The 72,089-nt window shown below is 44.1% G+C and overlaps 1 long non-coding RNA gene across 1 annotated transcript; it reads right to left on the bottom strand.

Annotated features, from left to right (window-relative positions):
• Window positions 1-48,358: 48,358 nt before the first annotated feature.
• Window positions 48,359-55,739, bottom strand: LOC140492394 (uncharacterized). The gene is made up of 3 exons (XR_011963548.1): window positions 55,653-55,739; window positions 52,131-52,217; window positions 48,359-48,395 (listed from the first exon to the last, which is right to left on the bottom strand). It is a non-coding gene; the product is annotated as an uncharacterized lncRNA (long non-coding RNA).
• Window positions 55,740-72,089: the final 16,350 nt, after the last annotated feature.

Genomic DNA, 72,089 nt, shown 5'->3' with positions numbered 1-72,089 from the left:
TGGAGGGCTCTGGTAATGTGTGTACTAGTCGACCAGGGGGCATGGGTTCAATTCCCACCTTCAACAGAGATGTGTCAAATCACCTCAGAGTTGATTAGAAAATATCTAAGTGTCGATTGAACTTCTTTTCACCCAACATTGTCTCAACTTGTAAATGTTGTTTATTATAATGATCACAACATCTTGAATTTAATTGCTTCACATCACTGATTAAAGTATGAATGTTATTACGCTGCTTCTAAATACCTCTCAACTTTGCAGTCTTAAAGATTCTACAGTATATATAATTTTTAAGGTGAGGGGGAAAGATTTAAAAGGGGTCTGAGGGGCAACTTTTCCACACAGTGTGTTTCACATATTGGGATGAGCTGTGAGAGGAAGGGCAGTGGCTGGTACAATTACAACATCTAAAAGACTTTTGGACAGTTTATTGGATAGAAAACGTCCAAAGGGGTATGGGACAAACACAGGGAAATGGGACTAGTTTAGTTTAGGAAACCTGGCCGGAATGCAAGTTAGGCTGAATGGCCTGTTACCGTGCTGTATCAAGCTAGCATTCTACAATTCAAACTTCACTGTGATTGGTAAAGGAAAGAACAAACGGGTGTTAACTCTATTTTGTGTCCATTAAAAAGTGATAGGAATTTTAAATAATTTTGTCACATGAAATAGTTCACTCCTATTGTGATTAGAAATACAATGAATGTGAGCATTGAAGTGAAATATAATTAAATCAATTCAACTGTGTTTCCATGGTTAAAATAAAAATTGATATTCACAATCATTGTGAGTTTGTACATTGCAATATCTTCACAGTACTTCATGTACTGAGCCATTATTACACATTTATACCCCCAACTGAACTGAAAAATAATTAGATATTCGCAACTCAGATTTTCGAAAATCTATCAGTACACTTAGAAGAAGGAGAGATTCAATTTCGCTACATGACTGTGCAATGCGCAGACATGAACAGGAATTTTTGCAGTGAAAAGTAGTTACAGTTCTCTGCATTCAGAAGGCTGAGATTACTGTGATTATTCAAATGAGCAAAAGTCAGTTTGCAAAGTGTGTTGGATGCAAAATGATTGGTTCCATTGTGGGATAGTTGACCTGAAAACAATAGCATTGTTGCAATGGATTAAATTAAAATATGGATTAAAATAATATATGGATCTGACGATACACGTTAGGAAGACAAACAAATTATTCTGCAAGTATTATAAGGATAATGAATTCATAATAAAAGTTGTATTCTGAACAAATAAATTGACTCAATATTTTAAAAATACTTTGCGCTGATGTTGATTAGACATACACTAAGATCGGTAAACTGAAGACTGAATTATAATACCTAGATTGATGGATTGAGGACAATAAATTAGCCATTCAATAGTTATTGAAAAGAATTTATATTTTTGTCAAAATGCAGACAATACAGAAGTAATGCATTTCATTCAATGAGTTTACTTGTAGAAACATGTGTTCTTAATTTATGTAATTTTATTCTGATCGATGTTCAAACATTTGTGTCTGAATTAGGAAGAAAATAAAAAGATAATGAAATTGAATAGGAGAGTGACCACAAGATACAGTCCATGATATTTGATAGAAAAAGGAATTCGCATAATCTTATGAGTATTTAATATTAATAAATAATTCACTCCTCAGGTACTGAAGCAGTCCAAGTCCAAGTACAACAAGACCTGGACAGTAGCCAGGTTTGGGCTCACAGGAGGCAAGTAACATACATGCCACACAAATGCAGGCTATCACGTATAAGAAATAACCTAACCACCATCCCTTGACATTCGATGGTGTTACCATGACTGAACATCCACTATCAACATTATCCTGTGGATTATCATTGATCAGGAACTGAATTGGTCTCACCACATAAACACAGTGGCTACAAGACGAATTCAACTCCTGGCTCCTGAAATCCTGTCCAAACGCTACCAGGCACAAGTCAGGAGTGTGATGGAATACTCCCCACTTGCCTGGATGAGTGCAGCCCTAACAACACTCAAGAAACTTGATACCATCCGGAATAAAACAGCCCGCTTGATTGGCACTGCCGCTACTGAGCATCAGTGGTGGTGAGGGTGGATGCTTGTGGATGTCCTAGCTGCAATCTCTGCTTCTTCTTATCAACAACGGTAAAAGAATCTTACATTGCTCAACTTTCTCATCAAAACCGAGTACTGTATTCACCCCAACCCTCCAACCACAAGGGATGAACTCAGATTTCTCCAGTTTCCTCATTTCTCCTCCACCTACCTTGTCTCAATCAAATCCCTCGAACTCAGCACCACCTTCCTAACCTACAATCTTCTTCCTGACCTCTCCGCCCCCACTCCATTCGAATCCTATCACCCTCACCTCGACCTCCCTCCACCTATCGCATTCCCAACGCCCCTCCCCCAAGTCCATCCTCCCTACCTTTTATCTTAGCCTGCTGGACACACGTTCCTCATTCCTGAAGAAGGGCGTATGCCCGAAACGTCGATTCTCCTGTTCCTTGGATGCTGCCTGACCTGCTGCGCTTTTCCAGCAACACATTTTCAGCTCTGATCTCCAGCATCTGCAGTCCTCACTTTCTCCTCCAGCCCTCTATTATACCATCCAGCAGCATTTCCACCACCAATAGCAGCTCCTCTTAAAATATTTTGTCAGTAACTTGTAATAAACTGGTTCCGACAATTACAACTGAAAATTTGTTGCTGGAAAAGCGCAGCAGGTCAGGCAGCTTCAAAGGAGCAGGAGAATTGACTTTTCGGGCATCAGCCCTTCTTCAGGAAGGTCCTGAAGAAGCAGTGAACCACATTTTGAAATGATATTTCTAAACATAATATAGATTTTGTTAAAACTGAAGCAGGTGTCTTACACAACTTGCTGCAAGGACACAGACAGTAGAATCTGAGGTGATCATGAGTATATGGAGGTGAATGTGGGAGACAAGCTGGGACTGTATTGGAGTAGTCACTGTGAGAGGGAACAAATGCTGGATGCAGGGTTTCAGCTGCTGATGGACTGACACTGAGGTGAGCCATCGGAAACTGAGCAAGTGACCACCATCTAATAGGACAGAGAAACTGATCCATCAGCCTGAAACTGAGTGACCACGTGGCTGTCAGTGACTCCAACACAAGTGAATGGAAACATTGCTCAGAGCCTGTTTCTGTAACATTCAACACAACCAGGAAATGGAAAGTGAATAATTACCTGAAAACAAAGCCACTGCTCTGTTAGAGTCAAAATCATTCAATGTTCAGTTATTGAATATTACTGACTCTCAGAATAGTCTAACCTGCAGAATCACAGTAAAAGGGGAAAGTAAACAACATTCTTGGCAAAGACAGAATGAACCAACTGCTTGTATGAAAACAGCTAAGAACAAAGGGGCTGAATCCTCCACAAACTGACAAACACAGGTACCATTAGATTTATAGATAGTGATTGGAATTCTTTAGGAAAACACTTCCCCCCCCCCCCCCCCACTTATGGTGTGTGGTAGACACCATTCTCAGTGTGAACTGCCACTTATTTCCTTTGAAAAGAGTCTCTGTTTCCCCTCAGAAAAGCAGGTGTGTCTCTCACTTACAGACTGACTTACAGACAAAGGAAACCTGATCAGGGGCTCGCAGGTTAATTAAGCTATTAGTGACAGTCCATTGCACACAACAAGAGCTTAGACCACAACAGATTCTAGTGAAACCAACAATGCAATGAAAAAGGTGAATTAGTCTTTATAATCATGCATCCTCTCTCAATCAAATAATCCCAGTCAACTTCCAAACATTTTAAAACTATTAATATTAATGTATACATATTTATTTCCTTTCCTAATTTCCTCCAAAGAATATATCTGTCTATTCACTTCAAAATATATTTTAAATGGTCAATTCATAATCACAATTCATTTCAAATTATTCTTAGAGCAAAACAACTTGTAAACTAAAATTGCGTTCACGTCAATAATGACACTGGAAACTTTTTCATGTAGTTCAACCATATTTCCAAAGATTGTTTTGGTTCATTGTTTCAATGAAGCTAAAATTAAAGTCTATTTATTTTCTCTGATATCCTTCCATTACTTTATTCCCTAATAAGAATGCCCACGGTGTTATAGGTGACAAACATTAAAATAAAATTGAATTTTCAATGCAAGAACAAGAACAAATAATCACATATTATTCAGGTCATTCATTGTGGATGATTATCAGGGTTATTTTCACGGTATGACCACATTAAATTCACTTAAGTAATCACAGTACAATTCTCACCTCTATCGATATGTCGAATGAATGTCAAATTATTCTTATTTCAAGTAAAACCAAATTTACATTTTGCTCTGTTTTATTCCAGGAATGACAGGATGTGTTGAATTATTGTGGGAGACAGGAACAAGTGAAGGTGGTGGCTCTCAGACGTGAGGCCTTAAAGCCAAAGGGCCAGGTGGTAGTTACAGTGGGGGAGGTACCTAGTGCCCCGCTGTCCTCAGAAGGCAGTGAGGATGTCGACACTGAGTGGAACGGGTTAGATGACAAAGCGCACACGTATGGACAGGAGGACGGCAATGGGTGGGATCACCCACTACCCTATAAGGTCCAGAAGGCCGTGTCTATGGCACCACTGGGCATCAAAGCTCAACTTGGACAGACAGGAGGGAGCAACAAAGGCATCTGACAGAAACCAAACATGAACAGTTCACCCGCTGAATAACAGATGTTGGTGAGTTAACACCCAGCCTGATAGAGAAATGGTAACAATGGGCCTTATTGGGACAATATGGATGAATTAGTTGAGGTACAGTCTCACCGATGATGGCGTCAGGCCAAATCTCTCTGGCCAAGATACCCCGACATGTACATCAGAACCTGTCCCTGCAATGAGAGTATGGGGGTATGAGCCAGTTCCCCCCAGTGCACAGCCGACTAGTGTCTCCAGGCATTTACAGATATTACAGGGACACACTGGGGAGGGGACAGGCTGAATGGGCTAAAATAACCTTGGTGTCTCAGGGAAACAAGGGTAATATCGAGGATCATACAGAGAGGAAGTCTGAGGTGTGTAAGGACCACAGGGGATTACCAAACCCCAACCTGTGATGATGAAATCAGTTTGATGTATTTAAACTGGCACCCCATTTAACTGTAATTATATATAAGGGACACCCAGTGGGAGATCATTCTAACCACCTTCTGAATTGAACCATGAGAGCTGAGACAATCTCAGAAACACAGAGGAATAGCTGCAGTACAGGGAGGGTAACCAGACTGGCAATGTTACAAGTGAAAAAGGAAAGGGCACATAGGCAAGGAACGTAGGCAGAGAGAGGGAGACAGATGTTCATATTGTGTTTGTGCATGTGTTCACTTAGGCACATGAATATTCTTTGATGCTGTGTTTGCGAACCAGCAGAACAAATCTTAATAAAAGGATCATCTATATCAATTACCGAGATGGATTTGCCCCTTACCACCTCAATTACTAAAATGAGAGCAGTCGGAGAGGGAATCGAGGAAACTGGATGAAATAAATCTCTCCTGACGCAGATCATGGATATGGCAAAATATATTCAGATATGGGTGTGGGAAACTGAAGAAGGGACCGCTCTGGGAGTTGCCAGTTTAGAACAGTTAGGACCAACTATTGACGTAGAGACACAAACTGTAATATGGGAACAACCTGGACAGGCTTGGGACAGGAATGTGGGTTATTACCTGTAGATCCTGTAAAGATTGAGGCCCATTTCACTCCCCACACAAACAGGATCCCATTAAAGCTGAGGAGGCAGTAATTGTGACAGTAACAGATTGATGGAACCAGGGGATAGTCAGACCAACAGTATCCCAGACTAACGCCGGTCGGCTCATCCCACCTCACTATTGAGTATACCTCCCTCAGTAAATCAGCCACTAAAGAGTATCCTACATTAGCGAACCATACCACTGTATTTAATGGATTGAAATCGCAACAGGATATAGTCTCAGCCCTTGATATTGTGAATGGGTTCTGGTCCATACCTGTGCACCTGGAATCCCAGAATAAGCTGGCGTTTACTGGCTGAGGAAAACAGCACACCTGGATCCAGTTACCTCAGGGATCCCACAATATTCCAGTATATCCCACCGATATATGGCTGATGGAGTCCGTCACATCGATCTTACCAACACCTCATTACCTCAGTTGGTGAGAAAGAACATATCCAGATATTAAACACAATATAGGGTCAGGTCAGGCAGGCCGGGCTTAAAATTAACCCATAGAGAGTGGGAAGGTAGGGAGAGATATACCTGGGACATCACATCAGGGAGATCAAATCAGGAAGGGAGAGGGGACAATCCCAGCAGAACGACAGACCGTGATTTCAAAACTATCCACCCCCACACCGTGAAGGAGGTAAGGCAAACTTTAGGATTGTTTAATTACTGTGGGAATTTTGTGGAGAATTCTCCAGAATTGGCAGAACCATCACAAGCCCTGACAGAAGCATTGACATTAGCCAGGGGTCAGGGAGTCAACATGTACACAGACAGTCAGCATGCCTTTGGTATTGTTCATGACCATGTGTTGGCCTGTGCTCGGTGAGGGTACATCGCCCTGTCTGGGGCCACGGAGAGCACGAAGTACAGGTCAGAGAGTTAGTGGGAGCAGCTAACTATCCCAGTGAAGCAGCAATAATGAGGATTAGAGCTCACAGGGTCGTAGAAACCCCACAACAACGGGGCAGTAAGTATGTGGGTAACGCGAGTGAAATACTGACTGAAACAGGGCAGACATTTGGGGAAGTGGCAGTGGCAGTAACTGCAGAAGTGAGTAAGGAAAGTTTAAAGACCTTCATAGATACAGCCCCACAATTGAGAATAATTTCATCAATCGGCTTATAATTCTAGATTTGTATTGAAATCAAACTCCACATCTGCTGTGATGGGATTCGAATCAGGGTCCCAGAATATTACCTGGGTCTCTGGATTAACAGTTCTACAACAATAACACGGGGCTGTTACCGATCTACAAAGGGACGGTTTTAAGGGTGGAAACCAAATCCTTGATCAAACAGGTAGAAATTAAGGAGAGCTGATAGAATGGAGGAGAATTGAAGGAAAAGGGGGAAGAGAATGACCAAGTTTAGGTTCAAGGCAGCAGAAACTAAAGCCACCAAGAGGGAGGAGAATAAAAGAAGAAACACTGACACACAGCTGGAATTGGAAAAATGCAGATACCTCAGGGAGGTGTGGAACTACACTGGGAGGGCAGGGTGAAGTCACGGGTAGGTTTAAAAGCAGTGAACCACATTTTGAAATGATCTTTCTGAACATAATATAGATCAGGTTAAAACTGAAGTAGGTGTCTTACACAACTTGCTGCAAGGACACAGACAGTAGAATCTGAGGTGATGATGAGTATATGGAGGTTAATGTGGGAGACAAGCTGGGACTGTATTGGATTAGTCATGGTGAGAGGGAACAAATGCTGGATGCAGGGTTTCAGCAGCTGATGGATTGACGCTCAGGTGAGCCATCGGAAACTGAGCAAGTGACCACCATCTAATAGGACAGAGAAACTGATCCATCAGCCTGAAACTGACTGACCACGTGGCTGTCAGTGACTCCAACACAAGTGAATGGAAACATTGCTCAGAGCCTGTTTCTGTAACATTCAACACAACCAGGAAATGGAAAGTGAATAATTACCTGAAAACAAAGCCACTGCTCTGTTAGAGTCAAAATCATTCAACGTTCAGTTATTGAATATTACTGACTCTCAGAATATTCTAACCTGCAGAATCACAGTAAAAGGGGAAAGTAAACAACATTCTTGGCAAAGACAGAATGAACCAACTGCTTGTATAAAACCAGCTCAAAACAAGGGTGCTGAATCCTCCACAAACTGACAAACACAGGTACCATCAGTTTATAGATAGACAATAGAATTCCTCAGAAAAACACTTCCCTGTTTATGGTGTGTGGTAGAAACCATTCTCAGTGTGAACTGCCACTTATTTCCTTTGAAAAGAATCTCTGTTTCCCCTCAGAAAAGCAGGTGGGTCGCGCACTTACAGACTGACTTACAGACAAAGGAAACCTGATCAGGGACTCGCAGGTTAGTTAAGCTATTAGTGACAGTCCATTGCACACAACAAGAGGTTAGACCACAACAGATTCTAGTGAAACCAACAATGAAATGAAAAAGGTGAATTAGTCTTAATAATCATGCAGCCTCTCTCGATCAAATACTTCTAGTCAACTTCCAAACATTTTAAAACTATTAATACCAATGTATATATATTTATTTCCTTTCCTAAGCTTCCTCCAAAAATATATATCTGACTATTCTCTTCAAAATATATTTTAAATGGTCAATTCATAATCACAATTCATTTCCAATTATTTTTAGAGCAAAGCAACTTGCAAACTAAAATAGTTTTCCTGTCAATAATGACACTGGAAACTTTGTTATGTAGTTTAACCATATTTCCAAATATTGTTTTGGTTCATTATTGCAGTGAAGCTAAAATTATCCTTCCATTACTCTATTCCCTAATAACAATGCCCACGGTGTAATCGGTGACAAGCATTAAAATGAAATTGAATTTTCAATGCAAGAACTGGTACAAATAATCATGTATTATTCAGTTCATTCGTTGTCGTTGATTATCAGAGTTATTTTCATTGTATGATCACGTTAATTTCACTTAAATAATCACAGTACAATTCTCACCTCTGTAGATATGTCAAAGTGAATGTCAAATTATTTCAAGTCAAACCAAACTCACAGTTTGCTCTGTTTTATTCCAGGAATGACAGAACGTGTTACATTATTATGGGAAACAGGAACAAGTGAAGGTGGTGGCTCTCAGACGTAAGGCCTTAAAGCCAAAGGGCCAGGTGGTAGTTACAGTGGGGGAGGTACCTAGTGCCTCGCTCTCCTCAGAAGGCAATGAGGATGGTGACACTGACTGGAACGGGTTAGATGGTGAAGCAGCCACGTATGGATAGAGGGACGACAATGGGTGGGATGACCCACTGCCCTGTAAGGACCAGAAGGCCATGTCTATGGCTCCGCTGTGCATCAAAGCTCAACTTAGACAATAGGGAGCAACAAGGGGAACTGAAAGAAACCAAACCTGAACCGTTTATCCAGCTGAACGACAGATATTGGTGAATGAACGCCCAGCCTGATAGAGAAATGGTAATAATGGGCCTTATTGGGAGAATATCGATGAATTAGTAGAGGTACACCGAAGATGATGTACGGACCCTCCCTCGGGCCAAGATGCCCTGCAATGAGAGGGTGAGGGTGTGAGTCGGTTCCCCCAATGCACAGCCGATCAGTGGCTCCAGGCATTTACAGATATTACAGGGACACACTGGGGAGGGGACAGGCTGGATGGGCTAAAATAACCTTGGTGACTCTGGGAGCCAACAGTAATATCGAGGATCATACAGAAAGGAAGCCTGAGGTGTGTAACAACCACGGGGGATTACCAAACCACAACCTGTGATGATGAAATAGGTTTGATGCATTTAAAAGATGACATGGGACCCCATTTAACTGTAATTATAAACATGGGACTGCCAGTGGGTGTTAATTCTAACGACATTCTGAATTGGGCGATGAGAGCTAAGGCAAACACAGAAACACAGGAGAATAGCTGCAGTAGAGGGAGGGTAATCAGAACCACAATGTTACAAGGGAACCACGAAATGACACATAGACAAGGAACGTAGGCACAGAGAGGGAGATAGTTGTTCATATTGTGGGTGGCCTGTGTTCATGTAGGAATATGCATAACCCAGGAATATTCATGGATGCGCTGTTCAGGGGCCAACACTTTCATGATTCTAACACCAGAGCATCTTTGTCAGTTACTGATAAGGATTTACCCCTCACCCCCTCAATTACTAAGATGAGAGCAGTCGGAGAGGTTACCTAGGAAGTTGGATGAAGCAAACCTGCCTCGATGTAGACCAGGGGTATGACAAAATGTATTCAGATATGGAGGTGTGATGCTCAAGAAGGGACCATTCTGGGAGTTGCTCCTATTTATTCTAAATTGGCAACTATTGACATTAACACCCGAATTTAAACATGGGGATGCTCCGGCCAGGACTGGGACAGAAAGAAAAGGAGAGGCAACCTCTCCGGAGTAGCTACATTCCAGGGAGACTGGGACAGTCAGAGAATCTGGTGGGTTATAGCTCGGGCCCACTCAGTGGTGTGCGTAACTCAAACAGGAAAGTGGGTTGTTGTCTATCGACCCTGTAGAGATCGAGGGTCCTCTCACACCCCACACAAACGGGATCTCATCAAAGCTGGGGCTGTGACAGTGATAGATTGACAGAAGCTGGAAATAGTCTGGGTCCATACCTGTGGACATTGAATTGCAGAAGAGATTGGTGTTTACTGACCGAGGAGAACAGTCCACCAGGATACTATTACCTCAGGGACCCCGCAATATTCCAGTATATCCCACCGATGTGTGTTTGATGGATTTCGTCACACTGATCGAACCACAACACCTCATCACCTCAAGTGGTGAGAAAGAACATATCCAGATATTAGACAGAGTATTGGATCAGGTTAGCCAGGCCAGGCTTAAAATTAACACACAGAGTGTGCAACTGGGAAGGTAGGGAGAGACGGAACTGGGTCATCATACTGGGGAGATCAAATCAGGAAGGGAGAGGGAACAGTCCCAGCGGGAACAAAAACTATGATTATAAAATTATCTACCCACACACCGTAAAGGGATCAGGCAAACTTTAGGATTGTTTAATTATTGTGGGAATTTTGTGAGGAATTATCCAGAAATAGAGAACCATCACGAGCCCTGGCAGAGGTGCGGTCATTAACCAGGGGTGAGGGAGGCAAAATGCACACAGTCAGCATGGCTTTGGTATAGTTCATGACTGGGCTCGGTGAAGGTACAACACCCTGTCTGGGGGCCACATTGAACATGAAGAACAAGTCAGAGAGTTAGTGGAAGCAGCTAACTTTCCCAGTGAAGCAGCAATAATGAAGATTAGAGCTCACAGGAAAGTAGAAACCCCACACCAACGGGGTAGTGAGCATGGGTAAAATACTTACTGAAACAGTACAGACATTTGAGGAGGATGCAGTGGCAGTAGCTACAGAAGTGAGAAAGGAAAGTTTAAAGACATTTCCAGAAACAGTCCCACAGCAGGAGAAACAGGAATGGGAAAAGGGTGGGGTAGTAATAGGACATAGGATGATCCAGCAGTGCCACTGTATAAGACAAACATTATTAAAAACATATCATGGGCTGGCCAATAGTGAGCAGGATAAAATGCAATATCGAATGATCAACTACAGGGATGTTCTGGAACAAGAAGGTTTTGTCGAAGGAGTGTAGTCTGTACACAGTGTGAACCAGGGAAAACAATCAGGATAAAATGGAGACAGCCGCAGGGACCCAGGGGCCCACGGGAACAATTACAGATGGATTTATATACACCCCCATCCCAATCCCAGGGAAGGAAATCCTGCTGGGTCTTAATAAACAGGTTTACCCAGTGGGCAGAATCATTCCCCTGCAGATTCTGACCAAGGGACACATGTTCCAGGAAACGAAGTTAAGCAGCTCTGTGGCCTGTTTGGTACTGAGCAGAAATCCCATCTCACATACCACCCCCAGAGCTCAGGGATAGTAGAAGGAAAGAAGCAGACACTGAAAGCTAGTCTGACTAATGCCCTGACAGAGACAGGCCGGGATGGGTTAGTCTACTCCCCACAATCCTAATGAAACTGATGTCAACCCCAGCAAAGGGAACTGAGCAATCCCCCTTTGAATTAGTGACCGGATGGACTATTCAGCTGCCAGAGGGTATGGTAGTGGGAGGGCAGGAGATGTACAATGGCAGGGATAGGGTGAAACAATTTGTGAAAGAACTGACAAAGAAACTGCATGAGCTGAGAGGGGAAGTTGCAGATGGACAGAGAATCAGAGACTGGGAAAGGGAGCTCATAAACATCCGAGCTGACATCCTGAACCCAGGAGAACGGGTCAGGGGGGAAATATTAGTGGAACGTATGAAAGAAACACATCCAAATGCTGGACTTGGCTGGGGGAGCTACAGAATTCCAGAGAGGGAACTCTTCCATCCTGCATTAGTAAGGAGCTCTGAATAAACATTGGTCGTGCTGCTCAGCACAGAACTCAAGGCTCCTCTTTGATATTTCTCCCAGTAACAGTTGTGCAGGGGTATGTTGGTGGCTGGAGGTCTGTGACCAGTGCCTCTGTTCCACAAGGGTCAGAGCTGGGACATCTGTTGTTTGTAATACATATAAATGATTAGCCTGAAAATGTAAACGATTTAATTTGCAAGTTTGTAGATGGCACAAAGTGAAGCAGTTGTGAATCGTGAAGAATGTTGTCAAAGGAAACATCGAGGACGAGATCAGTTGGAAGGTTATGCGGAGAAATTGCAGATAGATTTTAATTCAGACAAGTGTGACATGTTGCATTTTGGGCAGCTCATTGTAAGAGCAATGTATACACTAAAAGGAAGTGCCCTGAGCAGCATTGATATACAGAGGTGCAAGTTCACAGCTCCCTGAAAGTGGTGAAGGAGGTGGATGGCAAGCTCGCCTTCTTCTACTGGATTAGTGGTGCTGGAAGAGCACAGCAGTTCAGGCAGCATCCAACGAGCAGCGAAATCAACGTTTCGGGCAAAAGCCCTTCATCAGGAATAAAGGCAGTGAGCCTGAAGCATGGAGAGATAAGCGAGAGGAGGGTGGGGGTGGGGAGAGAGTAGTATAAAGTACAATGGGTGAGTGGGGGAGGAGATGAAGGTGATAGGTCAAGGAGGAGAGGGTGGAGTGGATAGGTGGAAAAGGAGATAGGCAGGTCGGACAAGTCAAGGAGACAGTAACTGAGCTGGAAGTTTGAAACTAGGATGAGGTGGGGGAAGGGGAAATGAGGAAGCTGTTGAAGTCCACATTGATGCCCTGCGGTTGAAGTGTTCCGAGGCGGAAGATGAGGCGTTCTTCCTCCATGTGTCTGGTGGTGAGGGAGCGGCGGTGAAGGAGGCCCACGACCTCCATGTCCTCGGCAGAGTGGGAGGGGGAGTTGAAATGTTGGGCCACGGGGCGGTTTGGTTGATTGGTGCGGGTGTCTCGGAGATGTTCCCTAAAGCGCTCTGCTAGGAGGCGCCCAGTCTCCCCAATGTAGAGGAGACCACATCGGGAGCAACGGATACAATAAATGATATTGGTGAATGTGCAGGTGAAACTTTGATGGATGTGGAAGGCTCCTTTAGGGCCTTGGATAGAGGTGAGGGAGGAGGTGTGGGCACAGGCTTTACAGTTCCTGCGGTGGCAGGGGAAAGTGCTAGAATGGGAGGGTGGGTCGTAGGGGGGTGTGGACCTGACCAGGTAGTCACGGAGGGAACGGTCTTTGCGGAAGGCGGAAAGGGGTGGGGAGGGAAATATATCCCTGGTGGTGGGGTCTTTTTGGAGGTGGTGGAAATGTCGGTGGATGTTTTTGTTGATGCGAAGGTTTGGAGGGTGGAAGGTGAGCACCAGGGGCGTTCTGTCCTTGTTACGGTTGGAGGGGTGGGATCTGAGGGCGGAGGTGCGGGAGGTGCGGAGGTGCCTTCTTCTGTCAGGGGACTGAATATAAAACTGTCATTAGGCCACCTTTGCAGTATTGTGGGCTGTTTTGAGCACCGCATTATAAGGAGGATGTGGAGGCTTTGGAGAGGGTGGAAATGGGTTTACCAGGATGTTGCCTGGATTGGGAGAGGTTGGAAAATCTTGGATCGTTGTCTTTGGAAAGTCAGTGGCTGAGGAGTGATCCGAGAGGCACAGAGTGAATAATCTGAATCTTTTACCAAGTGGAAATTACCAATTCCACTGGCCATAGATTTAAGGGGAGAGGGGGCAAGTTTAAAGGAAATGAAAACCGAAAGGATGGCAGATGTTGTAAACCAGAAAGAAAAACAGAAGTTTCAGAAAATGCTCAGCAGTTCTAGCAGCATCTGTGAAGAGACATTAGTTAAAATTTCTTAGGAAGGGGGACCGGACCCGAAACATTAACTGATTTTTCTTCACAGATGCTGCATACCTGCTGAGTATTTCCAACAATATCTGTGCAAGTTAAAAGGGAGTTGTGTCAGACAAGTTTCTTATGCAGGAGGTGGTCAGTGACTAGAATGTACTTGCCTGAGAGATGGTAAAAGCAGAAACAATCACAATAAGAGGCATTTGGGCAGACAGATAAGCGGACATGGGTTGGCAGGGATATGGATCATATACAGGCAGATGGAATCATGATCCACACAGACATGGGGGGCCGATTATTCCGGTGTTGTCCTGTTCTGTTTTCCAGGGGGGAGAATGTGTGGAGCGAGAGATAATATTTTGAGTATAATATGTCTCTTCTTTAGAACACACAGTAAGTTGATGCATTTTGAGAGAAGCAATGTAGAAAGTGAATATATATTTGAATGGCACAGACATAGAGAGCAGGACAGCAGGAATGTGGGACAATGTGTACAAATCATTAAAAGAGAGAGAACATAAAGTGTTTTGAGTAAACGTATAGGATGCTGGGCTTCATTAATAGAGGGAATGAAAACATACTCATGGAAAAGATGCTGACCATTGACAAAGTTCTAGTTAGGTCACAGTCAATCATTGCATCCAATTGTGGTCAACAGACTCCTGGTTCGGGATGAGGAAATAAAAATACCACAAAGGGGCCTGTTCCATACTTTGCTTCTCTTTCAGGATGCATTGGCAACTCAAGGGTTAAACATTCTCCTGCCAAAGGTCTTCCTTTGTACAAGGCCTGCACTCTTCCAATACAGACTGAACACCTCAGTAGGGGTGAGGCGGACTGTATCTTCAAAACAGAACCTCTTGTCGCCACAAATGTGGATTTCACCATAACCCCAGATAGAGCAATTTGCCCTTTCCAGGCAAGACTGAGAGCCCTGGGCACAACCCTGTAAAACTGCCTCCCGCTCCCATTGTCTTACCTCCCCTCCATATTAGCATAGGTAAGTGAATCCCCCATTTACTGAAGGAAGAACCTTTCTGCCTTAATCTCTTCCTGTCAACACATAATCATGGACAATACGATAATCAGTTTCTGTAATCCATCACACATTATCACAGGACATTGGCATTCATCAAGCTTTGTAAATTCACAATTACCTGCTTTAAACTATGTAATGACAATCGCCCATGTGACTGATATACCTTTGTCTAATTCTTATTAAATATACTGTCTCTGTGGGTAAGGCAGAGATTCGTGAAGATGAGTCTGTAGAAGTAGACACTTGGCTACATTAGAGATGCTTTGAAATTCTTGCTAGCTGTCCGATAATAAAGCTACTGCTGTTGTATAGAAAACTTGTGTCGTCTGGATTTGTGGAACAAAACAGACATTAACAAGGAAGGATATGAGTGATCTTCAGGGTGTGGAGTACAGACTTACTGGAGCGGTTCACTGATGAAGAAAATGCAGTCACTGGATTGCTTTGAAGAGATTGCTATTTTCTTTGAAATAAACAAGTTGAATATATTTTTGATAGAGCTGTATAAGATTATAATAGACCTAGATATAGCAGACAAAAATATCTGTATTTGATAGGTGATGGCACAAGAATTAAGACCAGATGTGAGGTTTTGAGACAGTGGGAGATGAGTAAGTATCTCTGCTGACTGTATTGGCTGGAAATATGCAGAATATGCTGCCTATTATGGTGGTGCAAGCAGAGAAGATCAGTGATTGAGTAAAAACAATTATACCATATCTGAGGGAAATAAAATCACAGAGTTTAGGGGACGGATGGGGAATGAGAATGTTGGATTCTGCTACAGAGAGCCAGCTTGTATTTGATGGGCTTCTTTCTGTGCTATAATGCATTTTATTTGGACTTGCTTAACTTGCTCTGGTCACCAATTAAATTGTCATTGAGGTAAATCTGCTCAGTGTTCCTACTCAGACCAATACAGGCTGTCCTTCGACAGCAGGAGATAATGTTTTATACTGGGTTCTGGGGTGGGGGGGGGATGTTTGTTAATGCTGTGTATAACAGTCTGTCAGCATTTATCTGAAATGGTAAAACACCAGTGCAGCCAGACTAGGGACAGACCCTGGAAATGTGAGGAATACAGGAAGGGAATTCTTTACCCACCCCACGTGGACACTGGCCAAACCAGTCAGACTGGGGAGAAGCTGTTCACCTGCTCTGTGTGTGTGGGGGGGTGGGGGGGGCGGGGTAGGGATTCACTCAGGCATCCATCCTGCTGAGACACCAGTGAGTTTACTCATAACCACAAGTTGAAGGGTTTTTTTTTTCTCTTGTTCACACCAAGTCACCAAGTAATGAACAATGGTTTTGGCAGTTCATAAAGTTTTGCATATAGAGACGTTAGCTTTGGAAATGTTCACAACATTGTTGAACATGTACAGATTAACACTGGGTCGAGACTTTTATTTTCCTTTATTCATTCACAGGATGAGGGTGTCGCTGGCCCGGCAGCATTTACTGCCCATCCCTAATTGCCCAGAGGGCAGGTAAGAGTCAACCACATTGCTGTGGGTCTGAGGTCACAATGTAGGCCAGACCAGGTAAGGATGGCAGTTTCCTTCCTGAAAGGGCATTACTGAACCAGATGGGTTTTTCTGACAATCGATTAATGGTCATCATTAAATTCTTAAATTCCAGAGCTTTTTTTATTGAATTCAAATTCCCCCATCTGCTGCAGCAGGCTTTGAACCCAGGTCTCCAGAACGTTATCTGTGGTTTTAGATTAACTGTCTAGTAACAATACCACTCGGCCAGTACTTCCCCACATCACTGCACATCTGCACAGAGTGAACAGTGGTTTTCTGGTTCATCAGAACAGGGTAATCACACATACGTTTGCTGAATAATTGCAGGAGTTGGATGTTGATGGGCTATTGACACCCATCTCTGAACCATGTATTCTGGGGTTTGTTTCTATTGTCTTGTTATCTTTTGGGGATAAAAACAGTTTCAATTAACTTTCTATTAAATGCATGGCAATCAAGTTGATCCAATAACTCTCAGACAGATTAGTTTCTTTTGAAGGGCTCTCCATCTCCCCGACCTCCTCCATCCTCACCTCCAACAGTACAATAATCTCACAGAGTCTCTTTGTGACTATTAATGAGACAATCTGATCAGCTGCTTCTTTCCCAACTCCTATGTCAAGTTGGCTCTTCATCTCCCCTTGCTGCAGTTGTGATCCTGCATCGTTGTACAGTGATGCTCGCATTTCATTCTTGGCCTATCAGTGTTCATGATACTGCATGTAGCTTCTTGTATATACGGTTTACAGTGCAAGAGTTTAGCCCTTTCCTTCCACCAACAGCAGTAGAATTGTACTCCAACAAAACTTACAGAATCACGGCCCAGCATATTCCCCAACTTGCCTCTTAAAATCAAACCAGAGTATCAATCCTCATTCAACTGAGAGAATTCAGGAGGGCATGTCAGTAACAGCAGGCATGAATACCGAAAAATGAGGTCTTAACCTGATGAAGTTACCAAAGAGGACTACTTGTGTTCCAAGCAGCATAAACAGCAAGTGATAGACAGGCAAAGCAATCCGGGAAACAACAGAACAGATCTAAGATCTGCAGTCCAGCCACATCCAGTTGTGAATGAAGTCAGAGCACAGCTGGAGTTCTGAGGACAGTTCTCTTCAAGATATTAACCAACAAGAATGTCAGACTGGATTAATTATCATAAAACTCAAGTCCGTTTGATATTCATATATTTACAATCAGTATTCAATTTACCAAATGTAGCTGAAGGTGAAGATAATCTTCAAGTGATTGTAACAGTGGAAACATCTGAATACTTGATCAGCAACTTAAAGCCTGTTGTGTTTAGGTAGTAATAATTTTAAAGAGATTTTAAAAAGTAAGGTGGCTTGAATATAATGGAAGAAGTTGATTGGTAGGGAGCTGATAATCTTGTTTTAATCTGAAGTTAATTTAGGATTAGTTAACAAATAAACACATGGTAGGGAATCCCAGCCCAATGGAGTGCACATCCAGTTCCATTTGGGAAAACCAGGACACTTCTTGTCTGAGCGACAACCACAAGAACACGGAGGTGACACGGGAAATGTCAGGAACACTCGTTTGACTGCGGTTAAAGTACTGCCCACACTTCTGATCCCCTTATTTCAGGTTTGAAGTGATCAAATCAGAGAGGGTACACAGGAGATTGATCAGAATGTTTCTACATTTGGAAAATTTCTGCTCTGAGGAAAGGTTGGATAGGCTGTGGATGATTTCCAAGGAGGATGAGCTGAGATTTAATTGAAGTGATAAAATGCTGAGGAATCCAGATCGAGTGGATAGGAAGGAGCTATTCATTAACTGAGAGGTCAGAAACTGGAGGATTTTGATTGAAACTAATTCCCAGAAAGAAGGGGAAGGGAGAATTAATTTCACTCAGAGATGGTGGGGAGCAGGAACTCATTCTTGGGGTGGCAGAGGCAGTAACCAGCATCACATTAGAATAAAGGGACATGGATGTAACTGAGATGCTGGAACATGCAGGGCTGCAGACGAAAGTCTGCAGAATGGGATCATTGTGATTTATTTAACATTTCTCCAGAATATTAAACTCAAGTCCAATTTGAGAATTTATGAACATCATCCGACCTGAATTCCAAATGTCAGAATAAATTTATCAGAAAGTTACAGCACAGATCGAGGCCACTTGGCCTATCCTGCATGTGTTGGCTGTAATAGAATGACCCAGGCTTTACAGCGTTCTGTACTCAACAATGAGAGCAACAATTTCAGACTGTGTACTCTGCCCTCTATGTTGATATAATCTGCTTTTTCAATGTATTTCTTTGACACCTGCTCACCTTGTTTTCTGGTTTCTTTCCCAGTCCTAACTCCATTCCCCATGGCCTTGAGGGACTACCATTTCTGCAATTTAATTTCTCCTGCCTTCCGCCGTGTGATAGACTGTTTTTGTCCTTGTCTCACTCCCACCTTGCTCACAACTTGTTACATTTCTGATGGTTCGCATACCTCTGTGACTTCACTGCGTCCCCTGGGTCAGTGGCACGAGTTTTGAATTCTCTTCCTCATGATCTAATTGGAAAACTTTCTGGCTGCAATTTCCCCCAGATTTTATTTTGAAAAAAAGAGGATTTGTGTCAGAGTCAAGTATTTGTAACACGAGCCTTCATCTGCAATCCTGAGCACTTAGACATAATATGTGACCCTCCCACAGATGTGCAGGTTTGATGGATTGGCCTGTAGTGTGTAGCTTAGATGGGTTGGGTTAGCCATGGTAAATGTGGGGTTATGGAGGTAGGGTGGGACAGCAAGTCATTGTAGAATTGATGGAGTGAATAGTCTCTTTGTGCACCTAAGGGATTCTGTAATTCTAACTATTTGTGATTGTTGTCATATTTTCCTAAGTCCAGGTTCATTCAACTCAGGTACACATGCTGCCTTTTGTGTTTCTGTGGGTGCTGACTCAATCCTTTCCTTCTGTTTTACATCAATTTACACTGTATGAGAGGGTGGGAATGAATGTGCAAATATAAATACTCCAACCGAAACCCGCACAGGTCAGGAACTGTTTCTGCTGCTAGCATCACTCACATACGGAAAATAAAGGTTCAGTCACAAATCTGACAGAAACACAGTGGTTATAATCACCAGGAAAGGCTTAACATCTTAAATCCCTTTTCTTAAGAGGAGGCTGAGAGATAACCTGGTACAAGTAGGAAGCTTTGCGTCTGTGTTTTCAGAGATTTGAGGTTGAAATCATTGGGTTGAAGCATGTTTCATTGCCCCAGGTCATCAAAGGTGCTATCTAAATGTGCATCTTTCTTTCTACCTATCTGTCTGAGTCAACAATCAGATGGATGTGGCATTGTCTGAGTGTTTTCCCAAATCCCTGATTGAATCTGCCTCCCCCCACAATCTCAGGTGCCAGCTGCCTCTAGTCCACCCACATGGGCACGTTGAAGAGCATGACAGGAGACTGGATTGAAACTGAGAGTTCAATGCCAGAATGAAATAGGAAGAAGGAAATAAACAGGATCTTTGGATCCCAGGGGATACAGACTCCAGGATTAGTCCTTGTGGGCATTCCCGCAGTAACACAAGACAGCATTCCATGATGAGTTAAATCCGGGTGGCAGTGGAGGGAGCCACTGAACATGAGCAGGTTTAGTTCAAACACAGGAGGTTTTTTCAGTCAGTAACAGTGTGTTAGACATGGATGTGAAGTGAGCAGTGAGGGGAAATGTTACCACAAGCTGCAGATGGATAACTTTCATTGGAACAGGAGGAAACCATTCAGCCCTTCAACCCTGCTCTGCCATTCAATATTTCATGGCAGATTTGTGGCCTAAGTTGCAATGTTCAAAACCTCCAAACTCATCAATAAACTCCTCTGCACCAGACAAGATCAATATTCAAAAACGAAACATCTGCAAATGCTGGGAAATCAGGAACAAAAACAGAAGATGCTGGAAAAAAAATCAGCAGATCTGGCAGCATCAGTGGAAAGTGAACCTTTGGGTCCAGTGACCGGTCAGGTGACCACCTGCAGCTGACCATTCTGCCTTTTCTGTAACAGTCTCTGGAACAGGTTCTGTTGCGAGGGGAATGAGACTGTCAATAACAACTGAGAAAACAGGAGGATGTGCTAAATCAGAATAAAACCCATTTTGGTCTTTCACTTTTAAATAAACTGCAAAAATTATTCATTATCATTTCGGAAATAAGATAATAGGCCAGAAATCAACTCTTCATGTCATTGGGTCTGAGAAAATGTTAATTCTGACCTGGTTCAGCTGACATGTGAATCTAGACACTGAATAACATGGTTGACTCTGAACCATCTCCTGGGCAGTTCGAATGGATGACAAATGCTGCCCCAGCAAGTGATGCCGTGATCCTACGAACAAACAAAACAAATCCAATTGCCCTGGTTACTTGTGAACTCGCTGGTGTTATTAGAATCGGACGAATGGGAAGGTTTCTGGGGTAAAGGGAGAATAATAGCATTCAGTGAGGTGATCCTTTGGAGAGCTGATGAGGCAATCAGCCTCCTTTTGCACAGTAACAATTCTGTGAATATTTCATTCTGAGCCCTCTAAGGAAATATCAGGGCAGGGTTTGTAAAGAGGTCAGATTGAATGAGTGTCTCGGTGAATACAAGTGAGATACAGGTACAGAGAGCTTTTGGGATGGATTAAATTATATTTTATACATTTGCATAGTCATCAACATTACGCCAGTTAAAACTGGGAGTGTAATTAAAGCAGCAAATACATATTAAACTTTTATGCAGCTAAAGGGGATGCTGGGTAAAGATACCGTAGTTAGTGTTTATTTTATTCCAGGCACACCAGCCGAGGAGCACATCCTTCCTGTATCTATCCTCTCGAACTCTTGAAGATTTTTGTTCATTTGAAGTGTTTCATGTTTAGATACTCCAGAGAAGACAGCTTCAGGCTCCTCAATCTCTCCTGTCAGGGCAATGCTGCTGTTAGAATTCAATTCACTGGTGCATGTTCCTGGCTGCTTCATGGACTGGAACTGGAACTGGAACTGGAAATTGAGACTGAAAGGTTCCTGTATAAAATATCTTCAATGGTATTGCCAGACGTGAGTGGGTTTAGGAAAATGACCTTGACTTATGGGCATTGAGTGTCAGAGCACTTCCTGTTGTGGGGCATCCTGTTTAGATTCAATCTATTGATAACTATTAGAACTGACTTGCACTGGCTCCTTCAAAGTGGTCAGAGCATTATGGCTGTCATTGAAGCTGGTAACAAAATTCCCATGGGTTAAAAATCGTAAATGATAGAGTAGGTACGAGGTCTGATGGCACTGTTGGAGTATTGATGTTGTTGTTAATCACATTAACTCGGTTGGAGTTGACTGAATTTATATTGTCTCTTTCGGAATCTCAGGATGTCTCTCTGGGCAGTAAGTCTCCACAAACAGCAACTTGACAGTGAGCAGGGATCATCTGTTTTGATTTAAATTGTGACTGTAGCACTGCTATGGATCAGCCATGGGAAATACTGTGTTACAAGGGTGGAGTGCTCCAGGTGGGATGCTCTTTGGATGGTCGGTGGGGTTTGATGGGCCAATTCTCTCCTGCCACACAGTTGGGATTCTATTCTATGATTGAGGATAAAGCAGGGCGTCCTTGGAGAAGGGGCATGTGGTATGTATCAATGTTCTCGATGCCTTTAGATAGAGGTGGGCATCGCAGGGGATACAGTGCTTTATCTCCACTGCTGCCCCCTCACCCCTATCTCTACTTTGATTTGGTCCCTTCCCAATCTGTCATTTGTAATGGTTTGCTTTGCCTGCAATGGGCTTTGTTTGTAAATATTCAATTGGTTACATGGGTGGTTAACTGCTGGTGATTATATATTGACAAAACCCAAAATGGTGTAATGATGAACGTGGGAAGGTTGCTCAGCTGTGTGAGATAACATGTCTGGGTAGGAGAAATGGGGGGAAAAAGAACACTTCATAGCTCACTAAAGGAAAACTGAAAAGCAGTGAAATCAAACCAAAAGGTTCAGACAGGGAGGGAATATTTCCCTGGAGCTTGAGTAACTGGAAAGTGATGGTGTCCGCGAATAGATAGGATTTTGTTTTACAAGGCGTTTAATATTTTTAAAAACTGTTATATTCAGATAGTTTCATTTCTTTCAGTTTTATTTATTGTGGAATAAATAGCTACAATATTTTAAAACCAAATTCACAAACCTTGTGTTAAAGACAAATGTTAAATAAAATCCATCAAACCATCTCTCTCTGAAAACTGTTGTGGAAGTGCAATCTCCTGGAGAATCCCTGCCCCCTTCTTCCTACCCGGGCTCCATGACTATATACATACCTGGTAGATAGCAGCAGGAGGCCATTCAGCCTTTCAATCCTGCTCCACCATTCAAGGGGAAACAGCTAACCATCCAGCTCAATCTCCTGTTCCTGCTGTGTTCCAATCCTCTTTCAGGAAGTTAACTCGAAGAACTATAGCTAAGTCCTTCTTTGGCTTCACTGCCTTTTGTTCCAGTGGTGTTGTGGTGTTACTGTGTGGGTGTAGGCAGGAGTAATGTGATGGTGCTGCCTCCTGGAGGATGCACTCAGCATACCTCATCATCCTGCAGTAACATCAATTGGGTTTCAGCAACGAGAGATAGAAACCGTTTCCAAGATATGGGCATCACTGGCTCAGCCAGCATTTATTCCCCATCTCTCGTTACCCTTGAGAAGATGGTAGGGAGCTGCTGTCTTGTACCATTCACAGTCCATTTGGCGCAGAGAGAACGACAATGCAGTGAGGAGAGTGTTGCAGGATTTTGGCCGAGTGATTCTCCATCTTTGGTTCTTCAAATTCTGGTTAACTTTATCACAATCTGCACATGATGTTGAGATTTCAGTCTGCAAATCTTCATCTAGCATCCTGTATAAAGGAATATGTACAGATTAGAAATTCAGAACAGACAATTCTAGTTTCTCTGGAATATCGTTTACCCCTTTCTTCCCCCAAAGCTGTAACCCTCCAGCCCACTTACTCTCTCCCACCATTCTGACTCTACTACCCCCTAATGTACACCCTCCCCAGTCTCATGGAGTAACTGATAAACAGATCCATGCCATCACTTCCCGTCCCTGGTTAGACTCTGCAGCCTTTCTGGGTTCACTTCCTTTCCCTTCAGTTGCTGCAAGTCAACAATGTAACAGCAGAATGAAACAAAAGGAAACAGAAAGGGAGGTGGCGGATCCTTGGACAGAACAGGAACCTTCAGTCTGGGAGAATGGGTCACATCCTTCTTTGTTTCTCATTGGTAGATTCCAGTGTTATGACAAGTTGGGAATGTAACATGGTCCCATGTGGGTGTGGTGACACTTTGACCCTCCAACAGATCAATTCTACAAGCAAATACGTTCCTCCTCCAAACAATCACAGTGTGAAATACTTTCCACTAGTTACCCCAAAGCACATGCTCCAAAGCTCACCCACATTCTGTACTTGTGCAGTGCCAGGCTTACCCACAGACGTGTGGTCCCTGCTCGGAATTTGGGAGTTGCAGTCCCCATGCAGCCACTGGAGACCTGTCTCTGGAATGTGAATGAAAAGTGTGAATGGAGGATGTTCTGTATCAGATCCCCATTTAGACACACAGGACATGTGGGTTGTCACTGGGATTTACTTAGACATACGCTGAGGCAACCTGATTTCTGACGTAAGGAACATAGATTCAGCCAACTGGGGGATAGGGAGGTTAATAAGGTGCAGTAGGTTTTAAGCAGAGGTGGCTCAGTGGTTAGCGCTGCTGCCTCACAGCGTCAGGGACCTTAGGCGACTGTGTGGAGTTTACACATTCTACCCATGTTTGCATGGTTTCGTTCAGTTCTCCAGTTTCCTCACACAGTCCAAAGATGTGCAGGTTAGATGGATTGCTGATGCTAAATTGTTGATAGCGTCCATGCAGGTACCGGTTAGACAATTAGCCATTGGAAATGCAGGGTTACAGGGAATGGGTGGGTCTGAATGGGATGTTCATTGTAGGGTTGGTGTGGACTCGATGGATGAATACCCTGTTTCTGCACTATTGGGACTCTATTATATTCTCATAAGGAAGAATGTACTTGTCTCGATGTGTTGTGAATCTGTGGAATTCCCTGTTCAAAATGCAGTGGATTCCAGGACAATGAGCCAATTTCATGAAGAGATAACAATGTTGAATTTGCAATGAGATGAAGGGTGAGAGAGAGCAGGCGGGAAAATCCAGTTGAGACCGAGCTGAGCTCAAGCATCACAGTATTAAATGGTGGAGCTGGTTCAAAGGGCTGCATTGCCTCTCCTGTGCCCAGGGCTTATCTTCTTATGGTAATAACTGGAAAGCGGAATCCAAAACTCACCACTTTCACCAAAGGAGATTTTCGGAAAATGACAGATAGTCAGGTCGATTAGCATTCCAAGCTTAGATAGAGAGGAAGCGTGTAGGAGATCATAATTTTGCAATTTTAAACTAAGGGGAGTCAGTGATTTATGGTTTTAGACTGTGTAGTACATTCACACCGTCCAGAATACTCTGTTGTGAATATCTATCCTGTACTTTATTGCAAAGCCAAGGTCTCTGACAATGAAAACCAAAACTCCCAGGAAACATCGCCTCCCCTCGTAATGGGATAAAAGAATTCTGAGAAGTCTGGTTGAACTTAGAACCAGATGGAAAGTTGGAAGATTAGATCCACTCCCAAGATCCAGTGCTTAAACAATAGGAGACTACAATAGGATGAGGCAGGAGTTGGCTAATGTGGACTGGAAACAAAGACTTTATGGTGGGAAAGTTGACGGACAGTGCGAGAATATCAAAGCAATTTTTCGAAGTGCTCAGCAAAATGACCGATCAGTGAAAAGGAAGGACTGTAGGAAAAAGAGTAATCTGCCGTGGGTGTCTAAGGAAATAAGGGAGTCTATCAAACTGAAATAGAATGCACACAGATTGGCAAAGACCAAGGAGAAACTAGGTGCTTAGAAAAAACATTAAAGATCAACAGAAAGCGAGATGGGATTGGGGGAGAAAAGTGATGAGTAGCTATCCCCAGGGCCAGAATAGCAGTTTACACTGCTAGAGGGGAACCTATTGTGTGGGGAACATATGGCCTCTGGAATTGTTGAAGCACTTAACTGTTACCACAGAGATAATCCTGATCAATTTAAAAATCACAGCACACTCCAAAAGCTTGTACCTCCAAATAAACCTGTCGGACTATAACCTGGTGTTGTGTGGTTTTTAAACTTTGTCCACCCCAACACCGGCTCCTCCACATCAGAATCCTGAAAGATACCCCACTGAAACTGAAGCGCCTGTCAGATACTTGAGGGAGCCACGGGGCGTGGTGGAGGGGTGTGTGGTTTAACCACAAAGTGCTGAACTGAACTAGACTTTCTAACTGCCGTTGCCATGGAGATAATACTGAGAGACAATCTCCATTCAAAGTCCCAAACCACAATGGGAGCTGCACATCGGACAGGCGGGGAGTTACCTGCTGCTGCCTCGAGGTGTTCTGCTTGTACACTATCCAGGTAACTGCTATGTCTCATCAATAAAGACTCAAAGAGGACCTCTCAGAGTTCTGTCCCACGTTATTCCTATTCAGCAGAGTTCAGGAATATGAGTACACAGCAGTCAGTCTTCACAGTGGAGGATACGAAGAACATGCCAGTAATGGATAAGGAGACTAAGGAGGGTGAAGACCTAGATAATAACCATTATCGTGAAAGAGACAAGCTAATGCAGCTAAAAGTAAACAAGTCTCATTGCCCTGATGGAATACATCCCGGGGGAAAAGAGGAGGAACAGGCCGATGTGGGGGGGACAACAGGCTGGGCATTGTCAGTGTACATGTGAAACACAACACGGTGCTTTTGGACAATGTCACCTCCTGGCAGTATGTAGATGAGATACAGGAGGGACCAAGGAGAGATCATTAAGGGACACCAAATACAAGGAATTCAGAAAGGAAAGGGAGAATCGGGATGGAGCAGATTTTTCCAACAACGGTGGGGTCAAATATTAGTTTGTAGCAGAATGGGAGAAAAGGACATAACCAGAAAAGACAGACAGGTAGAACAAGGAACAATATCTGTGATTTGGGGAGGGGGAGTGATGAGGAGGAGGAGCAGCCCAACTCCAAAAGCACTATTCCTACATCAATGAAATCACCCAACTCCACCCTAGTCTCAGCCCATTTACTGAAATACTCGTCCATCCCGGTGTTATCTCCAGACTTCATTATCCAAACACACTCCTGGCCAGCCTCCCACATTCATCTTACATGTCATCTCAAGAGTATCTAAAACCCTACTGCCCAAGTGCTCACTTGTACCAAAACTTGTTGATCCATCAAAAGGCTCCTATTAACAAGCAACAATTTAAAATTCTCACCCTTGATGTAATTCCTGGCTGTGAACATCCCTGTCTCCATGCACCACACAACCTGTGAGATCCCAACAACTCATTTTCTTTCAGACTCCCAACGATGTCTTTACTCATTGCTTCACCTGTCTGGCTGTTTCTACTGTTGCCAAGGCAACACGGTCTGGAATTCCCACCCTAACCCCCTCAGACATGCTTTCCTCCTTTAAGGTATTCTTGAAAACTTGCTTATTTGGCAATTCTTTTGATCACCTGACCTAATATCCCCATGTGTGGCCTTATGTCAGAAGTTCTCAATAGTATTTCTGTGGAATTAAAAACATGATTAAAAAAAACTGTTGTTGATTTGCACATACATCATTCACTCAGTAACATTGAAGAGTTGACAATCTATAACAGCTCTTACCCAACCATATTGTGGGAGCACCTTCACCACACGAACTGCAGCTGTACAAGGAAGTCAAACATCACCTTCTCCACAGGCAATGGGGCTTTGGCACTGATCACTGGTATCTGTGGAGGGAGAAACACACAGTTGATATTTCAGGGAGAGCAAAATGCATTATAGGGAGGGAAAGTGGTGCAGAATTTGGGATTTTGAAATTTGTGTTTTACAATGTGCACTAAGTTCTGTAAAACCTCTCATCACATACCATGAAAATTTCCTCCTCTTCCTGGTCAATATGTCTTTCCTTTCCCCTGCCCTTCACCTTCACACATTTCCAATGCCTTGGTCACAACATCCCTGTGCTGTCAGTGAAGTTTATCACGTGGTTGAGTATTGTCCCGCCCCTCATTCACTCCGATTGGTTGAAGGACCAAATAGCACCTATCGCTCTGTTCCCCCACTCTTATTGGTCCTGCGCTGACATCAATAACCCGAGGCCCATTGTGGGCTGGAGCATGCTCAGTGCTTCCTGATTTTGCTGTTGTTCATCAGGTCAGAGAGAGAGGGCTCATCCCTGTTTCTCCTGATGTCAGACAATAACAACAACTACCTGCATTGTATGGAGCCTGTCACATTGACAAATCTCCTAAAATGCTTCACGAATGATGGAAACGTTGATTAAAGAGAACGATTTTTAGATACATCTTTAAGACAGAGGGGGTTAGGGAAGATATTCCAAAGGTTTGCGTTCTCGGCAGCTCCAATCGTGGAGTGATATAGAACATAGAAGAATACAACGCAGTACAGGCCCTTTGGCCCTTGATGTTGCGCCGATCTAAGCCCACCTAACCTACACTAGCCCACTATCCTCCATATGCCTATCCAATGCCCGTTTAAATGCCCATAAAGAGGGAGAGTCCACCACTGCTACTGGCAGGGCATTCCATGAACTCACGACTCGCTGAGTAAAGAATCTACCCCTAACATCTGTCCTATACCTACCACCCCTTAATTTAAAGCTATGCCCCCTCATAATAGCTGACTCCATACATGGAAAAAGGTTCTCATGGTCAACCCTATCTAAACCCCTAATCATCTTGTAAAAGGTGGGCAACAACTTACAATGGAGACAGTTAGTGGCTAACCATAAGTCAATAACCTCATGTCGTAGCCCCTTACCCCACATACCAGGCCTCGTTCTCACAGTCTGCCATTACACACTACCTATGGTTAGCCACTAACACCTAATGACCCTCCTCCAGCCAGATCTTTATCCACTCATTTATCCAACCGTTCTTCTCAGTCTATCCCCACCTATCCTTTACTCCTTTTATCTTTCCCCCACACTAACTTCTGCACATAAACTGACTTTTTTTCTCAGTAACATCTGTCCTGAGGAAGGGACACTGGGTCTGAAACTTTAACTCTGATTTTTCATCACAGATACTGCCAGACCTGCTGAGCTTTTCCAGAACCTCCTGGTTGTTGTTTCTGATTTACATCTTCCGCAGTTCTTTTGCTTCCAATTGACCGGAGTTTGTAATTCAGGTTCAACAGCCTCTGTCCCAGTCTCTGCTGTCTCTCCCAACCCCAAACAGTGACACTGCACCTGCACAGCTCATGGACAGGTGTTGTCTTGCTGGCCACACCCCTCATTCACTCCCATTGGCTGCAGCACCACACAGACTCTCCTCCCATTGGTCTGGAGCTGCCGTCAATCAGCCGGGCCCCATTGTGATGAGAGTGGAGGGCTAATCCCTCTCTCTGCCCTGGGATGACCTTCATCATTCACAGTGAATGGGGCAGTATCACAGAGCACAGGGCCTGGGGGCTATTCAGCCCATTGGGGCTGTACTCTCTCCCTTTGGAGATGCTGCAAATCTGTCCCAAGTCCCCTGCCTTGTGCCCATAGCCCCCCAAATCTTTCCTTAAAAAGTAAAATTCTAAGTCTGTTTCAGAACACCTGCTGAATCTGTGTTCATTCAGACTGTTCCAGATGCTCAGACCTTACTGAGTAAAATAGTGTTCACATTTTCACCTTGTATTATTTGCCAATTACTTGAAAGTAGTTACTAAAAATTGTGACAGTGTTAACAATTCCTCTCTCTCTCTGCAAATTCAAGACCTTGGAACCAAATCTGTACCAGGTCGAAATCACTGCTTCACCTTCTCAGCTCTAAGGATATTTATGTTTGCTTCAGCTAGCTCTCCACAAAAGAGAGGAATGCATCTTTTTTCATTAAGATCAAAGAAACAGACCTTCGGTCCAATTCGTCCGTGCCAACGAGGAATCCTAAACTAATGGATTCCCATTTACCAGCTATTGGACTGTATCCATCAAAACCCTTCCTACTCATGTACCCAATTGGAAGCCTTTTAAATGTTGTGATTTTATCAGCCTCCACTACTTCATCTGGTAGCCCCTCCCATACAAACACCACACTCAGCTTGAAAATGTTGCCATTTAGATCCCTTTTAAATCTTTGCCCTCTCAACGTAAACCCATGTGCTCTAGTTTTGGACCCACCTAACCTGAGGAAATAGGACCCCGGCTGCTCACCTTATTCACAACCCTCGTGATTTTATAAATCTCCATGAAGTCACCTCTCAGTCTTTGACTCTCCAGAGAAAATAGCCCCAGCCTATTCCTCCATAGCCCAATTCCTCCAATCCTGGCAACGTTTTTGTAAATCTTGTCCAAACCTTTTCAAGTTTCACAACATCCTTCCCAGAACAGAGTAATTCAAACTGAAAACAGAATTCCAGAAGTGGCTTAATCAATGTCCTGTCCATTCACAATATGACATCCCAGCTTCTGTATTCAATGCACTGACCAATAACGAAGAGCGTTAATGGAGTCCCATTTGCCAGCGGTTCACCCTTATCCCTCTAAATCCTTCCTCTTCATGTACCCAATCAAATGCCTTTTAAATGCTGCAATTGTACTAGCCTCCACCCCTTCCTCGGGCAGTTCACTCCATACTTGCAATGCCCTCAACATGAACAAGATGCCCCTTAGATACCTTATAAATCTTTTCCCTCTCACCTTAAGTCTGTACCCTCTAGTTCTGCACCCACCGAACTTGGGAAAAAGTCCCTGACTGCTCACCTTATCCATGCCCTTCATGATTTTATGAGATCACCTCTCAGCCTCCAACCCTCCAGGGAAAATAGTCCCAGCCTATTCAGCCTTGCCCAATAGCTCAAACCGTCCAACCCTGGCAAAGTCCTTGCAAATATTTTCTGAACCCTTTCAAGTTTCTCAACATTATTCCAAGAACAGGGAGATTGGAACTGAAAATAGAATTCCATAAGAGCTGTAATCAGCGCGCTGTACAGCCACAATATGACATCACAACAGCTGCATTCAATGCATTGACCAATAACGGGGACCGTACCAAATGCTGCATTCACTCCCCTGCCTACCTGTGACTCTACTTTCAAGGAACTAGGAACCTGCACTCCAAGGTCTCTTTGTTCAGCAATGTTCCCCAGGACTTTACCATTAAGTGTATAAGTCCTGCCCTGATTTGCCTTTCCAAAATACAACAGCTCACATTTATCTAAATTGAACTCCATCTGCCATTCCTTGCTCCAATGGCCCATCTGATCAAGATCCTGTTGTATTCTGAACTAACCTTCTTCATTCAACAACTCCAATTTTGGTGTCTTCTGTAAACGTACTGACCATACCTCATATATTCACATCCAAGTCATTTATTTAAGGGCACAATATCCATCCTTGCAGCACATTGCTGCTCACAGGCTTCCAGTCCGCAAAGCAACCCTCCATTATCCTCGGTCTCCTACCTTCAAGGTAGTTTTGTAATGGCTTGCTCTCCCTCCATTCCATGTTATCTAACCCTGCTAACCAGTCTGCTTTGTGGAACCTTGTTGAATGTTCATATAAACAACGTTCACCGCCTGGCTTCATCAACTTTCTTTGTCACTTCAAAACACTCACTCAAGTTAGTGAGACACAATTGTGTATGTACAAAGCCACATCGACTCTCCCTGTTATTCCTTACCTTTCCAAATAGATGGATATCCTGTCCCTCAGAATCCCTTCCAACAACTTGCCTGCCATTGACTTCAGGCTCACTGTTTTCTTGTTCCATGGCCTCTCCTTACCACCTTTTTAAAATAATGGCATCTCACCCGTCGCTATCAACGATACAAATACCTCAGGAGAGGCCCAACAATCAGTTCCCTAGATTTCCAGAAAGTTCCAGGATACACCTGATCAGGTTCCAGGGCTTTATCCACCTTGGTGCGATTTAAGACATCCAGTCCCACCTCCTCTGTAACATGGACACTTTTCAAGTTATCACTGTTTATTTCTCCAAACTCTCGAGCTTCCATATACTTCTCCAGTAAAAATGACGTGAAATATTTGCATATCTTTTGCACCCCCTGTGGTTCGATCGACAGCCTTGTTGACCTTTAAGGGATCCTATTCTCTGGTCCAGTTAATCTTTTGTCTGTGATATATTTGTTTAATCTCTTTGGATCCTACTCCAGGACATCCCAGAAAGGCCGACTTCAAGGACCGTAATTTTCCTCTGACTTGATCAATAATGCCCTCCATCACATACCCTCCACTTCCCGCACCTCCGCCTTTACCCCACCCCTCCAGCCACAATAAAGAATATAACCCTGCGCTCTTCACCTTCCACCCCACTAATCTCCAGATACAGCACATTAACCTCTGTTATTTCTGCTACCTAAAGTCAGACCCCACCACCAGAGACATATTTCCCTCCCCAACCCTATCTGTGTTCCGCAGAGACCATTCCCTCTGCACCTCCCATGTTCGGTCCACACCCTCCCACCAACCCACGCTCCACACCCTTGACCCTCCCTTGCCGCCACGGGAATGTAAAACATGCGGCCACACCTCCCTGTGACCTCTGTCCAAGACCCCAAAAGGATATTTTCACTTCAGGCAGAGATTTGCCTGCACATCCCAAAACCTCATATACTGCATCTGGACACTATGGGAAATTTAACGTGGTTCATCCAACTAACCTGCACATCTTTGGACTGTGGGAGCAAACTGGAACACCCGAAGGAAACCCTTACAGATACTGGGGAGAATGTGCCAACTTGAACACAGGCAGTCACCTGAGGCTGGAATCAAACCCAGGTCCCTGGTGCTGAGGAAGCAGCGCTAACCACCGAGCCACAATACTGTGGGATCGTTGGTGCTGATGTGCTGCCCCACTGATACCTCGGTCACTCACCCTGCCTCATTTCCTAAGAGGCAGTGATGACGGAGTGAAATTATCGGTAGACAGATAATCTAGAGACCCAGATAACGTTCTGAGGATCCGGGTTTGAATCCCATCACGGCAGATTTTGGAACGTGAATTCAATAAATATCCGGAAAAAATAATCTAGTGACGACAAGGAATTCATTGTCAATTGTTGGAAAAACCAATGTGGTTCACTCACGACCTTTAGGGAAGGAAAATGCCATCCTTACCTGATCTGGTCTGCATGGGACTCCAGATCTATAGCAACGTGGTTGACTCTTAACTGCCCTCTGGGTAAACGCAGCAATAAATGCTGGCCAAGCCAGTGACAGCCTCATCCTGTGAATGAATAAAGAAAACAGGTCAGGTTTTGTTCCTTCTCTAGTAGGTACATCCTACAAACTGAATCTGAAATGTTCTCGTACACACTGAACAAATACCTTTCCATCCAAGCCCTTAACACGACAGCACTCTGAGGCCATGTTGGTAAAGTTAAAACCCCTTATCATTGCATCCATATTATTCTTGCAGATAACTGAGGTCTCCTGTTAAAATTGTATCTCAATTCCCTGCTGACTATTGGGAGTGAGTCTATTATACAATCCCAGTAAGATTGTCATCCTTTTCTTATTTCTCAGTACCACACAAATAACTTGTAGGTACTTAGGTACTGCAGGTACTCTCAGGAATATCCTCCCGAAGCCCAGCCATAATGTTATCTCTAATCAAAAACACCTCTCTCCCTGCTCTGTTGGCCCCTTTCTATCCTTGCTATAGCATCTATATCCTGGAACATAAAGCTGCTGGTCCTATCCATCCCTGAGTGATACCTCTGTAATTGATGTAATATCCCAGTGCCATGTTCAAAACCATACCCTGAGCCCACCTGCCTGACCTGTCAGGTCTCTTGCACTGAAATAAATGCAGTGCAACTGGTCCGTCACACCTCATTCTGTGACTTGCTCTTGCCTGCCTTGACAGTCTGACTGGTGAACAGTACCAGTCTCAGACTCACCTCTTTTCTCACTATCTCTTTGGGATTACCCCGACTCCCTCACAGGTTTAATGCCTCCCGAGTGGCCCTAGCAAATCTCCCTGCTCATCAGGACCTCATGCTTTCCCCTTCCTTTGCCATTGGTACCAATGTACAATGTCCTCCCACTGGTTATTTTCCCTTTTGAGAATATTCTGCTCCCTCTGTGAGACATCCTTGACACTGGCACCAAGGCAGCAACACCCCATTCTGATGTCTCACTGTCAGCTGCAGAAATGGCAGACTGTGTCCCTGACTAGAGAGTCCCCGATCACCATTGATCCTGTGGAACTGGATATACCTCACATTATGTTAGAAGCCAGTCTCAGTACCAGTAACTTGACTGTCAGTGCTACATTCCCCTGAAAGTTTATTACCACCTACATTTTCCAAAACAGTATACTTGTCTGAGATGGGGATAGCCACAGGAGACTCCTGCAGAACCGACCTACCCCTCCTAGCTTTCCTGGAGGTAACCCATCTACCTGACTGTACCTGCAGTGTCCTGCAATCCTGAGACTGCCACCTATCACACCCCCCCCGCCCCCCCACGCAACCCCCGGCTCCTGTCAATTCCTCACTGCCTTTAATCACTCCTCCACCAATCCATGCGTTCCAATAGGATTTGCAATCACACTTCCTGCAGACAATCATCAGGATCATTGAAACTCTGAGGTAAAAACAACTGCAGATGCTGAAAACTAAATACTGGATTAGTGGTGCTGGAAGAGCACAGCAGTTCAGGCAGCATCCAAGGAGCAGCGAAATCGACGTCTCGGGGAAAAGCCCTTCATCAGGATGAAGGGCTTTTGCCCGAAACGTTGATTTCGCTGCTCCTTGGATGCTGCCTGAACTGCTTATCTCTTTCAGCACCACTAATCCATCATTGAAACTCTCCCTAATCTCCCACATCCGACAGGAACAGCACGCCACTCTACAACAGGCCATCTCTCCGCCTTAACAATCTACAGACCAAGACAAATGCACAGTCTTACTGCTCGAAAAATACTGCCCGAGAATAATTAATGCTTATGTTTTATATCTTAAACATTTCATCAAGAGACCCGAAGACATTAAAAAGAAATCCTCACCTTACTCATTATTGTCGATTTAATAAAATTAAACCGACTAAGATTGATATTTGAAGAGACTGAAACTCACTGAGCTGATCCCCGGCTCTGAGCACTTCCAAGGGTGAGGTCTCTCTGAGGACAGCTGTGAAATGTCTCTGTTTCTCTTCTCTGCCCACTCCATTTCCAGAGAGATTTTTAACTTCACAGCCAGTCAGCTCAGAGAGGTCACTGCTTGGTTTTATTCACTGGGGTTGCCTTTGCTGCCCAGACCAGTATTTATTGGCCACCTTTACTTGTCTTGGAGGAAGTGGTGGTTAACCGCCTCCCTGAAATGCTGCAGTCCATGTACACCACAGTGATGTTTGGACAACAATCCCCCTCTGACCCCACAACCCTCCCTGTCTCTGTAATCCCCCTCCGGCTTCAGAAATTACATGTGCGTGGCATAAGATTTTTATTTAGATTCATTTTTGTTTAATAAACTGGCCCAAAAAAGTGAAATATTTCGCCCCCCAACAAATTTCTGTTGATTGACCTTTTGGAGAGGCTGACACATAGACGTTGTAGTATTTTATCTCACAATGTACACGTAGAATGATGAAACATTCTTTTCAACATTGCCAAAAAGGGAGGCAATGGCTTAATGGTATTCCTGCCAGATGAGTGATATGTGCAATGTTCCGAGGATTAGGGATAGAATCCCAACATGGCTGATGGCAGCATCGGAATTCAATACAATCTAGAATGAAAAGGCGAATGATGACCATGAAACTATTGTTGATTGTTAGTAATCCATCTGGTTCACTAATGTCCTGTAGAGAAGGAAACGGTCATCCTCACCTGATCTGGCCAACATGTGACTCCAGACCCACAGCAATGTGGTTAACTCTCAACTGCCCTCAGGAAAAGTACTTTAAAAACTGTTAACAAATACTCCACAGGTATCACTTAAAACTGGCTATTCCCATTGGGACTGTGAATTTCTGAATGGCCTCAACTAAAACAGAGTTTCAGCTTCACCTTCTCCCTATCTCACCTCACTCTGTTTACAGCCAATTCCAAAACACTCTCATTGAGCCAAGCAGCCCTCACAGTGCAGCCCTGTCATTTTCATTGTCTGCTCTCACCTACACTGCCCTCAGCCTCCTGTACTGTTCCAATGTATCTCAATGGGAGCTCAGGGACAGCACCTCATCTTTCAATTCAGCCCTTTGTAACCCCAGAGTCAACATGGACCTCAGTAGTTTCTGAACGAACAGACAGTTGTCAGAAGCTGGAACATTCCACCTGAAAAGGTACTGGAATTTGAGTCCAAAAGGATTTTTTTTCTTCTTTTTTTTCTTTTTTTTTGCGAGACACAGTGAAAGACACAAAGTGCACGAATCTTTATTCAATTGCCACCACCAGGAAGATATGAAAAACACCCGAGTGGCTAGTGACAAGCACTGCCCTTCAAATCACAGGGCAATGCTCTGTGATCAAAACAGTGACGGGGAGGGTAGGGACTAAATCAAATAGAGTTGGAGGGAGAAATGATGCACTCCACTCCCTGCGGCGTCCACCTCTCCCTGAACGACTCCAGGGTGTTGGTGGACACCGCGTGCTCCCTCTCCAAGGACACCCGGGCTCTAACGTAACCCCGGAAGAGGGGCAGGCAGTCGGCCCTAACGACCCCCTCCACGGCCCGCTGCCTGGACCTGTTGATGGCCAGTTTGGCCAGGCCCAGGAGCAGACCCACGAGGAGGTCTTCGGACCTGCCCTTCCTCCTCTGTATCGGGTGCCCGAAGATCAGGAGCGTGGGACTGAAGGGCAGCCAAAAGCAGAGGAGAAGGTTTTTAAGAAAGTCAAAAAGGGAGTGCAAACGCCCACACTCAATATATACATGGTCCACGGACTCCACAGCGCCACAGAACAAGCAGTTGGGCTGGGAGACCGTGAACCACCGCAATCTGCGGTTGCAGGGGACTGCTGCGTGCAGCACCCTCCACCCCAGATCCCCGAGAGAAAGGGGCAGGACTCCCGCGTAGAGAGCCCTCCACTGGGGATCCCCACCGCCCGGTGGCAAATGGGCACGCCAAGGCGTGTCCGGACGGTGGATGAGGGAGAAGAGGTGGACGGTGTGCAGCAGCAGTCGATACAGGGCCTTCCTTTTTATATCCCTTAAGGGGACAAAATTAAAATTCCGGAGGCGGCTCAGGTTGTGGGGCACAGGCTCCCGCGGGAAGTACGGAACCTTGGGGCCAATGTGAAATTCCGTCCGGGCTGGGGTGACAAAAGGATTTTTAATGGAAAGTTTACAGCTTAACATGATGAAGTGGGTGATTGGGTCTAAATCTGAGAGTTCTTACAAAGTGACGAGGTGTAATCTGGATAAATCTGTGCTCCATTTCAGGCTAATACCTCCTTCCTCTGCTGCAGAGCCCAGAACAGAGCACATACCCAAAGGGTGACCCAACCATGAATTTGTACATCTTTCTGCTTAACAAAAATATTGGAGATATTTTCCCACAAACAGATCAGATAAACCTTTCTCCTTCCACAGTTAAATGCCAATGATATTCAGATCCTGATGACTCCATTGACTGTAGAAAACTTGCTTTTGAGATTCCAGCCTCAATTATTCTGATATAATATCCTATGAAATGAATTCACAAAACAAAACTCACAGTCAGTGCAGGAAGAATATAAAGACATACTTTTCTCTTGGTATGTGCTTGATGTGTAAATGCCTCTCTTCAAATCGCACCCCCCATCCTCGGAAGGGAACATGCACATGCGCCTCACTGTACCTTGCCCCCAATAAAGATGGCGACCATATCCCAGGGCCTATCACTGCCTAAGGGCCGCAGCCATTTTCCCATCTGCTGCAAACGCGGGACTAAGAGTTTCTAATTCAGACTTATGAACCGCACAGAGTGTAATTAAATCTTCCCAGTCTAAAGTGACTCATTATCTCACTGTCCCCGTGGCCACTCTCCCCTTCCCTGTTTGCATCTCCCACATTCACCAACGGCCGAGTCACGTGGCACTGCATCAGCAGAGTTACTGGTGACGTATCATCCCACTGGCCAATCCCCTCATTCACTCCCATTGTTTGGATGACCAGCTGGTTCCACTTGGTCCACCAGTCCCATCATTTTTTCCTATTGGTCCGAAGCTTCCACCAATCAGCTGGAGCCCATTGTGAGGTCAGTGGTGGGATCCTCCCCCTGTCTGAATCAAACCTGGAAGGTGTATGGATGGTGTCAATCAGGAACAACAAGCAGAAGGTGCTGGGAAAGCTCAGCAGGTCTGGCAGCATCTGGGAACAGAAATCTGTCCAGTGGCCCTTCCTCCGATCCGATGGGAGCTGGGAAAATTAGAATCCTGACAGTGTGGAAACAGGCCATTCGGCCCAAAATTTCCACAGCGTCCCTCCGAAGAGTATCCCACCCAGACCCATTCCCCTACCCTATTACTCTACATTTCTCCTGACTAATGCACCTAACCTACACATCCCTGAACATTATGGGAAATTTAGCTTGGCCAATTCAACTAACCTGCAGATCTCTGTACTGCACGAGATAGGGGTTAAAGAGTAAATAATAGGCAGGGACAGAACCCAAAGAGAGACCAGAACATTTGGAAAGACAAAGGAGTGGATTACGATCTGGGGGGGGGGGGGGGGGGGTGCATAGCTGTTAATGAAGGGGACAGGAACTTGTGTCTGGCAGCATCTCAGTGGAGGCGGCGGAAATGGCGACTTATGATCTACGTTCTGCTGCAAAAACAGACCCCGAGCTTCCAGCTGCCTGCCACTTTAACACACGAGCCTGTTCCCTGGCCAACATCTCTGTCTCATGATTACTGCTGTGTTCCAGTGAAGCCAGAACATACCAAATGGCCCCATATTTCAAGGACTGCAATTTCCCCTCCCATGTGGTCAATACAATCCAATGTATCTCCTCCACTTCCTGCACCTCTGCCTTTGAAACCCACACCTTCAACTGCAACAAGGATAGAACTCCCCAAGTCCTTACCTTCCACCCAGATACAAAATATCATCCTCTGCCATTTTCACTACCTACAATCAGACTGCACCGCCAGATTCTTAAGGGGTTTCACACAATAAATACTGATGTGTCTGAGAGTAAATACTGAGAGAGGAGTCTGAAACCAGATTCTAAGCCAGTCACAGTATCAAGGGTTCTGTTTTGGATTCGTCAAGTTTAAGGCAACACAGACACGGGTAAGAGGTTTCAGTAGCAATGGAGCTGGGGTGAAGAGGAGATAAGCAACGGTTTAGAGATTGGAATTCCTGGTGTTTGGGATTGTGTAGATGTCGAATCAGAAGGTCAGCTTCGCGTCAGATATAACAGCAGTATTGTTAAGAGACTAGTTCTGCTGCATAGTTCCCAGTGAGAGGGAGAGGCTCAGTAGTTAGGGAAAGGAATTTGTAAAATAACAGGTTTAACCACTACAATGTTTCATTGGGGGAAACTGCACCTAATCGAGTAGAGGGAATGTGATAAGCAGTTTGAAAACTGAGTAACAGTGGAGTAATGGAGAGGGATGATGGGGAGTGAGAGCTGGGCATCGTCAGTGTACATGTGAAACCCAACATGGTACTTTTGCACAATGTCACCTCCTGGCATTATGGAGGTGAGATACAGGAGGGACCAAGGATAGATCCATGAGGGACACCAAATGCAAGGAATTCAGAAAGGAAAGGGAGAGTGGAGATGGAGCAGGATTTTCCAACAACCGTGAGGTCAAATGTCAGTTTTTCACAGAATGGGAGAGAAGGACATAACCAGAAAAGACAGAACAAGGAACAATGTCTGTGAATCGGTGAGGGGGACTGATGAGGAGGAGGAGAAAAGAGAGTTGGAAAGGCTATGGTTTAGTGAGATTAGGGTAAAGGGTCAAGGTGAGCTCTGATAAGGCTTGACATGAGACTGGAGGAAGATGTAGGTTTGGACAAAAACCGGGAACACCACGTGAGGCAATTTGACTCAGTGGGCTAGTGGGAGGAGGGGTGGGAAGAACAGATCGGATTATCACAGTCTTAGTGACAGAGAAACTCCATGTGCTCCAAACTCTTGCTGTTGGAGAGAAGGATGGAGGAGACAGGATGATGAACAGTGTTTCACAAAGAAACAAAACCTGGGTAAGTGATATTTAAAGTGAGTGAACAAACCTAATGTATTTAAATTTTATCCAAAATATTGAAACAAATGACTGAAGTCCTGGTTCGAATCCCATCTTGGCAGATGGTGGAGTCTGAATACAAGAAAAAAATAACTGGAATTAGGAATCTCCTGATCTCCATGCAATCATTGTCAATGGCGGAAAAAAAACCCTGCCAACCTGACAGTGACCCAGGAAGCGACTCACTGTATTAAACACTGCAAAGTCTCAACACAGGAATGAAACTGGATGGACCACTTGGTATCTAAAAAGGCACCATTTAATACAACCACAGAATCAGCCCTCTCGATGGTGCAACGTCCTCCTCACTAACATCTGGAGTTTGGGGCCAAAATGTGCAGAGCTGTCTCACAGACCAATCAAGGAACAGCCTGACATACTCATACACATGAAATCAACCCTTACAGACAATGACCAGACACCACCATCACCATCCCTAGATAGAGAGTGTGGTGCAGGAATAGCACAACCGGTCAGGCAGCTTCCGAGGAGAAGGAGAATCGATGTTTCGAGCCTAAGCTCTTCATCAGCCTGACCTGCTGTGCTTTTCCAGCACCACACTCTCGACTCTGATCTGCAGTCTTCACTTTCTCCTGAAATCTCTGGATATGTCCTGCCCCACCAGCAGGACAGACCAAGAAGAGGTGGTGGCGCAGACATGGAGGATTTGCCCTTGGAGTACTCAGCATTGTCCCCGGACACCAGGAAATCTCATGGCTCCTGCTGAGTACCACGTACTGTCCTCGCTTGGCTGATAGATCAGTTCTCCTTCATGTTGAACAACATTTGACAGAAGCACTGAGGAAGTAAAATGCTGTCAAACGTACTCTGGGTACAGAATTTCAATGTCCACAATCGAGACTAACTCTGCAACAGAATTACTGATTGAGCTGGCCAGGACATAGCTGTTCATCTGAGTCTGCAGTGGGTAGTGAGGGAACCAAGAGGGAAAAACATACTTGATCTCATTGTTATGAATTGACCAGCTTCAGATACATCTGTCCATGACAGTATCGGTAGGAGCGACCATCACACATTCCTTTTGGAGTCACAAGTCTTGGCTTAATGTTGAGAAAAACCTCCATCGTGTTGAGTGGCACTATCAACGTTCTAAATGGGACAGACTTTGAAGAGATGTAGGATCTCAAACTGGGTATCTCTGAGGCACTGTGGGTCATCAACAGCAGCAGAACTGTACTCCAGCACAATCTGAAATCTCATGGGTTTGTAAATCCCACTCTCAACCATCACAATGGACAGTAAATGAGGGCATGCCATGAGCAGCACCAGGCATACCTACAAATGAAGTGCCAACCTGGTGAATCTACCAAACAGGATTATCTGCATTTCAAACAGCATCAGCAGCAAGCAACAGAGCTAAGTGATCCTACATCCAGTGGAACAGATCGGAGCTCTGCAGTTCTGCTACACCCAGTTGTGAACGGTGATGGACAATTAAACAACTCACTGGAGGAAGCATCACAGAAATTCCCACCCTTACTGATGGAGGGGCCTCACACATCCATGCACCAGATAAGACAACAGCATTTGCAGCAATCTGCAGCCAGAAGTGCGAAGTGGGATGATCCATCTTAGCCTTCTCCAGTGGTTTCTAACATCACAGATGTGAGTTTGAACCCAGTTCGATTGAGTTTGAATAAAATCAAGAAATGGTTAAGTAGTGCAAAGTCTACGGGCCCTGCCAATATTCTGGCAATAACGCTGATAGCTTGGGCTCCAGAACTTGCCACCCACCAAGTCACATACTACTCCAGCACTGGCATCTATCAACAATGTGGAGCATTGCCCAGGGGTGTTCAACACAAAAACACAGGGCAACCCAACCCAGCCAATTTCCATCTATCAGTCCACACTCGATCAGCAGTAAAGTGATGGAAGATATCATTAACAGGGCTACCAAGCAGCAGCTGCTCAGCAACAGCCAGCTCAGCGACACTCATTTTAGGCTCCACCAGGGCCACTCAGCTCCCGATTGTGTTACCGTGCTGATTCACAATCTGACAACTAACTGAATCCCAGAGGTGAGGTGAGAGTGACAGCCCAGTCCCACGAGAAGATCACTAATTCTAGATATTTCCACCCTTGTCTCAGCTTATACACTCCCATCCACCTTGTGTTATCTCCAGACTTCAGTATCCAAACATACTCCTGGCCAGCTTCCCACATTCAACCTCCCATAATCTCAAGAAAAACTAATTCTCTGCTGCCCAAGTACTCCCTCAAACCAAACCTTGTTGATCCATCAAAAGGCTCTGATTCATAATCAACAACATAGAGCCACAGAGATGTACAGCATGGAAACAGACCCTTCAATCCAACCCGTCCATGCCGACCAGATATCCCAACCCAATCTAGTCTCACCTGCCAGCATCCGGCCCACATCCCTCAATTTAAAATTGTCACTCTTGATTTAATTCCTGGTTGTGATCATCCCGAGCTCGCTGCATCACACAACCTTTGAAACCTTGACAACCCATTCTGTTCGAGACTCCCAATGACCTGTTCATTCATTACTTCACCTGTGTGGCTGCTTTTACAGTTGCCAAAGCAACAAGGTCTGAAATTCGCAGTCAAAACCTCACAGGTGTGCTTTCCTCCTTTAAGACATTTCTCAAAACCTGCTTATTTGGCAATGCTTTTGGTCACCTGACCTAATATCACCATCTCTGGCCTTATGTTTAAAATTCTCAATAATGTTTTTGTGGAATTATATTCATGATAACAAAAATACAAACGGTTGTTGATTTGGACATTATCTTCAGATCTTTACTGTTAATGAATGAATACTCTGTAATGTCTCTTACCCAACCACATTGTGGGAGCACCTTCACCACACAAACTGCAGCTGGAGAAGAAAGTCAAACATCACCCTCTCCATAGGCAACAGGGCTTTGACATTAATCACTGGTATCTGTGGAAGGAGAAACACAGTTGATGTTTCAAGGAGTGCAAAATGGATTACAGGGAATGAAAATGGCGTAGAATGAGATAGTCAGAAATGGAAGGAAGATACACTTGCTTATTGGAAAAAGGAATTCTTGACTGTTAAAGATTTTCCAGAAAATATTGATAAGCAGCGCATGGTCACGTGCTGGGCAGCAATGAAAAATTAACTTACAAAAATGTCTGTAAAAACAATCGTAAAATACCAAACAGACCAAAAATCCACCCATTGTTCGAGATTGAGGAAGCTAGATATTGACATGAGGGAGCCCAGAGATGAAGCAGAGCAGTATAAGCTGTTATGATCCCACAGTCATGGAGATGTATAGCACCGACATAGACCCTTCGATGGGTGGCACAGTGGTTAGCACTGCTGCCTCACAGCACCAGAGACCCGGGTTCAATTCCCGGCTCAGGCGACTGACTGTGTGGAGTTTGCACATTCTCCCCGTGTCTGCGTGGGTTTCCTCCGGGTGCTCCGGTTTCCTCCCACAGTCCAAAAATGTGCAGGTCAGGTGAATTGGCCACGCTAAGTTGCCCGTAGTGTTAGATGCAGGGGTAAATGTCGGGGAATGGGTATGGGTGGGTCCGCTTCGGCGGGTCGGTGTGGACTTGTTGGGCTGAAGGGCCTGTTTCCACACTGTAAGTAATCTAATCACTTCTAACTCATCCTTGCCAAACAGGTAGCCAAACCTCATCTATTCCCATTTGCCAGCATTTGGCCCATAGCCCTGTAAATGCTTCCTAATCATACGTGTCTATTTAGATGACTTTAACATGCTTTAATTGTACTAGCCTCCACTACCTCCTCTGGCAACTCATTCCACCCACTGCATGAAAGAGTTGTCCTTTAGGCTCCTTTGAAATTTTACCTGTTCACCCTAAAGCAATGCCCTCTACTTCTGGACACCACCACTCCAGGGAAAACACCTTGTTCATTTACTCTATTTTTGCCCCTCATGATTGTATAAACCTCCATAGCATCAACGCTCAGCCTATGAAACTCCAGGGAAAACAGCCCCAGCTTTTATGCCTCATCCTGTAGCTCAAATCCTCCAACCCTAACAACATCCTTGTAAGTCTTTTTTGAAACCTTTCAAGTTTCACAGCACCCTTCTGATAGGAGGCAGGTCAGAATTGCGCACAATATTCCAAAAGTGGCCTAACGAATGTCCTGGACAGCAACATGACCTCCCACATCCGATACTCAAAGCTCTAACCAATAAAGGAAAATATACTGCACACCGTCTTCATCATCCTATCTACCTGGAACTTGACTTGCAAGAACTATGAACCTGCAGTCGAAGGTCTCTTTGTTCTGCAAACGTCTCCAGGGTCTTGCCATTCAGTGTCTAAGTCCTGCCCTGATTTGCTTTTCCAAACTGCAGCACCTAACATTTATCTAAATTAAACCCCAACTGATCAATATCTCATTGTAATCTGAGGAAACCTTCTTCATTATCCACAATATCTCTAATTTTGTATCACCTGCAAACTCATTTACGATACCAAATCATTGAAATGAATGAAACAAATCCAGAAATAAACATCCATTTCTCGGAGTTTGAATGTTGCCTGTGTAAATCCTGCCCAAAGACTCTGTACCAGAGAAAGGCTGCACATGCGCCTGGCTGCACCTTGCCCCCTATAAAGCTGATGGCTCCACACGTGTCCAGTGAATTCTTGCCCCGAATAAAGATGGCGGTGCACACCCATACTCAGGCAATTCCCCGTTTACTGAAAACACGAGACTGGGACGTTCAAATTTGTGTTTTCCGATGTGCACATTTCGTTAGTAAAACCTCTCTTCTCATATAGAATCTCTCTCACCTCCTGCGGTTCCACAGACAGCCTTGAGTTTTGCCTGGTTACTAGTTTGTCCTTAGTGTTTTTGTACAATCACTTTGGATTCTCGTTAAACCTATTTCCTAAAGCTATCTCATGTCCCCTTTATGCCCTCATGGTTTACCTCGAGTATACTCCTACTGTCCCTATACTCCTCTAGGGATTCTCACAAACACAGCTCTCTGTACCTGCCACATGCCTCCTTCATTTTCTTGACCAGGCCCTCAATTTCTTTCGATAGGCAGCATTCCCTACACCTACCAGCCTTGGCCTTAAGAGGAACATACTGTCTGTGTACTCTTGTTGTCGCAGACCTATGGAGGCAATGGCAGATGAGGACAGAGAAGCAATCATTCGCAGTAAAGAGGTAATGTTGGGAAAGTTAACAGCCAAAAGGTAGATGGGTCTCCTGACCCTGATGGATTGCATCCCAGGGACTAAAGGATGCAGGGGTGGTGGTTGGGCGGTGGGGGGGGGGGGGGGGGGGGTGTGTGGGTTGAATAACAAATAGACTTGTGATAATTCACTAAAATTTGTTGGATTCTGGGATGGTTTTGACAGACTGGAAGCTGCAAATGCGGTGTGATTATTTATCAAAAAGGACCCGTTAACTTCTGTAGTGGAGAAAATGCTTGAATCTCTCAAGGAAGTAATGGTGAGATATCTGGGTAGAAATTGTCTCATTTAGCAGACACAGCATGGATCTCAAAGTTTGGGAGAAGATTTGTAGCTCGGGTGCTCGTTGTTGTGGTTCTGTTCGCCGAGCTGGGAATTTGTCTTGCAAATGTTTCGTCCCCTGTCTAGGAGACGCTTCACAGGAGGCTCCCAAGCACTGAGGATGTCACCTAGACAGGGGACGAAACGTTTGCAAGACAAATTCCCAGCTCGGCGAACAGAACCACAACAGCATGGATTCATGACAGACAGGTCACGTTTAAGGATTTACTGGAATTATTTGAGGATACGACGAGCGCGTTGGACAAGGTGGACTCGGTGGATGTGGTGTACCTGGATTTCCAGAAAGTATTCGATAAGTTGCCACACGAAAGGCTGCTGTATAAGGTAAAGATGCACAGCATTATGGGTAATGTATTATCATTGAAACTGGATCGGTTAACCAACAAAAATAAAGAATGGGGATAAACGGGTGTTTGGATAAGTGTTGGCAAGACAACAGTTCGCAATTTACACACATGTTTTGGAGTTGAGGACCAAGTGTACGGTGTCAAGAGTTCACATTTGATACAAAGATGAGGTAGAGCAATGTGTGCAGAGGCCACTAAGTCTGCACAGGGATACAGATCGGTTACATGAGTGGGTAAGGATCTGGCAGATGGAGTTCAATGTTGGGATATGTGAGGTCATCCATTTTGGTCGGACTAACAGCAAACTGATGATGAAATGGTGAAAACGTGCACCATGCTGCTGTGCAGAGGGAGCTGGGTGTCCTTGTGCACGAATCACAGGAAGTTGGTATGCAGGTGCAGCAGGTAATTATGGCAGTGAAGGGAATATTGTCCTTCATTGCTAGAGGGATGGTGATGCTGCAGCTGTACAGGGTGCTGTGGAGGCCAAAGCTGGAGTACTGTGTACAGGTTTGGTCCCCTTACATGAGCAAAGATGTACTGGTACTAGAGGGAGTACAGAAGAGGTTCACTAGTTTGAGTTGGGAGTTGAGAGGATTGGTATATGTGGAGAGATTGAGAAAACTGGTTCTATAGTCATTGTAATTTAGAAGAATGGGAGGTTGGAGAGGAAAAAATAAAATTATGAAGGGAGTAGGTAAGATAGAAGCAGGGAGGCTATTTCCACTGGGGGACGGGTCAAACTAGAGCATAACCTCAAAATAACGGGGAGCAGATTTAGGACTGAGTTCAGGAGGAGCTTCTTCAGCTAAAGGGTTGTGAATCTGTGGAATTCCCTGCCGAGTGCAGCATTTGACATTATCAACTTGAATGCCTTTAAGGCAAAATGTAGATTTGTGAACAGGAAAAGAATTAAGGGTTATGGTGAGAGAGCAGGAATGTGGAGCTGAGGCCATGAAAAGATCAGCCCTGATCTTATTGAATGGTAGAGCAGGCCTGAGGGGCCAGATGAAAGTTCTTGCCTTGTGCCATCAAAATTGGCCTTCGTCCAATTCAGAATCTTAACTTTTAGAACTGGTACATAATTTTCTGTAACTATTTAAAAACTAGTAGAATTATCAGAGACTCCCAACAGTGTGGAAGCAGGTCATTCAGCCCATCACATTGATACTGACCTGGAGAGCCTCCTAACCTCCCCCTGTAACATTGCATTTCCCAGGGCCAGCCAACCTACACATCCCTGAACACTGTGGGCAATTCAGCCTGGACAATCCAACCTACCCTACACATCTTTGGATTGTGGGAGGAAACCAGAGCACCCGGACGAAATCCATGCAGAAAACCCCAATAAGGTGATCATCCCTTTCTTATTTCCCAGTTCCACCTAATAACTTCACTGGGCGTACTCCCAGGAATATCTTGCCTAAGCAAAAACATAATGCTATCCCAAATCAAAAATGCCACTCCCCTCCTCTCTTGTCCCCCTTTCTATTCTTCCTATAGCATCTATACCCTGGAACATTAAGCTGCCAGGCCTATCCATCCCTGAGTGAATCCTCTGTAATTTCTATAATATCCCAGTGCCATGTTCAAAACCATACCCTGAGCTCATCTGCCTTCCCTGGCAGGCCTCTTCTATTGAAGTAATTGCAGTGCAACTGCTCAGTCCGACTTCATTCAGCCCATCATATTAATACTGACCCTTGCCTACCTTGACTATTTGACTTCTGCACTGTACCAGCCTCAGACATACCACTTTTCTCAGTATCTTCTTGGGTTTTCACCCACTCCCTCACTGGTTTAATGCCTCCCGAGTATCACCAGCCAGTCTCCCTGCCTCGATGTTAGACACCTTCCAATTCAGGTACAATCCATCCTTCTTATGCAGGTCAACTCTACTCCAGAGGAGATCACAATGATCCAAAAAACGTGAATCCTTTTCCCCTGCACCAGCTCCTTAGCCACTCATTGAGCACCTCCTCCTCCTCTGTGATATGGACATTTTTCAAGATGTCACCATTTATTTCCCCACATTCTATATCTCCCATGTACTTCTTCACAGTAAACACTAATGCAAAATACTTGTTTCCTACCTCGCTCATCGCCAGCAGCTCCTCACAATGGCTGCCTTGCTGATCTTTGAGGGTCTCTATTTTCTCCCTAGTTAGCCTTTTGTTCCTCATGTATTTACAAAAGCCCTTTGGATTATCCTTAACCCTATTTGCCAAAGCTATCTCACGCCCCTTTTTTGCCTCCTGATTTCCCTCTTACTTATACTCCTACTGCCTTTATACTCAAAAATGTTTTGGATTGGAATAAATGAAAAATATAACATCCTGACAAAACAAACGAGGGTAGGACTTACACTCAATAAAAGTAGGGCCTTGAGTATTGATATGGGAACAAAGAGACCGAGGGCTTCAGATCTTTGAAGTGTGTGTTACATGTAGACAGGGTGGTTAAGAAGGTGCTTAGCACACTTACCTTCATCGTTCAGACCTTTGAGTACAGGAGTTGGGACTATATGTTGAGGATGTACAGCACGCTGGGCAGGCCACATCTGGAATACTCTGTCCAGTTCTGGTTGTGCTGTTATAGGAAGGATGTTATTAAATTGGAGCAGGTTCAGAAGAGATTTACCAGGACGTTTCCATGAATGGAGGGATTGTTTTCTAAGGAGAGGCTGGATAGGCTGGGAATTTTTTTCACTGGCATGCACAAGGTTGAGGGGTGACCTTATTAGAGGTTTACAAAATCAGAAAGAGTGTAGATAAGGTGAATAGCTGGGGGAGAGGGAGATTCAAAACTTGGGTGCATTCATTTTGAGAAGAAATTAGAAAGATTTGAGAAAAGACATTAGGGTTTTTAAAAAAACTATACGTGTGAAATGAACTTCCAGAGGAAGTGGTAGCTGTGAATACAATTACAATATTTAAAAGATATTCAGATAAGTACATAAATAGGAAATATTTGGATGGATGTGGACCAATCAGAGGCAGGTACAATCAGTTCAATTTGGAATTATGGTTGGCATGGACCAGTTGGACCACAGGGCCTGTTTCCTTGCTGTATAACATTAGGACTCTTATCCTCACTAACTCTAAATTCCTCCATCCTCAACTCTCCCGATCACTGTCATCTCATCCAGCCTCACAACTCTTCCTTATTTATATAATTTCTCACCAGCCACAGAACGCTCCCTATCTCATGTCCTCCAGTTTCTCAAATCTCTGCGATATGTGCCTTTCTTTCGTTCCAGCCTTGAGGATGCCCTCATTCACTCCGATTGGTTGGAGGACAAACTGGTGCGACCTGGTCCTCCAGTACTGCCCTCTGCCCCCCATTGGCCTGCGCTGACATCAATCATTCGGGGCCCATTGTGAGGTGAGTGGTGGGATCCTCCCTCTCTCTGCCCTGGGATGAGCTTCAACATTCACAGTCAATGGGGCAGTATCACAGAGCACAGGGGCTGGGGCTATTCAGCCCATTTGGGATGTACCCTCTCCCTCTGGAGATGCTGCAAATCTGTCCCAATTCCCTTCCCATTTGCCCATAGCCCCCGAAATCTTCCCTTAAAAAGTAAAATTCTAAATCTGTTCATGAATAACTGCTGAGTCTGTGTCCAGCTGCCATTCAGACTGTTCCAGATACTCAGAACTTACTGAAAAAAAAATATTCACATATTCACATTATTTGCCAATTACCTGAAAATAGCTACTAAAATTGTGACATTGTTAACAATTCCCCTCTCGCTGCAGATTAGATATCCTAGAAACAAATTTGCACCTGGTCAAAATCACTGCTTAACCTTCTCAGCTCCAAGAACAATTATCTGTGCTTCTACTAGCTCTCCACAGAAGAGGAACACATCTTATTTTCAGTTATTAGTGTCATAGAGATGTACAGCACAGGAACAGACCTTTGGTCCAATTTGTCCATGACAACTCGGAATCCTCAACAAACGGAGTCCCATTTGCCAGTTATTGGTCCGTATCATTGGAAACTCTTCCTATTCACGTACCCAATCGGATGCCTTTAAAATGTTGTAATTGTATCAGCCTCCACTACTTCATCTGGCAGCTCATTCCACACATCCACCACACACAGCTTGAAAACTTTGCCCCTTAGATCCATTTTTAATCTTTGCCCTCTCAACTTTAGCCCATGTGATCTTGTTTTGAACCCACCTAACTGGGGGGAAAAGACCCTGGCTGTTCACCTTATCCATGCCCCTCATGATTTTATAAATCTCCATGAAGTCACCTCTCAGTCTTTGACTCTCCAAGGAAATTAACCCTGGCCTATTCACCCTCTCCCTGTAGCCCAAATCCTCCAACCCTAGCAAAGTCTTTGTAAATCTTGTCTGAACTCTTTCAAGATTCACAACATCCTTTCCAAAACAGGGAATTTCGAACTTAAAACATAATTACTGAAATGGCTTAATCAATGTCCTGTCCAACCACAATTTGACGTCCCAGCTTCTGTACTCAATGCATTGACCAATAAATATAAGCATGTCAAACACCACCATCACTAGTCTGTCTACCTGCGATTCTACTTTCAAGGAACAATGAACCTGCACTCCATGGTCTCTATGTTCAGCAACATTCCCAAGGACTTTACCATTAAGTGTACAAGTCCTGCTCTGATTTGCCTTTCCAAAAGCCAACAGCTTACATTTGTCTAAATTGAGCCCAGTCTGCCATTCCTCGCTCCAATGACCCATTTGGTCAAGATACTGTTGCATTCTGAACTAACCTTCTTCATTGTCCACTACACCTCCAATTTTGGTGTCTTCTGTAAACCCACTGACCATATCTCATATATTCACATCCAAGTCATTTATTTAAGGATCCAATATCCATTCTAGCAGGACAATGCTGCTCACAGGCCTCCAGTCCGCAAAGCAATCTTCCATCACCACCCTCTGCCTCCTACCTTCAAGCCAGTTTTGTATCCAAATGGCTAGTTCACCCAACATTTCATGTTATCGAACCTTGCTAACCAGTCTGCTTTGTGGAACATCGTTCAGTGTCAATATAGACAACGTCCACAGTCTGCCTTCATCAATCACCTTTGTCACATCTTCAAAATAACTCAATCAAGTTAGAGAGAGAGAATTTCCCACACACAAAGCCATGTTAACTTGCCCTAATCAATCCTCGTCTTTCCAAATACATGTAAATCCTGTCCCTCAGAATCCCTTCCAACAACTTACCTACCACTGACGTTAGGTTGACTGTTCTCTTGTTCCCTGGCCTTTCCTTACCACCTTTTTAAAATAATGGCACCCATCTTCCAGTACCTCACCTGTCACAAACAATGATATAAATACCTCAGGGAGGGGCACTGCCAACACCTTCCTAGCTTTCCACAAATTTCTGGGATACACCTGATCAGGTCCCAGGGATTTATCCACCTTGCTACTGTTTAAGACATCCAGTACTTCCTCCTCTGTAATATAGACACTTTTCAAGTTATCACTACTTATTTCTCCAAACTCTGTAGAATTGAAGAGCATAGTATTTCTCCCACATCCTGTTGTTCCATAAATGACCTTGTTGATCTTTAAGGGGTCCTATTCTCTGTCCGGGTTTTATTTTATGCTTAAAGTATTTGTAGAATCTCTTTAGATTCTCCTTAAACTATTTTCTAGAGATATTTCAAGTCCCCTTTTTGCTCTCCTGATTACTTTCGAGTATATTCCTGTAAAAACGTGATCCTGTACTCCCAATTCCTCCGCCTCTGCCATATCTGCTCCCAGAAGAAGCAGTTCCACTCCAGGACATCACAGAAAGGTTTCCTCTTTCAAGGACCGCATTTCTCACCCACTTGATCAACAATGCACTCCAACGCATATTCTCCACTTCCTGTACCTCCGCCTTCCCCCCCACCCCTCCAACCACAATAAGAATATAATCCCCCCACTCCTCACCTGCCACCCACTAATCACCAGTAACCTCTGCTATGTCTGCTACCTACAGTCAGACCCCACCACCAGCGATATATCTCCCTCCCCAGCCCTTTCTATCTTCTGCAGAGACCATGGGATCTTTGGTGCTGATGTGCTGCCGCACGGATACTTCAGTCACTCACCCTACCAAATGCCCAGTGAGATTATCATTAGATGGATAATACAGACACCCAGGTAACGTTCTGGGGCCCAGAGTTTGGATCCCGTCACGGCAGACAGTGGAATGTGAGTTCAATAAAAATTTGGAATTAAGAATCTATTAAAGACCACGAATCCATTGTTGATTATTGCGAAAAAAAGCCTCATCAGATTCGCTAATATCCTTCAGGGAAGGAATCTGCCATCCTTACCTGGTCTGGCCTACATGTGACTCCAGACCCACAGCAATGTAGTTGACTCTTTACTGCCCTTTGGGCCCAGCCAGTGACACCCTCATCCTGTGAATGAATAACAAAGAAGGTCAAGTCTTGTACACAACCATACTATTCTTACAGATAAGTGATCTCTGAGTAAATTTGCTTCTCAACTCCCTGCTGACTATTGGGGAAGTGGGGGCGTGGGGCGGTCAATAGTACCACCCCAATAAGGAGATCATCCCTTTCTTATTTCTCAGTTCTGCCTGGATGTACTCCCAGGAATACCCTCTTGAAGCCCAGCTGTAATGTTATCCCCCTGCTCTGTTGCCCCCTTTCTATCTTTGCTATAGCATCTATATACTGGAACATTAAGCTGCTGGTCCTATCCATCATTAAGTTATGCCTCTGTAATTGCTATAATATTCCAGTGCGATGTTCAAAACCATACCCTGAGCTCCTCTGCCCCCTGCATTGAAACATATGCAGTGTAACTGCTCATTCTGTTCCTTGCCCTTGTCTGCCTTGACTGTTTGACGTCTGAACTGTACCAGCGTCATACGTAGCTCTTCGCTCACTCTCTCTCTGGGTTTACCCACATTCCTTCACTGGTTTAATGCCTCCTGAATAGCACGAGCAACTGTTCCCTTCCAGTGCCAGTACAATCCATCCTTCTGATGGAGGTCAATTCTACCCCACAAGAGATTCCAATGATCCAACAATGTGAACTCTTCTATTCCGATATCATTGATACCAATAAACAACAGCCTCCCCTCAAAATGGTTATTCTCCCCTTTAAGAATATGCTGCTCCCTCTCTAAGACATCCTTATACAAAAATTACACATTCGAATAATAAACCTTACACTCATCAGGTCATCATAAAAGGATTACAGGACACATTGAAAGTTTGGGGAGACCTTTTGAGAGAATGTGATGATTCAAAGGAGAATTTTTAAGCAGCAAATGGGATTGATCTGGAACACAATACTCACACACACAATGGGAATATCCAGATCCTGATATACTGAGTAATTCAATCAGAGTTTAGCAGAATATTTACTGAGATTACCATCTGAATATCCACCTGTAATATCCTGTAATACAAGTTTATAAAATCTGTCACTATCAGTTCAAGTTCGAAACTCACACCATCCCCTCCTCATGGCCCAGGGTAACTGTACATATTACCCTAGAGGACATCAGCAGTCAACTCAGAGGGAAATCTGTGGGTTTCTAGGAGATTCCAACTTGAGATCTCATGTGACTGAACAAAGCAGTTCTTTGACACATTGGAGAAAATGATCCAAGCGTCAGTGAGTTATGGGGAACAAGAATTACTTTCTTTTCTTTCATTCCGTGCTGCCGCTCTGCCTCATCAATAAGACATGGGTGTGAAAGGCTAATGCCTAACGATGGGCAAGTTGTCTCCATCCTGACCAATGGGTAGGAAGATCCTCCCAATCACTCCAAAGCGTATCCCTAAAAAGATAGCAGCTCTGCCTGCTTCCCACTGCCCATCGCTCCCAGTAAATGTTTGGAAGATTGGGAAGGGGGGATATCTCCTAGAAAAGGCATAACTGTAAAGGTCTAAGAGGATTATGAAAAGGGAGAGATGCACAGGAGAAGGAGGCAACAAGTTGCCAGATGGGGTTTAACTTGGGAAAAATGGGAAATTGCTCATTTTGGAGGAGATAATAAAAGAACAAAGTACTATTTAAATGGTGGAAACTGTAGAAAACTGCACAACAAAGGGACCGGGGGTAATTGTTCAGGAAACACAGAAAGCTACCACACAGTTACAACAGGGAATCAGGAAGGGGAATCGAATGTTTTGTTTCAAAGCTTTTCAGTATGAGAGTTTGGAGTATATCCTGAGAGTAACGTGTGGAAGTGCTGGTGAGACCACCATATCTGCAGGAATGAGAGCAGTTTTGGTCCCTTTAGATAAGGAAATGTGTCACTTTATTGGAGGCATTTCAGGGAAGATTCAATGAGATGATCCCTGGTTTGGAGGGATTATCTTTTAAATAAAGGCTGAAAAGGTTGGGACTCTACTCACTGGATTTTGGAGAAAGAGAGGTGATCACATTGAGACAGATGGGATTCTTTAGGGGTTTGACAGGACAAATACTGAGAGGTTGTGTCTGAGGGTAAATACTGAGAGAGGAGTCTGAAACCCGATTATGAGTCACGGAATCAAGGGTTCTGTTTTGGATTCAAGTTTAAGGCGACACAGACGCGGGTAAGGGGTTTCAGTCGCAATGGAGCTGGGTGAGGTGGAGAAAAGCAACGTTTAAGAAATTGGAATTCCTGGTGTTTGTAATTGTGTGGATGTCTGATCAGAAGGTCACCTTGGGGTCAGATATAACAGCAATATTGTGAAGAGTGTCATTCTGCCTCAGAGAGTTCCCAGTGAGAGGGAGGGGCTCAGCAGAAAGGTAAAGGTAAGGCAATGGGTTTAACCATGACAATGTTTCATTGGAGGAAACTGCAGCTAATTGAGTAGTGGGAGTGTGGTAAGCAGTTTGATAACCGAGTAACAGTGGAGTAATGGAGAGGGATGATGGGGAGGGCGAGCTGGCATCGTCAGTGTACATGTCAAACCTAACACAGTGTTTTTGGATGATATCACCTCCTGGCACTATGTACGTGAGATACAGGAGAGACCAAGGATAGATCGTTGAGGGACACCAAATGCAAGGAATTCAGAAAGGAAAAGGAGAGTGGAGATGGAGCAGGATTTTCCAACAACGGTGAGGTCAAATATCAGTTTTTCACAGAATGGGAGAGAAGGACATAACCAAAAAAAGACCAACAGACAGAACAAGGAACAATATCCATGAATTGGCGAAGGGGAGTGATGAGGCGGCAGCGGCGGAAAGAGAGTTGGAAAGTGAGTTTAGCGAGATTAGGGTAAAGGGTCAAGGTGAGCTCTGATAATCCTTGACAAGAGACTGGAGAAAGATGTCGATTAGATTACTTACAGTGTGGAAACAGGCCCTTGGGCCCAACAAGTCCACACCGCCCCGCCGAAGCACAACCCACCCATACCCCTACCCCTACATCTACATTTACCCCTTACCTAACACTATAGGCAATTTAGCGTGGCCAATTCACCTGGCCTGCACATCTTTGGACTGTGGGAGGAAACCGGAGCACCCGGAGGAAACCCACGCAGACACGGGGAGAACGTGCAAACTCCACACAGTCAGTCGCCTGAGGCGGGAATTGAACCCGGGTCTCAAGCGCTGTGAGGCAGCAGTGCTAACCACTGTGTCACCGTGCCACTGTGTAGGTTTAGGACAAAAACCAGGAACACCACGTGAGGCAGTTTGGCTCAGTGGGCTGGTGGGAGGGAGAGAAACAGCAGATCGGATTATCTCAGTCTTAGTGACAGAGAAACTCCATGTGCTCCTCACTCGTTGTTGGAGGGGAGGATGGAGGAGACAGAATGATGGACAGTATTTTACAAAGAAACAAAACCTGGGTTAGTGATATTTAAAATGAATGAACAAACCTGATGTATTTAGCTTTTATCCAGAATATTAAAACAAATGACTGAAGTCCTGGTTCGAATCCCATCTTGGCAGATGGTGGCATCTGAATTCAAGAAAAAAAACAACGTATTAGGAATCTCCTGATCTCCATGAAACCATTGTCAATGGCGAAGAAAATCCTGCCAATCTGATAGCGGCCCAGCCAGCTACTTCACTGTATTAATCACTGCAAAGTCTCAACACAGGAATGAAACTGGATGGACCAGTTGGCAACTAACACGGCACCAGAAATTACAACCACAGAATCAGCCCTCTTGATAGTGCAACGTCCTCCTCACTAACATATGGTTTTTGGTGCCAAAATGTGGAGAGCTGTCTCACAGAGTAGTCAAGGAACAGCCTGACATAATCAAACGCACGGAATCATCCTTTACAAACAATGACCAGATACCACCATCACCATCCCTAGATATCGAGAGTGTGGTGCTGGAAAAGCACAACAGTCAGGCAGCATCCAAGGAGCAGGAGAATCGGCGTTTCGGGCATGAGTTCTTCTTCAGGAATTGCCTCATGCCCGAAACTTCGATTCTCCTGCTCCTTAGATGCTGCCTGACCTGCTGCACTTTTCCAGCAATACATTTTCAGCTCTGATCTCCAGCATCTGCAGTCCTCACTTTCTCCTGGAGGGAATCCTGAGGGACAGGATATACATGTATTTCGAAAGGCAAGGACTGAGTAGGAATAGTCAGCATGGCTTTGTAAGTGGAAAATCATGTCTCACAGCCTTCTTTGAATTCTTTGCAGAAGTAACAATGATGATTGATGAGGGCAGAGTGGTGGACATGATTTATTTGAACTTCAGTAAGTCGTTCGACAAGGTTCCCCATGGGAGACTGGTTAGTCAGGTTAGATGTCATGGAATAGAGGGAGAAGTAGCCATTTGGATACAGAACTGGCTCAAAGGTAGAAGACAGAGGGTGGTGGTGGAGGGTAGTTTTACAGACTGGAGGCCTGTGAAAAGTGGAGTGCCACAAGGATCGGTGCTGGGTCCAATACATTTTTTCAGTTATATAAATGATTTGAATATGAGCATAAGAGGTATAGTTAGTAAGTTTGCAGATGACACCAAAATTGGAAGTGTAGAGAACAATAAAGAAGATTACCTCGGATTAAAACAGGATCAGATGGGCCAATGGGCTTAGGAGTGGCAGATGGAGTTTATTTTACATAAATGTGAGATGCTGCATTTTCGGAAAACAAATCCTGGCAGGAGTTATACTCCTAATGGTGATGTTCTAGGGAGTGTAGCTGACCAAAGAGACCTTGGAGTGCAGGTTCATTGAAAGTAGAGTCATAGATAGATAAGATAGTGAAGAAGGCGTTTGGTATGTTTTCCTTTATTGGTCAGACTATTGAATACAGGAGTTGGAAGGTCATGTTGTGGCTGTAAGGGAAGTTGGTGAGCGTTCTTTTGGAATATTGCATGCAATTCTGGTCTCCTTCCTATCGGAAGGAAGTTGTGAAACTTGAATGTGTTCAGAAAAGATTTACAAGGATGTTGCCAGGGTTGGAGCATTTGAGCTGTAGGGAGAGCCTGAATTGGCTAGAGCAGTTTTCCCTGGAGTGTTGGAGGCTGAGGGGTGACCTTATCGAGGTTTATAAAATCATGAGGGACATGTATAGGGTAAATAGACAAGGTGTTCTGCCTGGGGTGGGGGAGTCCAGAACTCGAGGGAAAAGGTTTAGCGTGAAAGGGGAAAAATATAAAAGAGACTGAAGGGGCAACTTTTTCACGCAGAGGGTGGTATGTGTATGGAATGAGCTGCCAGAGAACATGGTGGAGGCTCGTACAATTGCAACATTGAAAAGGCATCCGGATTGGTATATAAATAGGAAGGTTTTGGAGGGATATGGCCTGGGTGCTGGCAGGTGAGACTAGATTGGGTTGGAATATCTGGTCGGCATGGCTGAGTTGGACCAAAGAGTCTGTTTCCATGCTGTACATCTCTATGACACTCTGACTCTAATTTATAAATGACAATAATTTAACATGCACTGTCAAATAAATAAATGGTTTATGTTATTAAATTGTAGCATACAATAAGTTGAAAACTTGCAATTTTTAGAATGAAAAATAAAGAACGAAGAACAAAGAAAATTCCAGAACAGGAGCAGGTCCTTTAGCCCTCCAAGCCTGCACTGATCCAGATCCTCTGGCTAAATCTGTCACATATTTTCTGAGGGTCTGTATCCCTTTGCTTGCTGCCCATTCTTGTAGCTGTCTAGATATATCTTAAATGATGCTATTGCAAAATTCTCCAAATATGGTCTGATCAGGGCCTTGTAAAACCTCATAAATCCTTCCCTACTTTAATATTCAAGTCATCTCAAAATAAATGCCATCGCTGTATTTGTCTTTCTGACTGGATAGGCCACCAGAAACAATGAGCACATGATGGACATTAATAAACTTTGCACGGAGTTCTAAAAATAAACAATGATTAAAACAGGCTGGGAAATGGATCCCAGCCTTGAGTAAACTCTCTGCTAATCCATATGCTGCAGAATCCAGACAGGCTGCATCTCCCCACAGACGGTTTGCAAAGAAAACCTGACAGCTACAGAGCCTGCAATACCCTCCTGAAATTGTACTTCAATGGTACAATGCAATGTCGCCCTTGGGCCATCAATACGCCAACCCCTGCTTGAGTCTCATTGATCTGGGTAAATGAACTTGATCGTTCCATTAGCAGATCCTCGATACCCTCCCAAGGCCTTGAAGACTTAGAAGGAGAAGAATCACCTCAAAACCCCACAGAGCGCGGCAACTGGAGAATAACCACTGAGAAAGAAGACAACTCCAAGACCATCGGAAGAGTAAGAAGGCATCACCACATGGGGCCCGGCCAAGTTCGAGTGTGGTGGTACACAATCAGTTAAAGTTAAGTTAAAACATAAGACAGTTTGCAGTAGTTTTCATTACCTTATTGTACAACTTTATTGTACAAACATTGAGTGTGCTCAATAATCAAATATTATTGTTTGTAAGAGTTGACTCAGTTCCTTTGCTGAATGGAAGAATTTAAGCAAACTGTGCAGCAGATGCAATACCTTCCTAACTATTGACTCAACCTGCAAGTTTACCTTGAGACAATCCTGCACTAGAACTCACAACTCTCTTTGCTCTTCAGACTTTTGAATTTTCTCTGCATTTATAAAATAATCCATGCCTCTCTCCCTCCTTACAAAGTGCATCATAAGACCATAAGACATAGGAGCGGAAGTAAGGCCATTCGGCCCATCGAGTCCACTCCATCATTCAGTCATGGCTGATGGGTATTTCAACTCCACTTACCCGAATTCTTCCTATAGCCCTTAATTCCTTGTGACATCAAGAATTTATCAATTTCTGCCTTAAAGACATTTAGCGTCCCAGCCTCCATTGCTCTCTGTGGCAATGAATTCCAAAGGCCCACCATTCTCTGGCTGAAGAAATGTCTCGGCATCTCTGTTCTGAATTTACCCCATCTAATTCTAAGGCTGTGTCCACGGGTCCTAGTCTCCATACCTAACAGAAACAATTTCCTGGCGTCCACCCTCTCCAAGCCATATATTATCTTGTAAGTTTCTATTAGATCTCTCGTTAATCTTCTAAACTCCAATGAATACAATCCCCGAATCCTCAGCCATTCCTCATATGTTAGACCGACCATTCCAGGGATTATCCGTGTAAATCTCCGCTGGACACGCTCCAGTGCCAGTATGTCCTTCCTGAGGTGTGGGGCCCAAAACTGGACACAGTACTCCAAATTGGGCCTAACCAGAGCCTTATAAAGTTTCAGTAGCACAACAGTGCTTTTATATTCCAAACCTCTTGAGATAATTGACAACATTGCATTCACTTTCTTAATCACGGACTCAACCTGCATGTTTACCTTTAGAGAATCCTCAACTAGTACTCCCAGATCCCTCTATACTTTGGCTTTACGAATTTTCTCACCGTTTAGAAAGTAGTCCATGCTTGTATTCTTTTTTCCAAAGTGCAAGACTTCGCATTTGCTCACATTGAATTCCATGAGCCATTTCCTGGATCACTCCTCCAAACTGTCTAGATCCTTCTGCAGCCTCCCCACTTCCTCAGTACTACCTGCCTGTCCACCTAACTTTGTATCATTGGAAAACTTCGCTAGAATGCCCCCAGTCCCTTCATCCAGATCATTAATATATAATGTGAACAGCTGCGGCCCCAACACTGAACCCTGCGGGACACCGCTTGTCACTGGCTGCCATTCTGAAAAAGAACCTTTTATCCCAACTCATTGCCTTCTGTCAGACAGCCAATCCTCAATCCATACCAGTAGCTCACCTCAAATACCATGTGTCCTGACCTTGCTCAGCAGCCTCCCGTGTGGCACCTTATCAAAGGCCTTTTGGAAGTCTAGGTAGACCACATCCACTGGGTTTCCCCGGTCTAACCTGCTTGTCACCTCTTCAAAGAACTCCAGCAGGTTTGTCAGGCACGACCTCCCCTTACTAAATCCATGTTGACTTGTTCTAATCCGACCCTACTCTTCCAAGAATTTAGAAACGTCATCCTTAATGATGGATTCTAGAATTTTCCCAACAACCGAGGTTAGGCTAATTGGCCTATAATTTTACATCTTTTGCCTTGATCCTTTCTTGGACAAGGGGGTTACAACAGCGATTCTCCAATCATCCGGGACTTTCCCTGACTTTTGAAAGGTCTCAACCAACGCCTCCGCTATTTCCTCAGCCACCTCCCTCAAAACTCTAGGATGTCACCCATCAGGGCCAGGAGATCTTTCAATTTTCAGACCTTTTAGCTTTTCTAGCAATTTCTCTTTTGTAATGGCAACCATACTCAACTCAGCCCCCTGACTCCCTTTAATTGTTGGGATATTACTCATGTCTTCCACTGTGAAGACTGACGCAAAGTACTTATTATGTTCTCCTGCTCTTTCCTTATCTCCCATCACGAGGCTTCCAGCATCAGTTTAAAGTGGCCCAATGTCTACGCTTGCCTGTCGTTTGTTTCTTATGTATTGAAAGAAACTTTTACTATCATTTCTAATATTACTGGCTAGCCTACCTTCATATTTGATCCTCTCCTTCCTTATTTCTCTCTTTGTGATCCTCTGTTTGTTTTTGTAGCCTTCCCAATCTTCTGATTTCCCAGTGCTCTTGGCCACTTTACAGGCTCTCTCTTTTTCTTTGATAGATTACCTGACTTCCTTTGTCAGCTATGGCTGTCTAATCCCTCCCCGGGTAATCTTTCTCTTCTTGGAGATGAACATCTGTACAGTGTCCTCAATTTTACCCACAAACTCCTGCCATTTTTGCTCTTCTGTCTTCCCTGCTGTGCTCTGCGTCCAGTCTAATTTCATCAGTTCCTCTCTCATACCCTCATAATTACCTTTATTTAACTATAACACCATTACATCCGATTTTGCCTTCTCTCTTTCAAATTGCAGACTGAACTCTACCATATTATGATCGCTGCTTCCTAAGGGTTCCCTTACTTTAAGATTTTTTTATAAAGTCTGGTTCATTGCAAAGCACTCGGCCCAGAATAGCCTGATCCCTTGTGGGCTCCATGACAAGCTGTTCCAAAAAGCCATCCTGTAAGCATTCCATGAATTCCCTTTCTTTGGATCCACTGGCAACATTATTTACCCAGTCCACCTGCATATTGAAGTTTCCCATGATCACTGTGACCTTGCCTTTCTGACATGCCTTCTCTATTTCCCCGTACATGTTGCGCCCCTGGTCCTGACCACTGTGAGGAGGTCTGTACATAACTCCCACTATAGTTTTTTTGCCTTTGTGTTTCCTCAATTCCACCCACACAGACTCCACATCATCCGACACTATGTCATTCAGCACCATCGATTTAATTTTGTTCTTAACTAACAAGGCAACCCCGCCCGCTCTGCCCACCTCCCTGTCTTTTTGATAAGTTGAAAACACTTGGATGTTTAACTGCCAGTCCTGACCCCCCCTGTAACAACGTCTCTGTGATGACTACCACATCATAATCATTCACGATGATTTGTGCCAGTAGTTCATCTGCTTTGTTACGAATGCTACGAGCATTCAGGTAAAGTGCCTTAATGCTAACTTTCTTATCATTAGAGATATTGGAAGTCATAAATTGTTCTAAGTTATCCTACCTTTTTGCTGCATTCCCAGTCTGTATCCAGTTTAAATCTGCCTGCACATATGCTATCCTGCCGCTTATCTTTCAATTTAACTCCATACTCCCTGTCGCTTTCCCCCCAATTCAGAAGTTTAAAGTCCTACTGACCACCCTATTTATCCTCTTCATTAGAACATTGGTACCTGATCGGTTCTGGTGGAGACCGTCCCAACAGTACAGATCCCCCCGGTTCCAAAACTGATGCCAATGCCCCATGTTTTGGAATCCCTCTTTCCCACACCAATCCCTTAGCCACGTCTTTACTTCCCTAATTTACTTGTCCCTATGCCAATTGGCACGTGGCTCGGGCAGTAATACGGAGATTATGACCCTTGAGGACATGTACTTCAATTTCCTTCCCAGCGCTCGATAATCCCCAAACAGGTCCTCCACCGTAGCTTTGCCTACGTTGTTAGTCCCAACGTGGACCACAACAACTGGATCCTGCCACTCCCGCTCCAATATCCTTTCAAACAGGTCAGAGATGTCCCGAACCCTGGCACCGAGTAGGCAACACACCATGCGAGACTCCCAATCCGCTGAAAGATGTTGGCGGGTTGAATCGAAAGGCAGTGTATGATTTCAATGGAGAGATTGGATTGAGGCATAGAAGAACCGGGCACCTGGATTACAAAATAAAAAATTTATGCGTGCATAAAGGTTTGTGGGTGGTAAGATAAATGTAGACATTTTCGGAAACAGAATACATTCAACATTAGGGAAAATTTCTTCAGTTTTGTAGAGTAGTGGCGAGACCACATCGAGAGATCAATGGTCATACTGACATGCAAATCAGTCCAGAGAAGATTCACTCAACTGACTCCAGTGTGGAACGTTTATTTCAGGTGGAAATCTTGAACTGACTGACTGTGAATCTGCTGGAGTTTAGGCGAACAACATGGAATCATGCATAAAGACAAGGCCAATCGAGTCTGCACCATCCAGTGCTGATGCTAGTGTTTTATAAAGTTTGTGAGATTACCTTACTGAACCACCCTCCCAGGCAATGCATTCTAGACACAAACCATCCTCTGGGTTCAAAACAGATTCTCCAAATCCTCTCTCAATATCTTCTCTTTCTCTTCAACCATGTGTCCCTTGTTTTAGACCCTTTGACTAAGGGGAACAGCTGCTGTCTGTTCACTCTGCCCATACCGCTCATGCTCTTATCCACCTCTGTCAGGTTCACCCCCCACCCTTCTCTGCTCCAAAAGCAAGACTAGCCTATCTTCATGGTTTGAGTTCTCTCTTGCCTTGTTACTTCTTCCAAAGTGCAGCATCTCACATTTTTCCATGCCAATTTTTATCGGTCATTGATCTGGCCATCTGAACAATCAATGTCTACCCTCCTGTAACCTAACACATACCTCCTCACCATGTCCCATTCGGGCTATCGTTGTGTCATTCACAACATTGTTCATCATTCTCCAACCCCACCCCCCCCATCTCCCACATTAATATCATCACCATTTCGGAGCAGCGAGAGAGGGAGCCGGGAGGAGGTGACGTTGGTGCAAGGTGATTGTCGAGAAGGCCGGTAAGTATATTTAAACTTGTTACCTTCAGGCCAGCGAGGGAGAAGAGAGCAAAGGACTTTTGGAAAGGGTATGTAGAACAGGTTATATTTGCGTGGTTGCATTACCAGAGACACTACTCGTTAACTAGTTTATTTCCTAATCTGTTGTTTTAGTAGTCACTTCGGGAGTTACAATAGTGGGAATGGAGTTTAGGGCAGTGGAATGTTCCTCTTGCAGAATGTGGGAAGTAAGGGTCACCACTAGTGTCCCTGATGATTATATCTGTGCGAAGTGCATCCAACACCAGCCCCTCGAAAACTGCGTTAGGGAACTGGAGCTGGTGTTAGATGAAGTTCGGATCATTCGGGAGGCAGAGGGGGTTGGACTTACAGAGATTGGCAGGACTTACAGAGATTGGCAGGACTTACAGTCACTCCCAAGATAAAAGAAAAAGACAGATGGGTGACAGTTAGGGGACAGAAAGGGAACCGGCAGGTGGTGCAGTGATCCGCTGTGGCCATTCGCCTCAACAAGAAGTATACCATTTTGGATAGCGTTGGGGGGTGACTTCCCAGGGGAAAGCAGTGGGGCACCTGATGCTCAGGAGGGAGGGGGGAAGAGGAGTAGAGCAGTCGTCACTGGGGAACTCAATAGTTAGGGGGACAGATAGGAGGTTCTGTGGGGCGAGAGACACTCACGGTTGGTATGTTGCCTCCCGGACGCTAGGGTCAGTGATGACTCTGATCATGTTTTGGGGATCCTCCGGGGGGAGGGACACCAGCCCCAAATCGTAGTCCACATTGGCACCAATGACATAGGTCAAAAGAGAGATGGGGACTTGAGGCAGAAATTCAGGGAGCTAGGATGGAAGTTTAGAGCTAGGACAAACAGAGTTGTTTTCTCTGGTTTGCTGACTGTGCCATGTGCTAGTGAGGTGACAAATAGGGAGAGAAAAGAGTTGAACACGTGGCTATAGGGATAGTGCAGGAGGGAGGGTTTCGGGTTTTTAGATATTTGGAGTTCTTTCTGGGGTAGATGGGACCTCTACAAGCAGGATGGTCTTCATCTAAACCAGAGGGGTACCAATATCCTGGGTGGGAAATTCACTAAAGTTATTAAGGTGTATTTAAACTAATACAGCAGGAGCATGGGAACCCAAATTGTAGGACAGGTACAGAAGAGGATGACAGTAGGGAGTTCCAAAATCAAGTATCTGACACTGGCAAGCGAGAACCTGGTTTGAAGTGTGTGTACTTCAATGCGAGGAGCATTCGAAATAAAGTGGGTGAACTGACAGCGTGGGTTCGTACCTGGGACTTCGATGTTGTGGCCAATACAGAGAAATTGATAGAGCAGGGACAGGAATGGCTGATGCAGGTTCCGGGATTCAGGTGTTTCAGTAAGAACAGACAAGATGGTAAAAGAGGGGGAGGTGTGGCATTGTTGATCAGGGACAATATTACAGTTGTAGAAAGGATATTTGGGGACTCGTTAACTGAGGTAGTATGGGCTGAGGTTAGAAACAGGAAAGGAGAAGTCACCATGCTGGGAGTTTTCTACAGGTCTCCAAATAGTCCCAGAGATGTAGAGGAAAGGATGGAAAAGATGATTCTCGATAGGAGTGAGAGAGGCAGGGTAGTTGTCATGGGGGGGACTTCAATTTATCCAAATATTGACTGGGATCACTACCCTACGAGTAATATAGATGGGTCTATTTTTGTCCAGTGTGTACAGGATGGCTTGTAGACAGCCCGACAAGGGACGAAGCCACTTCAAATGTAGTCCTGGGCAACAAACCTGGCCAGGTGTTAGATTTGGAAGCAGGTGAGCACTTTGGAGTCAGCTATCACAATTCTGTCAGGTTTACTTTCGTGATGGAAAGGGATTGGTGTACTCCACCGAGCAAGTGTTACAGCTGGGGGCAGGGAAAATACGGTGCAATTAGGAAGGATTTAGGAAGCATAGAATGGGGAAGGAAACTGCAGGGGATGAGCACATTAAAAATTTGGAGCTTTTTCAAGCAAAAGCTCCTGTATGTCCTAGATAAGTATGTACCTGTGAGGCAGAGAGGAAGATATAGAATGCGTGAGCTGTGGTTTACTAAGGAAGTGGAATCCCTGGTTAAGAAGAAGGAGAAGGCTTATGTTGGGCCAAAATGTGAAAACCCAGGGCGCTTGAGGGTCACAAGAAAATCAGGAAAGACCTAAAAAGAGAGCCCAGAAGAGCCAGGAGGAGACATGAGAAGTTGTTGGCGGATAGGATCAGGGTTAACCCTAAGGTTAGAAATAAAAGAATGATGAGAGGTAAATTTGGACCAATCAATGATAATATTGGGAAGTTGTGTGTGGAGTCAGAGGAGATAGGGGAAGCACTAAATGAATATTTTTCGACAGGGTTCACTATAGAAAATTACAACGTTGGCGAGGACGATACAGAAATATTTGCATCTAGACTAGAAGAGATTGAGGTTCACAAGGAAGAGATATTAGAAATACTGAAGAGTGTGAAAATAGACAAGTCCACTGGGCCGGATGGGATCTATCCTAGGATCCTCTGTGCAGCAAGGGAAGAGATTGCCAGCTTTGGCATTGATCTTCAAATCATCATTGTCTACAGGAATAGTGCCTGAGGACTAGAGGACTGCAAATGTGGTTCCCTTGTTCAAAAAGGGTATTTGAGACAAGCCTGGTAATGACAGAGCAGTGAGTCTCACTGCAGTTGTTGGTAAAGTGTTGGAAAAAAATATAAGAGATAGAATTTATAACCATCTAGAAAAGAATAATCTGATCAGGGACAATTAGCATGGTTTTGAGAAGGGTAGGTTGAGGCTAACGAATCTTATTGATTTTTTTGACAATGCGAACAAACAGGTAGTTGAGAGTAAACAGGTTGATATGGTGTATATGGATTTCAGCAAGGCATTCGATAAGGATCCCCACAGTAGGCTATTGTACAAAATGCAGAAGAATGGAATTATGGGAGACATAGCAGTTTGGATCAGTAATTGGCTTGCTGAAAGAAAACAGAGGGTTGTCATTGATGGAATATGTTCATCTTGAGGTCCAGTTACTAACGGCGTACCGCAAGGGTCGGTGTTGGTCCACTGCTGTTTATCATTTTTATAAATGACCTAGATGAGGGCTTAGAAGGGTGGGTTAATAAATTTGTGGACGACACTAAGGTCAGTTAATTTGTGGATAGTGACGAAGGATGTAGTAGGTTGCAGAGAGATAGGTTACAGAGAGATAGGATGCAGAATTGGGCTGAGAGGTGGCAAGTAGAGTTTAATGCGGACAAGTGTGAGGTGATACACTTTGGACCGAGTAATCAGAATGCAAAGTACTGGGCTAATGGTAACATTCTTGGGAGTGCAGATGAGCATAGAGATCTCGATGTCCATGCACACAGATCCCTGAAAATTGCCACCCAGATTGACAGGGTTGTTAAGAAGGCATACAGTGTTTTTTAATAGAGGGATTGAGTTCCGGAACTGGGAGGTTATGCTGCAGCTGTACAAAGCTCTGGTACGGCCACACTTGGAGTATTGTGTACAGTTCTGGTCACCACATTTCAAGAAGGATGTGGAAGCTTTGGAAAGGGTGCACAGGAGATTTACTAGGATGTTGCCTGGTATGGAAGGAATGTTTTACGAGGAAAGGCTGAGGACCTTGAGGCTGTTCTTGTTAGAGAGACGAAGGTTGAGAGGTGACTTAATAGAGACATGCAAGATAATCAGAGGCTTAGATAGGGTGGACAGGGAGAGCCTTTTTCCAAGTATGGGGTCGGCAAATATGAGGGGACACAACTTTAAAGTTATGGGAATTAGGTATAAGACAGAAGTCAGAGGTAGTTTCTTTACTCAAAGAGTAGTAAGGGTATGGAATGCTTTGCCTGCTACCGTGGTAGATTTGCCAATTCAAGAGCATTTAAGCCGTCATTGGGCAGGCATATGGATGTAAATGGAATAGTGTAGGTGGGATGGGCTTCAGATTAGTATGACAGGGTGGCGCAAAATCAAGGACCAAAGGGCCTGTACTGCGCTGTAATGTTCTATGTTCTATTTATGAATGCCAGATACAAACCTTGATTTTCTCTCTGTTCTACAGATCTGTTGCAGAGGAAGAATTAGGAATTCCAGTCTCTTGTTTTTCATATTTTGGTGAATTTACAGCCTGATGCAGTTGAGGTTTTTTTTATGAGGAAGCCAGAAATAATATTTTGGACATGGAGCTGAATTCTGCTTTTACACTCCACCCCTCTGCATGTATTATTCATAAGACTTGTATATCATTAATTTTGGAATAGGTTTTGGCACTGTGCACTGCGACAGTTCAATTCAATGTGGGCCTGCAGCTTACTCTGTAAGAAATTCGCTGCAATAGTTAGAGCTGAAGATTTTCCCTTTCACGTGCAGAATGGACGCAGGCTCATTCATTAAGTTTGTTTCAAAGAGCTGGAGGGATGAGGATAAAGATTAAATTAATTTTTACATTATAAACACACTATAGAAGATCAATAGAAGAACATTCTCATTTCTACGTTGGATTGGAAGCAAATTTAAAGAACAAGGACCCATCATTCTGAATATTGTTTTAAAAAGTGACATCATGTTGCAATAATGCATTGGAGAAAAAGAAAATGCTGTCTGTATTTGATAGAGATACAAAAATGCAGAGTGCATGTACAATATGAACCAGGATTATGTGTTAATAAAAAAGTAAGAGAAATCTTTTCATAATGTTCAAAGGAATCCAGATCCCAATTTTCCTGAACAGTGACATTTGATTGTCCATCAATCTCACTTTTCCAACGATATGCTTTTCCTGCCACTGATGCGCCTTCGGCACACCTCATCCTCCCTTCCTGCTCATTCCTTACCCTCCTACTTCCCTTTCATTCCCTTGCATTGCCCATTCTGATTCTACATACCCTTCCACTGATCATCTCCCTTTACACTTCTCGCTCTGTATGTCACACCACGTTCCCTGACCCTCCCTTTCCCTTTTTGCTCTCACACTAGATGCTGGAATCTGCTGATTTATGTGCGTCTACTGGTCATCAGTGAATGGTGGGTTTGGAATGATCAATGTCCAAAAGCAACAGACAATAGGATGCTTGCCACTGTCTGATGCACAGTGAAGAGGATAGTTTTGTTCACTATTGGTACAGGCTGGAGCTTCTACCTGTCCGTGTGACACAATGTTGAACCAAACAGCCTCATCACCAACAGGACAAACAACTTCTGACAGAATCGTAAGACCGTGTATCAATTTTCTTTTGAATATTGCGAGGACATTGTTCTAACAAACAGTGTTCTTGTCTTTTGCTCTTTATTCTTTCAACTGATCTTCCCGTGTAATTTAAGCTGAGATCAGAGTGACTTCCCTTTCAACCGAAGCAGAACTTGACTAAGGGTGGAATCAAAGACCCTGAGCAAAACTGTGGTTAATGGTAATTAGAGAAAATTCTGCAGTCGAAATGGGAACAATGGAAAAAGCGATCTCTGCAAGTTGCATGTTATATTGACGAGGAATTAATTTGCTCTTCCTTCGCAAGTATTTGTTTAAAATATTGGAATGTTTCTACAACAGCTCTGTGTGGATTTGCATTACTTGTATTGAAGAGATTCAAGTAGGCAGCTCTCTGGCGACTTTTCCAGAGCTAATGGTGACGACAAATAAACTCTGCCCTTGCTAGTACCTTTCAAAACCCTGGAAGAATATGTCCTGTTCAAAACAAACCAGGATATTTTATGTTTGCACACTCTTATCTGAAGTTTCGGAAAGGTATGACCTTGCTGGATGAGTATGATACCAGTGACATCAGGAGCATGACAAGACATTGATAACACTTGGAATCGTTAATTCAGTTAGTTACTTACAGATGATTGATTGTGTGATGTCAGTGCCACGGAGTTCAGCATTTTCATTATGCGTAATGGTAGTCATTCTCATATTTTTAAATTTTTCATTCAGAAGCCATAATCAAATATTTGAGAGCCAATAGAAATGGCAGCTACACTGTTCACTTTCAGATCAGATGAATATCCACAGTCCAAAAGACTAAGTAAGTTGAAAGTGTTGTAAAACCTTAACAGGTTCTGAGCAGAGAGAAGCAGATTAAACTTATTGAGTCGAATGAGTTTTTCCCAGGAGGGTAATATCAGGCTTAATATTCTAACCCTGTTTCCCTCTTCAGATACTGGCTCATCTGCAGTGTTTTGCCACTGTTTTCTGTTTATATTACAAATTTTCATTTTCCCCAGTATTCCCTCGCACAGTGATTCATTGGGGGGAGCGGGTGGGAGTGGCATGGTGTGTCAGTGGTTAGCACGACTGTCTCACAGTACCAGCGACCCGGATTGGGAGGGATGGGGAGGGGGACATGGTGTGTCAGTGATTAGCAAGACTGTCTCACAGTATCAGGGGCCTGGTTTGCTTCCACACTCAAGACTATTTGTATTGAGTTTTCACATTCTCCCCCTGTCTGCAAGTGTTTCCTCCAGGTGCGCCAGATTCCTCCCACAGTCTAAAGACTTTCAGTGGATTGACCATGCTAAATTGCCCATCTAACACAATTTTGAATAAATGCAAACACACAGGTACCACAGAGCAGTGGGGAAGAGAATTCCAACTCAAACGGTCCTTAGATAATTTCTCTTTATCCCTGTTCTTACCGAGGTTGTAGATTCATTGTATCTTTTTCTAGTCCCACTCCTCCATAGGTCACGACAAATTATCAGTGTAACTAAGTGTGTGATATGGAAAATGATATCAGTCTCAGACTGGGTCAAGTACAGTGTTAGGAACATGTCAGGAATGTTTCTTAAATTTGTAAAAATAATTAATCTAAAACAAAGGCAAAGTTACGAAAAAAATAATGGAAAGATAAATGACATATAGTTTGGACATTGACGATATGTGTATCATTCTTAATTTTCCTATAAATCTGAGACACACACACATACGTCAGAAAGTAAACATTAAAAAAAACACAAACTCTATAGAATATTAGTTTGGAAGACTTTTGTCCAGATAATAGATAATTTCATGGCAAAAGGAAAATTGAGGTGTTCCTAATTGTTATTCTGCCTCACAGATGCTGATGGCAATAGAGTTTCTTCCTGGAATGCTTGGACTTGGCTGAATTCCCTTCTCTGCTGGCAGTGGGGAGATTCCAATGAATCCTCAAAAGGAACCATCCATGAGTGGGAAAGATGCCTATTAGATTTTCTGCTCTCTGTTAAAAAGACATACGGTGTGTTAGGTTTCATTTGTCGAGCGATTGATTTCCGGAGCCGCAATGTCATGTTGCAACTATACAAAACGCTGGTGCAACCACACTTGGAATACTGTATACAGTTCTGGTCCCTATATTACAGGAAGGATGTGGAATCATTGGAAAAGGTGCAGAGGAGATTTATCAGGATGTTGCCTGGTCTGGAGGGAAGGTCTTATGTGGAAAGGCTGAGAGGGGGTTTGATAGAGACATACAATATGATCAGAGGATTAGATAGTGTAGACAGGGAAAGTCTTTTTCCTAGGATGATGATGTCAGCTTGTACGAGGGGGCATAATTACAAATTTAGGAGTGATAGATTTAAGACAGATGTCAGAGGCAGGTTCTTTACACAGAGAGTGGTAAGGGCATGGAATGCCCTACCTGCTAATGTAGTCAACTCAGCCACATTAGGGAGATTTAAACAATCCTTAGATAAGCACATGGATGATTTTGGTTTAGGGTAGGGGGACAAGCTGAGAATAGTTCACAGGTCGGAACAACATTGAGGGCCGAAGGGCCTGTTATGCGCTGGATTGTTCCATGTTCTATGTTCCATATGTTATTGTCGAAATGAAAAAGTAAAGTGATGGATCAATGGCTGTGTCTTCTCAGACAAGTTACATTGTCTTCCTCTCTGAGCTGAAACATATAATAATGTTATCTGAACACCAACGTGAACCATGTAATATCTGGTTAAACATTCCCCTGATTGCATCCTCCATCCCTGTTACTTGCTCCATTTAGGAGTGAATTGTAATTTGTCGTTTGAAAATATTTTTATATGTGGCTTCATAATTATTGTACAATGAATTCATGTCTTCAAAGTACTGTGTTAAATGAATATATTGTTTCATTAAATTAAATCCTTAGTTTTATTCTCTCATTCCTCAGCTACGCCCAGTACACTCTCCTCAGGGCCCTTTATGGTTCAATGTGAACATCTCGTATTCTCAGGCCTGAAGTGCCCTGACCATGTAAAGGCCATGAGTGGCATGAATATGGTTATTTTCCAAGGGCGGAGGAGTCCAAACCAGCGGGCATAGATTTAAGGTGAGGGGGAAAGATTAAAAAAATACTGAAGGGGTAACTTTTGTACACAGAGGGTAGTGTGTGTACGGAATGAGCTGGCAGCGAAAGTGATGGAGGCTGGTATAATTACAACATTTAAGAGGCAATGGATGGGCATGTGAATAAGAACCATTTAGAGGATTATGGGTCTAATGCTGGCAAAGATTACTACATCAGATTGGAATATCTGGTCGGTGCAGATAAGCTGGACTGACGGGTCTGTTTCCGTGCTGTATGACACTGTATCAGGCCTTCATTCTAGCAAAGCATAAAGTGAAACATCAGTGAATAGCTTCTAAAACAATTGCATGTTTTTCTTTCAGTTTAGGGGTTCATTACGAGACACAATGCATCAGATGTAGTCTTAGTATTAT

This window comes from Chiloscyllium punctatum, chromosome 21 (assembly GCF_047496795.1).
Source record: "Chiloscyllium punctatum isolate Juve2018m chromosome 21, sChiPun1.3, whole genome shotgun sequence".
In the NCBI taxonomy this organism is placed as follows: Eukaryota; Metazoa; Chordata; class Chondrichthyes; order Orectolobiformes; family Hemiscylliidae; genus Chiloscyllium; species Chiloscyllium punctatum.
The sequence above is the reverse complement of the archived record's forward strand: the minus strand, read 5'-3'. Positions and strand labels throughout refer to the sequence as shown.